This window comes from Henckelia pumila, chromosome 1 (genome assembly GCF_033568475.1).
Source record: "Henckelia pumila isolate YLH828 chromosome 1, ASM3356847v2, whole genome shotgun sequence".
In the NCBI taxonomy this organism is placed as follows: domain Eukaryota; kingdom Viridiplantae; phylum Streptophyta; class Magnoliopsida; order Lamiales; family Gesneriaceae; genus Henckelia; species Henckelia pumila.
In genome coordinates this window covers 65,997,059-66,069,147 of record NC_133120.1, presented here as the reverse complement: position 1 = coordinate 66,069,147, position 72,089 = coordinate 65,997,059, and the positions used below count along the sequence as shown (strand labels likewise).

Sequence of the window (72,089 nt, the reverse complement as noted above, 5' to 3'; positions counted from 1 at the left end):
CTCCCCTCCCTTATCTGTTGCTTAATCTTCTATTTATATGGCTTCGAAAGCCCATAAAATAAAGCCCAGAAAGTTAAGATTTTTAATTCCCAAAAATTCTAATTTCTGAGTCTGCGCGACGCCTCGCTCGAGCGGTAGAAAATTCCCGCTCAAGCGAGCAACTTTCTGTCCCATTTTTTTTTCCCGCAGCACAGATCTCGCTCGAGCGGTGACAAATTCCCGCTCGAGCGAGCTCACTTTTCTGCAAAGCGCAGCATTTTTAAAAAAATTTATATTTGGAGTTCTAGCCGTCAGATCAAGCCGAAATTTGGACAGCATCTTCAAAACATCTTGAAATTTAATTTGAACGGTGGAGATTGGATTTGGATATCTTTAGAATAAAAAATTAATTTTTGACCAAGGCTGCTCCGTAATTCATTTTTCAAAAATCCATTTTTCTACAAAATTAACCCGGAGAGTGAAATGCACACATATGCAATAAATCACATAAAAACACATAAAAACACAATGAGATGATATGAATGTATGCAAAATAAAAATAAAAATAACATAAAATAATGCATACAAAATGCAATTATCATAATCATTGATTATAAACAGAGCAAACAAAACACTTTAAAAACCCAAAAACATAAAAGAAACTCAAAAACCAACTAAACCAAAAAAACCAAAACTTGAATTGATTGATCTCAGAAGAGCCATTATCAGCAGCTTCAGTTTCTTCGTCATCTCTGTGTTCAGCTTCACCTTCTTCTCCCCCTTTTTGTCTAGAAGAGGTACCTACTCCAAGCAAGGATTCATAATGCACTTTCAGTGCCTCGTAATAGGAAATTTCAGCCTTATCTTGAATAATCTTCTGCTCAGCATGCAGTAGTTGAGCTTGGATGAATGTGGTATCCACTGATTGAGCTGAGGAGGGTGGAACAAATATGGCAGTGGCAGGGGCGGTGTTGACAACATCTGCCACAACATCTTCAGCAGCACCTGTTTTTGACCAAGGAAGATCCAACTTCCTATTTCCTCTAAGTATGCTGGTGCAATCTTCAAATCCTCACCCGGATCAGTAAGACCTTCATCATCATCTTTTTCAATGTCTTGACTTACCATCATGGAATAAATAAGGGACATATAAGGAAGCTTGAAAGTGATCTGGTTGTAGTCAGCAAAGGCCACTACTGTGTCAAACACAAGTCAGCCATAGTTAAAATCAGCTCCTGTTCCAATCACATATAGCACTGGAGCTTGATGTTTGGTGACTACAGTAGAGTTCCCGGAGGGAGTCCATGTCTTCACTACGGTCTTGTGCAGAACAGAGTACAGAGATGTGAGGTTGGCAGCGAGGAGTTTCTTAGGATGAGCTAGAAACGTTGTGACTTGACCACCCGTAATGACAAAGGTCATTGCATCCAAAGAGGGTAAAACATCATCATCAGCAGAGGATGTCCGCAGAAAACCATTAATAACTGCATGACTAAATTGAAAGATCTGTCCTCTCACGTACACTTTCCCATACTTTACGAATCTTGGATCCTTCACAGCTTCAGTAAGATTGCAGTAAAATTTTAGCACAAGTTCCCTGCAGTACGGAGCAGCAGTGGTGACAGTAGCAAGCATATTCCTCACTTCAAAGAATCTAACCATGTTCTGAGCTCCATAGCTTTCCAGATCAATATTGTGTTCTTCAAGGAACTCACTATTATTGTTCCCAGTTATCAGCAATAACCTTGGAGTAAAAATAGGAGTAAGACTCATTTACCCGGTAGTCTTCTCCTAAGGTATTGTCCAAGGTGTCAGCAACGCCTTCCTCAACATCATCCTCAGAGTCATCAGTTTCTGACTCTTCTTCCAAATCTTCTCAGCATCTGAGTCTTTACTTGAATCAGAGCTGGAACTATCAGATTTATGGGGGCGGTTATCAGCAAATTCATGCATCATCTCTTCGTCTGACTCATCTTCAGAAGCAGGAGCAGTGACAACAGATTTCTGGCTCTTAGATTTCTTCATCTTAGCCATAAACTTGGCTATTGAAGTTTCTTCATCATCAGAAAACACAAGAGGAATAGTGGTGGATGGTTCCTCAAAAATAGGAACAGATGCAGATACACCTTTATTCGCAGCAACAGTTGGTTGAGTCTCTGTCTCGATAGACTAATCATCAGAGGAAGTAACATATTTTGAACTTCCTTCATCAGCAAATGGCACAAGGATGACTTCACCAGTTGGTTTATGTACACTTGTTTTTCCCCTCTTACACGGCACAAGCTTGAAGTCTTCATCGGAGCTTGCATCACTAGATGAATTGTAGTGGCCCGCACCATGATCACCTACTAATCAAAAGCTTAAGCATGCAATTAAACAATAATTAATCTTAATCAAAGAAACTGCGGAATAAAATAATACCAGGTAAGCAAAACCTAGTGGTCAACCCTGCTATCCAGCCTTGGTCACCACCTAATATTCCTGTCCCCAGAAAAACTACCTGCATCTGCACCATGGAATAGGGCATACAGCCAATAGAAAAATAATCGGAAGTGAGCCTAACACGCTCAGTACGAGAGTATGAGTATACGGTATTATATGTGCATGTATGCAAATGGACTGGGTACCAAGACACTCAGGTCAAGAAACAAGCGAATAGACCGGGCCCAGGGTATATGCGCCGTTGCCTCAGGAGATGGCTCATATACCCAGTGAATAATGGTGACCTGATACTAGTACATGTGTCCAACCAACACGGTGACCTGACACAAGACTTACGTATCCAACCATCCACAAACTCGTAGGGTGAGCAGCCTATTATGGTATACCTCTAAGGTAAAGGCTCAATATGCTCATGTATGCAACATACAGTCGTGACATGCTGTATATAAAGGCATATAAAACATGCAATCACATAATCCATGCAAACACATAATACATGCATACTCAATCTGGATATCTCGAATAATACTTACGTACCTTACTTAAGGCAGATCCTAGAAGCTCTCCCTCTAGATCCAAGCATACCATGCAGCATTTCAATGCATAAATACTATGCATTATCTAACATGCCAAACATCACCTACTAGGCTCTAAAAGCCTTAATTAAACTATAGCCTACTCTCTATTTACTATAGGGATCCAGAGCCATACCTTCTTCCGTCGTCAGCCCGCTGATGCCGCATGTCCCAGAGCTTGGGCATAGCCTAGCTATGACCCCTAGACGTCTCGCCAGAGCTCCGACGCCTGGTCACTACTGCGAACACTGTCCGCTATATAAAAATTATTACTTACTCCAACTCTAAAATAAGAGTACCCAAAAGCTCTTAAAATCGAGCTAAAATGGGCCGAGGAGAGGTGTGGAACGAGCGAAAATGAGGCAAATCCGACCCATATTTATAGGGAACGATCGGACGCTCCGATCCCATGATCAAACACTCCGATCTTGCATGTTCTGCCATGTGGCATGATCTTGTTGACACCTGCCCCGCCAACACATCGGACGCTCCGATCCCCAATCAGACGCTCCGATCTGTGCCACGTGTCAGCTCCAACTTGACACCTCACTGGTTGGGTTCGGACGCTCCGATCCTGCCCGAGCTCAAATTGCAATTTAGTCCTTTAATCAATTCCTTAATCACATTTAAGTCCTTTAATCTTGTAAAATGGAACCGAGCTACTACATTCTCCCTCTACTTAAGATATTTCGTCCTCGAACAATCTTAAATACTGAATGCAGTAAAATATTGAATAAACAACTTTTATTCAAACTGATTCATTTACAAGATACAACTAGAAATACAACAATTTCAAAATAACTCTGGATAATCTGTACGCATACGACTCCCAAGTTCTCAAGTGGCTTTCTCAGTGCTTCGGCGCTGCCACTGAACTAGAACAAGAGGAATGATCTTGTTGCGTAACACCTTATCCTTCTGACCTATGATACGCAAAGGTATTTCCACATATATCAAATTCGTATCCAACTGTACCTCAGACGGCTGTAAGATATGAGACTCATCTGCCACATACCATCGCAACAGTGAAATATAGAACACGTCGTGGATACTTGAAAAATACGACGGTAAATCCAACCTGTAAGCCAAATCTCCAATACTTTCTAGTATTTCAAATGGACCAATGAAACTAGGAGATATCTTACCCTTGAGACCGAATCTCAAATTCCTGCAAAATGATGAGACTTTCAGAAATACTTTCTCGCCCACTTCAAACTGCAAAGGTCTGCGTTTGACATTCGCATAACTAGCCTGCCGATCCTGTGCAGTCTTAATTCTCTTATTGATATGTCTAACAATGTCAACAGCCTGCTGGACTAACTCTGGTCCCTCTACATGTCGCTCCCCAATTCTTCTCAGAACAGTGGAGTATGACATCATCAACCGTACAATTCCTCAAATGGAGCCATCCCAATACTGCGATGGTAACTGTTGTTGTACGCGAACTCAATCAATGACAACTGATCTTGCCAAGATGGACCAAAATCTAAAGAAAATTCTCGCAACATGTCTTCAAGAGTACGAATCGTGCGCTTTGACTGCGCGTCAGTCTCTTGGTGATATGTTGTACTCAAGCTGAGAGTAGTACCCATAATGTGCTGAAGACTCCCCAAGAACCTGGGAGTAAACCCGAGGTCTCGATTGCTGACTATGCTCACAGGCACCTCGTGCAATCGAACAACCTCCTGTATGTACAAACCTGTCATCCTATCAAAACTAGAGTCCTGGTTATAAGGAATGAAATGTGTAGACTTGGTGAGTCGGTCTACCGCAACCCAGATAGCATCACAATTCCTCAAGCTCACCGATAAATGGGTCACGAAGTCCATCGCGATCAACTCCCATTTTCACTTAGGAATAGGTCAACTGTGAAGCAACTCTCCAGGTCGTCGGTGCTCTGCCTTGATTTGCTGACACACCAAACATCTCAAAACATACTGATTCACAATTCTCTTCATTCCCTTCCACCAAAACATAGTACTCAATTCCTTGTACATCGAAAGGATTCTCATACTTTTTGACTAAGATTTGTCATAACACTTGTGACAACGTCATTGCTCACAATTCTTTATTTCCTTAACCCTTCAGGTTCTCTTCTTGGAAATATCAATATAAATATTCTGTTGACTCAAAATTCAATTAGTACATTCTCTAGTACTAACATAATGTCTTCTATCTCATAACTTGAGATAATACCTGAAAATAAGAATACTGATTATCCTTCCATGGATAATAGTAATTCCTTACTGAATTCTGATTTGCGCTACTAGATGAACAAAACTGTTTCATCCCTCTTTTGCAAAGTCCTTAAATCAATACAATCTAGCTAATATCCTGACTCTATCTCATCGAATTAAACATTTCAATGATCTAACGCATCCAATAGTCATATCGAAAAATCAGTGACAACAATCTCGCTAGACCTGGTAACCTTAGATCTCAGTTGCTGTTCTTTTCCCATGTTTAAATACTTGATGCTATCCTTTTAGTACCCATTAAAATTAAATACTTGCTAAATTAATCTCTAACAATGAAATCCTTGAAATATTGCAGAAACGTTTCTGAGAACTGAATATCTGAGCATTAGAGGGAGAATGTAGTAGCCCGATTCCATTTTACAAGATTAAGTTATTTTAAACATGTTAGAAAATGACATATAATTTTAAAATTATCAAAACATGTTTAAGGAGTCATTATTTGGTGAAAATAAGTGGAAAATCAGATCCGGAACGCCCAAAAATGGTAGGAAGGGTCCCAAGGGTCTCAGACAGTCCAAAAATAGCCAAACAAGTTTGGAAGACCCGAAGTAGTTCGGAGCATGCAGACCAGTTCGGACCGTCCTAACTCAGTAGAGTCTAGGTGTCAAAAGTGGCTCAGACAAGTGGCAGTTTGGACCATCCGAACCCAGTTCGGACCGTCCGAACTCACCGCCAGATTGAGGTGTCAAAATATACTCTACACGTGAAAATCATGCCCGGATCGGAGCCTTCAAACCCAGTTCGGACCGTCCGAACCCAGGCCTATAAAAAAGGGTCCGAGGCTCTCATTTTGAATGTTCCTCTCCCGGTAATGGCTATATTTTAAAGGCTTCGGGACTATTTCTTTAAGAGTTGGAGTAGGAAATAGTATTTTTTATAGCGTACAGTGTCCGCAGTAACAGCCAGGCGGAAGAGCTCTGAAGAGGTGTCCAGGATTCATAGCTAGGCTATGCCCAGGCTCCGGGGCATGCGACATCAGTGGGCTGACGATGGACGAAGGTATGACTTTGGTTCCCTATAGTAAATAGGGAGTAGGCTATAGTTTAATTAAGGCTTTTAGAGCCTAGTAGATGATGTTTGGCATGCTAGGTAATGCATGGTTATTTATGTTGTAGTGTTGCACGGTAGGTTTGGACCTAGAGGGGGAGCTTCTAGGATCTGCCTTAGAAAGGTACGGAAGTATTATTCGAGATATCCAGATTGAGTATGCATGTACTATGTGTTTACATGAAATTATGTGATTTCATGTTTAATATGCTTTTATATACAGCATGTCATGACTGTATGTTGCATACATGAGCATATTGAGCCTGTATCCTTGTGATATCCGGTATTATGATATTTACCTTGTCAGTAGATGGTTGGACACATAGATTCGTGTCAGGTCACCAAGTCACTGATATTTGGTTGGACACGTGGACTTGTGTCAGGTCACCATCATGGCATCTAGGTATGTCGGTCACCTCCTGTAGCGATGACTCAGCGTGGTACATACCAATGCCCAAGTTGTTCTCTATCAGATATTCTTGACCTCGTGTCTTGATACCCAGTTCATTTGCATTCATGCACATATAATAGTGTATACTCATACTCTCGTACTGAGCATGTTAGGCTCACTTTCGGTTTTTTTTTTGTTGGCTGGATGCCCTATTCCATGGGGCAGTTTTAGGTAGTTCTCCCGGAGACATGGAGGTTAGGTGGTGAACAAGGCTGGATAGCAGGGTTGACCACTAGGTTTTGCTTACCTTGTATTTGACTTACTTTAATTTTGCAGTTACTCTGATTAAGTATATTTTATTGATTAATTGCATGCTTAAGTTCTGATTAGTAGGTTATCACGGCGCGGGTCACTATATTTATGGTATCAGAGCATGCAATAAGATTCTTTGGGACATAGTATTGATTTTGGGTTATCCTTTGTAGGATTACAAGTTGGATTCAATAACGATAGAAGTATCAGAAATTGGAATAGCAGGATGTCTAGGCTTTTCCAAGATCGTCATCACCAAGGTCGGCATCAGAGTTTCGTATTATATGGATCCCAGCAGGATGGACCTGGAAGAGAAGATCCAGTTTTCAATGCTAGGCACTTCTCCGGGTTGAAAGAAATGTGTGATATGTAGTCATCCATTCTGCGTCAACCAAGGAATCCACCCCGGAAGACTCTCCACTAATAGTTGGAGAGATCGACGGGAAAATCTTGTCTCATCTACCAGATAAGTAACCCAACAATATTGGAAGGATCCAGTAGATTAGCAAGATTTTATTCTTATAGATCTTGCGAGGTAGAAGGTATAGCACCTAAGATTTCATAATTTAAAATTCCATGCCTAAAATTCTTTTTTTATAATTATGATTTTTATTGCTTGGAATTAATTGTTTAAGTTTCCTTTAAAATTTAAGTGCTCAAATATTTTAAGTCATTTATTATTGGAATTTTTGAGACAGTGGCTTCCGGTTCCGGAGTTTGGCGATGGTGGATTTTGGCGGTAAATTCCAAGATTTGTTATTTTTAAAGTTTAGTAGGGAGGTAGGAGGAAAATTAGATGAGAGTTCAAAAGTTAGGAATTTTTGGGTATCAGAAATAATTTTTATTATTATTGCAATATTGGGCTTATTCTTTAACTTTTTCAAAAGTTAGAGTTTTCATAAACCCGGATTAATAAAACCCAATTTATTATTTTTGATTTGAGGCTTTTAAACTTAGGAATTTTATTAGTGTAAGTTAGTAGGCAAAAGTTGTACTTTTAAAGCACACACACACACACCTAATTTTAATTACTTACACCTATACATACACATATACACATATTAAAATTAGAATTTATAACACAAGTGAAACCCTAGCCCCAAATCTATCTCAATTAGCCGCCTCCCCCTTCACTCTCTTTTTTCCCTCATTTCCCTCTCCCACCTTCGGCCACTCCTCCCCTTGGCCTTCCGGCCGCCGCCGCCGCCCTTCAACCACTGCAGCCGACCGGAGTTCGTGTGCAGGGTTCATAGCTAGCTACTGGCCATGGTGTACAGCTTCATTTACCTTATTTCTTTGAGGTTTGCTAGCTAAGGCACGTATATGCATTTCCTTGGGCAATCAAACTAGCTAACTATGTTTTGAGCTTAATTCTTTGCAAAATTTCGAAATTCCCTTGTATTTGACTTTTATGTGTTCGGTTTTTATGGTTTTCCAGCTAGGGTTATGTCAAAATTTCAAAAATCTCATTTATGTTGATGATTATGAGTTGTATGATGCATTGTGATGGGAAAAATGATGAGTTTTGATGCATATTGGCACACTTGAAAAATTTCAGAAATGAAGCATGCCTAAATTTCAAAATTTGCATGATGTTAGGGCTGGGATTGAAGTATATAAGTGTATTTTATTGTTTGGCAATTGGTCTTGATTGATTATTCAAGAATGTGAGGATTTTTGGTGCATAATCTTGTTGATTTTGAATTGTGGAGTGGAGGTAGGGTTGAGGGCTGCCAAGGTGCTTGTGCTAAGTCCTAAGAGATGGTTTGTTAGTGTGTTTGGTGGTTTGGAAGTAGGTAGGGGCAAGGGAGTAGGGCTTGGTGGTGTTTGCTCCAAGTAGAAGTGTGGAATGATGAGGTTTGCATTGGGCAAGGCAGTCTGAGTTTGGGGCAGGGGAGGCGTCATATGAGGTCTGGGCGTGGTTAGGACTGGTCCTAGGTCAAGTTCATGATTTTGTGGTCGTGTCAGTATAAAATGGGCTCGTTTCGGTTAATATTTCAATAAGTTATGGGTTTTTGAAGTTAAGATGTCGATGTAGAATTTTAGAGGGAAAAAGTGGGCTGTCCGGAATGAGTTTTTGTTCATGTTGCTTAGGCTGTCAAATGAGGTTGAAAACAGGTCATATGGTTAGTTTGTAGTGTTTGGAGAGTGTCAGTTTGAGCGGTGTCGAATTTGGTTAAAGGAAGATAGAGTTAAGAGATTTTCGGTGCGATTTCTCGGGTTGTGCCTTGTATATGAGAATTTTGAGTTAAGGTTGTGTTAGCACCTAGGGGCAGCCACTTACTCACCTAATACCCACATTTATGTGTTGAGTATTTATTCATATAAATGCATACATGTGTCTTTAAGCCTTGGCCATGGGTCAAGAGAAAAGGTTACAAAGAAAGGCTTTTTCATGCATGCTAAGTATTTTAATGCCGAGTCAAAGAAGGAAAAAGAAAAGAAAAATATTTTTGAACGAAGTGATTTGATTGTGACAGGACAGGGTATTGATGGGTGGGGGATGCCCCACTCACTTGCCATAGATGGGAAGATCAAGATCGGGAGACATCCCGGGATCCCTACATAAATAGACGGGTAGTGTAAGATCGGGAGAAATCTCGGGATCCCTACCAAATGACAAATAAAGGGGTAAGTCGCGTCGGGAGGAATCTCGGCGTCTTGCCGGCATAGTGCACTTTAGCCATTGATCGATCAAAACAGAGGGTCACAATTCAAGGATCTAAGTTTACAGTTTCTGTTTCAGTATCAGTTTGACTCGTCTTATTGCATTCAGTTTTAAGTCATACATGAGTTTCAGTTAAGTTAAGAAAATTCAAGAGTTTCATAGCGTGAGATGGCGTGTGTTCATCATTTACATGTTGTCTCATTCTCTTGTAGCATGCGCATTCTTACAGCTTATGTTTCAAGTATATTATGTACTGTATTTTGAGTATTACTGCAGTTATTTTAAACCCTTGTTATTACACTGTTTGTACTTGCTGGGTCATTAGACTCACTATGCTTGTTTGTTTGTCAGGTGAGGAGGAGTTCCTAGGGACCGAGGGTCAGGATCCTCGAGGTTGAGGATGCTGGTGGTGCAAGGCCCTATGATCGTCGCTGTTTTTATTTAAGTTCCGCATTAGACTATGTTTTGAAATAAAGGATTTGTCTATGAGTACTTTCAGTATTAGCCAGGATGTGTTTTTCTGTGCTTGAATTTTTATTATTTGAAGTTTGTTATCGCTATTATTGCAACCGTGTGTGGTTGTCTTTATTTTTGAAGTTTATGATTTTCGCTGCTTGGATTTCTTTTATCACTTTTTACTTTTTTATTTTAGAATTGCTGCGTGTGACAGGGTGGTTCGTTTACTTTCAAACGAGTCATGGCAAAAATTTTTTTTTAAAAAAAATCCGCATTTTTCTTTAATATTTAATTAAGTTTAGAGGTTAGGGTCATTTCAGTTGGTATCAGAGCACGGTCTTGGTTGGGGCTGAGCCTACTGCCGGTTGTCGAAACTCAAGGGATCTCGCCTCGAAGTCTGTAAGATTTATGTTTCTCTTATTGCTATTTGTTCAGATTAGTAGCATTAGTTTCTTAAATTATTTGAGCATGTTTTAAGTTTAAATAAAAATCTTTTTCTTAAGGCATGAAATTTAAATTTTTGAAATTTGGACTTGCGTTCAGATGGCACCTCGACGTGATCCCCATGCACCTCCACCGCCTCCTCCACCGCCGCCACCTCCTCCGCCCCCTCTGTCAGTTGATGTTGGGGCTCAGGTGCTAGCTGGCCTGGCTCGTATCTTAGAGCAACATGCCGAGGCCCCGAGGTCTAGACCTAGCGCGGTCTATGAGCAATTCAGGAAGATGGATCCTAAGGACTTCTTTGGTACTATAGATCCGATGGTAGCAGAGGGCTGGATTCGCTCGCTAGAGGCGATTTTCCGCTACATGGATTTTGGAGATGCGGACCGAGTTTGCTGTATGACTTTCCTTCTCAAGGATGACGCCGCCTTGTGGTTTGAGGGTGTGGAAAAGACTGTTGACATTACCACGCTGACTTGGGAAGCATTCAAGACTCTCTTCTATGAGAAGTACTATACAGCTGAGGTGAGGGCGCAGTTGAAGAAAGAGTTCATGAGTCTCCGGCAGGGAGATCTGTCTGTATCCGAGTTTGTTCGGAAATTTGAGAGGGGCTGCCACTTCGTGCCATTGATAGGGAATGATGAGGCAGAGAAGTTGCACTTTGTTGCATGTCTGTGGCCTACCATTCGTAGGGATGTGATGATGGATGAGCCAATGGATTATGCAGCTGCCGTTAGGAAAGCTATGAGGTCTGAGCAGTCCTTGAAGGACATCAGTGCTGAGGTTCATGGCAAGAGAGCCTTCACTCATCAGGGTCACCTGCAGCAGCATGGCAAGAAGCCATATCAGGGACAGCAGAGGCAGCAGAGGCCCCAGGGGCACCATCAGGCCCAGAGACCTGCTCCTCCCAGGAGTGAGGATAAGCCTATTTTCCAGACATGCCACCGTCCACACTTTAGGAAGTGCTTGAAGGAAGCAGGAGTGTGTTTCAAATGCAAGAAGCTGGGTCATGTAGCTAAAGACTACCCGGAGTTGAGGAGGCCTGTGCAGGGTCGAGTGTTTGTGATGCAGTCCGAGGAGGCCGACCCAGACACCACACTCATCACAGGTAACATCTTAAGTTTTTCTTGGGTTTAGAGCAGTTAATCGATTCACTGATGCATGTGATTTTAAGTTTTCTTATTTGGGGTCAATAATTTAGTAGCATGTTGCATGATTGGAGAATTTGACTGTATTAGCATGCGTAGTATCTTGTTTGTGATTTGATGACTTAGAATGAGTCTAAGTAGAACTTGTGTTATTTAACTTCGATCTTTTCTGTGGATGTATTCACCGTTAATGCAGGTAGGATTGTAGTAGCTGGTGTAGCCACTAGAGCTTTGTTAGACTCAGGAGCTACACATTATTTCATTTCGGAGGCATTTACCCGTAAGCGGAGTATTGAGTATGAAGAGTTGTTGGGTGGTTTCACAGTGACCATCCCATCAGGGGAAGAATTGTCTACGAGGAATATAGTGAGGAATCTGGAGCTCTTGCTTCAAGGGCAATCAGTGAGTGCCGATCTGATCGTGTTGCCCATGCCTGAGTTTGACTTGATACTTGGGATGGATTGGATGACGAAAAACGCTGTGGTGATTGATTTTCAGCAGCGATCAGTGATGGTTAGACCGGAGGGAGAGGAACCATTCTGGTTCGAGGCTACTAGGAGTTCGAAGAGGACTCAGCTTATATCTCTCATGCAAGCTAAGCGGTTGGTGCATGATGGATGCGAGGCATTCTTAGCCAGCATATCCTTGTCAGAGTTGCCAGATCGTCCGGATATTTCAGATGTGGACGTGGTCAGGGATTTTGAGGATGTGTTTCCGGAAGATGTTGCAGGTATCCCACCTGATAGGGAAGTCGAGTTCTCTATCGACTTGATACCGGGTACTGTGCCAATCTCTAAGGCACCGTACAGGCTAGCTCCCACAGAAATGAAGAAACTGAAAGAGCAGATTAAAGAGTTGCTTGATAAAGGTTTCATACGCCCTAGATTCTCTCCATGGGGCGCACCGGTCCTCTTTTTGAAAAAGAAAGACGAAAGTCTGAGATTGTCCATAGACTATCGAGGGTTGAATGGTGTAACAGTGAAGAACAAGTACCCACTTCCTAGAATTGAGGATCTCTTTGATCAGTTACAAGGAGCTTCTGTGTTTTCGAAGATTGATCTTCGTTCAGGATATCACCAGTTGAAGGTGAAGGAGTCTGATGTGTTCAAGACAGCGTTTAGGACTTGTTATGGCCACTACGAGTTCCTTGTGATACCGTTCGGGATGATGAACGCGCTCACGGTCTTCATGGATCTTATGAACCATGTGTTCCAGCCGTACTTGGATCAATTTGTCAACGTCTTTATTGACGATATCCTCATTTACTCGAAGGATAGAGAAGAACATACCCAGCATTTGAGGACAATTCTAGGAGTACTCCGAGAGCGGAAGTTGTATGCTAAGTTCGACAAGTGCGAATTTTGGTTAGAGAGAGTACCATTCTTGGGTCATATTATTTCCAAGGATGTAGTGGAAGTAGATCCTTCCAAGGTTCAAGCTGTGAAGGAGTGGTCTGTGCCAAGAAGCGCATCGGAGATTCGCAGTTTCCTCGGATTGGCCGGTTACTATAGGAAGTTTATCAAGGGCTTTTCATCGATTGCGGTGCCCTTGAAAGCGCTGACCAGGAAGAATGCCAAGTTTATTTGGAAGCCAGAGTGTCAAGAGAGCTTTGATGTGTTGAAGGAAGCTCTCACGACAGAACCAGTGTTAGCTATGCCTTCTGGAGAGGGAGATTTTGTTGTTTACACTGATGCTTCCAAGTTGGGACTTGGGGCAGTGCTTATGCAGCGAGATAGGGTTATCGCTTATGCTTCTAGGCAGTTGAAGGAGCATGAGAAGAACTACCCTACTCATGATTTGGAGTTAGCAGCGGTGGTGTTCGCTCTAATGATTTGGAGGAACTATCTCTACGGAGAGAAGTGTAAGATATTCACCGACCATAAAAGCCTCAAATACTTCTTCACCCAGAAGGAGTTGAATATGAGACAGCGGAGATGGTTAGAGTTGGTGAAAGATTATGACTGCGATATTAGCTACCACCCGGGTAAAGCTAATGTAGTCGCAGATGCATTGAGTAGAAAGTCAGCAGTGATTGCCTCTTTGACGGTGTCTATACCTTTGCAGGATGAGATTCAGAGATTCGGACTAGAGTTCTATGCCGAGGATAAAACTCCTAGATTGTCAGCTTTGTCAGTGCAGACTTTGTTGTTTGACCGTATCAGAGTTGCTCAAGCAGTTGATGAGCAAATGAGTAAGTGGAGACGGAGAGCCGACGAGAGATGCAGTGATTTGTACTCCGTGGTAGATGGAATTGTGAGGTTCAGGGATAGACTTTGGGTGCCCGCAGGTGATTCTCTGCGAGTTACTAACATGGCAGAGGCGCATAAATCACCATACTCTATCCACCCAGGCAGTACCAAGATGTATCGAGACCTTCAGCAGTTGTATTGGTGGCCGGACATGAAGCGTGATATTGCCCGATTTGTGTCAGAATGTCTGACATGCCAGCAGGTCAAAGCAGAGCATCAGATACCTGCAGGATTGCTCAAGCCACTCCCTATTCCCAAGTGGAAATGGGAGAATATTACCATGGATATCGTTGTTGGCTTGCCGAGGACAGTGAGAGGTTCGAATGCTATTTGGGTTATCGTTGACCGTCTCACTAAGTCGGCACACTTTTTTCCAGTAAGGACGAATTTCTCCATGACTCAGTATGCGGATTTGTATATCCGGGAGATAGTCAGACTACATGGTATCCCTGTTTCCATAGTGTCTGATAGAGATCCGCGGTTTACTTCGTCTTTTTGGAAGAGTCTTCATTCAGCTTTGGGGACGAAGCTTTCGTTTAGCACTGCCTTCCACCCCAGACGGATGGACAGTCCGAGAGGGTGATTCAGATTCTAGAGGACCTTCTGAGAGCCTGTGCTATTAACTTTCATGATAGTTGGGAGTTGAGGTTACCATTGGTGAAATTTTCATATAACAACAGCTATCAGGCCACCATTGGTATGCGCCTTACGAGGCACTCTATGGGAGACCTTGTAGATCACCGGTATTATGGACCAAGATCGGTGAAAAGTCGGAGTTGGGACCCGAGATTGTAGAGTAGACTGCCGAATTTGTAGCCAAGATCCGGGATAGGATGAGGACTGCACAGAGCAGGCAGAAGAGTTACGCTGATCATAGGAGGAGAGACTTGGAGTTCTCCGAGGGTGATCATGTTTTTATCCGAGTAGCTCCTTTGAAAGGCATGATGAGATTCGGGAAGAAGGGGAAATTAGCTCCGAGGTTCGTTGGACCTTTTGAGATTCTTGATAGAGTGGGGACGTTATCCTATAGGGTGGCTTTGCCGCCTAATCTTGCTGAAGTACACAACGTCTTCCATGTATCCATGCTGAGGAAGTACATCTCGAATCCTTCTCATGTGCTCAACCTTGAGCCTCTTCAAATATCGCCTCATATGACTTGTGAAGAGAGACCTAACCGGATTATGGAGAGCAGGAGAGGAGACTCCGTAACAAGACTATTCCAATGGTCAAGGTTAAGTGGTTGAATCATTCAGACGAAGAGGCCACTTGGGATACAAAGGTAGATATTAGGGCTCGCTACCCAGAGCTATTTGGTAAGTTCTAATTTCGAGGACGAAATTCCATATTAGGGAGGGAGGAATTGTAGCACCTAAGATTTCATAATTTAAAATTTCATGCCTAAAATTCATTTTTTTTATAATTATGATTTTTATTGCTTGGAATTAATTGCTTAAGTTTTCTTTAAAATTTAAGTGCTCAAATATTTTAAGTCATTTATTATTGGAATTTTAGAGACAGCGGCTTCCGGTTTCGGCGTTTGGCGATGGTGGATTTTGGCGGTAAATTTCAAGATTTGTTATTTTTAAAGTTTAGTAGGGAGGTAGGAAGAAAATTAGATGAGAGTTCAAAAGTTAGAAATTTTCGGGTATCAGAAATAATTTTTATTATTATTGCAATATTGGGTTTATTCTTTAACTTTTTCAAAAGTTAGAGTTTTCATAAACCCGGATTAGTAAAACCCAATTTATTATTTTTGATTTGGGGCTTTTAAACTTAGGAATTTTATTAGTGTAAGTTAGTAGACAAAAGTTGTACTTTAAAGTTGTACTTTTAAAGCACACACACACCTAATTTTAATTACTTACACCTATACATACACACACATATACACATATTCAAATTAGAATTTATAACACAAGTGAAACCCTAGCCCCAAATCTATCTCAACTAACCGCCTCTCCCTTCACTCTCTTTTTCCCTCATTTCCCTCTCCCACCTTCGGCCACTCCTCCCCTTGGCCTTCCGGCCGCCGACGCTGCTCTCCAGCCACCGCAGCCGACCGGAGTTCATGGCAGGGTGCATAGCTAGCTGCTAGCCGTGGTGTCCATATTCATTTCCTTTTTTTCTTTGAGTTTTGCTAGCTAAGGCATGTATATGCATTTCCTTGGGCAATCAAACTAGCTAACTATGTTTTGAGTTTAATTCTTTGCAAAATTTTGAAATGCCCTTGTATTTGACTTGTATGTGTTCGGTTGTTATGGTTTTCCAGCTAGAGTTATGTTAAAATTTTGAAAATCTCATTTATGTTGATGATTATGAGTTGTATGATGCATTGTGATGGGAAAAATGATGAGTTTTGATGCATATTGGCACACTTGAAAAATTTCAGAAATGAAGCATGCCTAAATTTCGAAATTTTCATGATGTTAGGGCTGGGATTGAAGTATATAAGTGTATTTTATTGTTTGGAAATTGGTCTTGATTGATTATTCATGAATGTGAGGCTTTTTGGTGCATAATCTTGTTGATTTTGAATTGTGGAGTGGAGGTAGGGTTGAGGGCTGCCAAGGTGCTTGTGATAAGTCTTAAGAGATGGTTTGTTAGTGTGTTTGGTGGTTTGGAAGTAGTTAGGGGCAAGGGAGTAGGGCTTGGTGGTGTTTCCTCCAAGTAGAAGTGTTGAATGATGAGGTTTGCATTGGGCAGGGCAGTCTGAGTTTGGGGCAGGGGAGACGTCATATGATGTCTGGGCATGGTTAGGTCTGGTCCTAGGTCAATTTCATGATGTTTTGGTTGCGTCGGTATAAAATGGGCTCATTTCGGTTAAGATTTCAATAAGTTATGGGTTTTTGAAGTTAAGGTATCGATGCAGAATTTTAGAGGGAAAAAGTGGGCTGTCCAGAATGGGTTTTTGTTCAAGTTGATTAGTGTGGTGACCCGGGTTGCTAATATTATCTTAGGGCAATTTATTGTAATTAACAATTAAACAAGTACTTAAAAGAATTAAAGAAACAAGAGCTAAATTTTTTTTTTTTTTAAAGAAGGGTCTCGCTCGATCGGTAAAACTTGGCCGATCGAGCGAGCTCAAATACTCAAAAGCTCTGTTTCCAAATTCGAGGCCTCGCTCGATCGATAACATTCTACCGATCGAGCGAGAACAAAACTCGCTCCCTCTGCCAAGCCAATTAATGGCCTCGCTCGATCGGTAAACTTTAACCGATCGAGCGAGCTCGAAATGCAGAGAATTCTGCTGTCAAACTTCTGCTGTCAAAGTATGGAAAAATCAAACATAAACCTTTATACATGCTACCAAAGAAGATACATGCTATCTCATAATATCTTACAAGCTTCTAAACATAAGATACATAAACTACCATGTATTCCAAACCACAATATACAAAGTTCTTGTATTATTTCTCGCATGGTTTAACAACTCAAAATACATGTCTTGCTACTAAAACCCGTGTCCTCACTTGCTATGCTTCTATCTTGAGCTATCCTTGTCTTTTTTGACTAGCTCCTGCCCCACCTATTGCCATGCACACATACAAAACAAAGCAATAGCCGGATAACTCCGATGAGAATAAAATCCCAGTATAAACAACATAACATGCAATAAAGATAGCATCTCATCTAATGCTATAACATACATGCAATACATGTTTGAAGAATAGGCTATCAAAACTGCTATCAAAGGCTTGGTTCTTTGGGATCCCGAGGAATAAAATAACTATCAAACCACCGACACTCCCAATCGAGGCGACATCAAGTATTTTAATCCTCTGACTTTGGTGCAATTATAGAGAGTCTTCTGGCTCTGGAAGCGAAGGCTGCAGTCCATGCCACTCAACTACAATCCGCCAAACGTCATATGCACTCTAGGCTTTAAACCCTCTGTGCTTATTAGGCTGGAGTTCAAGATGAATGCAACATATACTGTATGTATTAAAGGCTATAAAACATCTTGAACAACTAATCACATAAGAAAGCAAAGCAAGTAAAACATCTAATCACATAAAACATATAAACAATTAAGTATGTGATTAACAAGGGAATACTCGAAACGATAGCTATTTCGAGTGTTCTATCCCATCTGGATTAGCTGTCATTTATACTTTTCAATAACACGTCTGAAAGTACTTCAAGTCTGCAAAGACATCAATGATAAAGCATATCAAATGGTTGCTCAAGTTCTCAACTCAAACTCAAATACAATGCTAGCAAACCTTGCTTCAACTTCTTCTCGTTGCAACTCGGCACTCTCGATTCGTAAATCTTCGATTGAAAGCTGAGAAATAACATGTCAAAGAGCTAACAAGATCAGATGCAACTCAAACCATGCTTCTTTGAATCAAGAATATCAAAGTCTTGACATTTTGCGAATCGACGGCGTAACGGCTACAAACCGGCAATCCAAACAATATCCAAAACAAGATATCAATCCCAACAACTCATTATATCAACTCAATCCCATCAAAAACATCATATTCAGATAAGGTAGGGTTCGAATTTAGCTTGCTAAAATCATATAAAATCCGAACGATAGTCTTTTTCTGAACCGTCTGCGAATACACGATCGGTACAGCTGATATACGCATATATCGTAAAATCATAATTTTCCATCTTTCACATAAAAATAAAATCTGAGAAAAGTGAATGCAACTTGTACCAAATCGAAGGTCTCGGAGCTGTGATCGCAGATATATATTTCTTTCAAATTTCTGACAACCGGAACGCAAGTTATCGAAGCTTTTACGGAACGAAAATGGAGTTCTTGAGGGTTGGAACGTTTCCTCTGTTCTTTCCTTTGTATTCTGATGGTTTTCACGTGCAAATGCTAGGAATAAGTGAAGAAATAGATAAATATAAGCCTATTTGCAGTTTAGTCCCTAAACTTTCTGCTATTTGCAATTCAGTCCCCGGAAAAGCGATTTAATTCAATTTCAATCCTTTTCAATTTAAGAATATTAGAATTTAATTCTAAACTCTAAATATTCCCAAATTCAATATTCTCGGATTAAAATTAAATAATCTCGGGCCTTACATTTCTCCCCCACTAAGACATGAGTTCGTCCTCGAAATCATAAGCAAGCTGTATAGACAATCTGTATATACATAAGAGAATAAATAGCATAAAGCAGAATAAGAACTCACATCAATGAAAAAACTCTGGAAATCTCTGTCTCATATCTGACTCAGTCTCCCAAGTCGCTTCTTCAGTGCCATGTCGACTCCACTGAACTTTGACTAGCTGAATCATCTTGTTTCTGAGCTGTTTATCTTTGCGATCAAGAATCTGAATAGGTTGCTCAAAATAACTAAGAGTTTCGTCAAGTTCAGCTTCATCAGGTTGGAGAATATGGGAAGGATCAGGCTGATACTTCCGAAGCATAGAGACATGGAATACATCATGAATACCAGACAAAGATGGAGGAAGAGCGAGTCGATAAGCAAGATCACCTATCTTCTCGATAATCTTGTACGGACCAATAAAACATGGAGATAACTTTCCTCTCTTGCCAAATCTGACTGTATCTCTAAATGGAGAAATCTTCAAGAAAACTCTGTTTCCCTGATCAAAAGATAGAGGTCGTCGTCTGATATTTGCATACTTTGCTTATCTGTCCTGAGCTGTTTTCATTCTTTTCTGAATAAGCTTTACTTTCTCTGTCATTTCTCGGATCATATCAAGCCCAACATCAGGAACATCTGAGATATCATCCCAGTATAACGGTGATCTGCATTTCTTTCCGTACAGTGCTTCAAAAGGAGCCATTTCAATGCTCGTCTGATAGCTGTTATTATAAGAGAATTCTACAAGTGGTAAAGAATCTTGCCAACTAGTACCAAAATCTAGTACTACAGCTCTTAACATATCCTCATGTGTCTGGATAGTCCGTTCTGACTATCCGTCTGCTTGAGGATGATACGCTGTACTCAGGTGCAATTGAGTACCAAAGGCTTGTTGCAAACTGTGCCAAAAGTGTGATGTAAATCTAGGGTCTCGATCTGGAACGATAGATTTAGGCACACCATGTAATCTTACCACTTCTCTGACGTAGATTTCTGCCATCTGATCATGTCTGTACGTCATTCTGTACGGAATAAAACATGCTGATTTCGTCAAGCGATCAATAATCACCCAAATGGCATCGCACCCTCTGGATGAACATGGTAGCTGTGTAACGAAATCCATGGAAATGTGATCCCATTTCCATTCTGGAACTGATAGACTCTGCAATAGACCACCTGGTTTCTTTCTTTCTGCTTTTACCTGTTGGCAATTCAAACATTTAGACACAAAATCTATGACATTTGCTTTCATCTGTTTCCATCAATACTGTGTCTTCAGATCATTATACATTTTTCTGCCACCAGGATGAATACTGAATCGACTATTATGAGCCTCTTTCAAAATCTGCTGTTTCAAATCTGAAACATCTGGAACCACAAGTCTGTTATTCACATATAATACATCATCAGCACTGACCTGATATTCAGATTGATGTCCAGATCTGACCATAGCAATAGAATTCTGAATATTCCAATATTCTTTCTGTGCTTCTTTGATTCTCAATAAAAGTTCTGGCTCAGCTTTTATAGCACAAACACGAATAGGTCGCATATCTGTTTTAAATACTAATCCAGAAATACAACAATCTTCCACCATTTGAGATACACCTATCGTAGACAAGGATAAAGAACATACCTTTCTACTTAAGGCGTCTGCAGCTGCATTAGACTTTCCTGGATAATATTTAATCTCGCAATCGAAATCTTTCAATAAATCAAGCCATCTACGCTGTCTCATATTCAATTCTGATTGCGAAAACAGATATTTCAAACTTTTGTGATCCGAAAAGATTTCAAACTTCTCACCATATAGATAATGTCGCCATATCTTTAATGCAAAGACAATAGCGGCAAGCTCCAAATCATGGATAGGATATCAAGTCTCGTGTGGCTTTAACTGTCTCGAAGCATAAGCAATAACATGCCCTCGCTGCATAAGCACACAACCCAGACCCTTGTGAGAAGCATCACAATATACTACAAAATCACCGTACCTGATGGAATCGTCAAGACAGGTGCACTTGTAAGCCTTTTCTTCAACTCCAAGAAACTCATTTCACATGCTTCAGTCCAGACATACGGCTTATATTTCTGAGTCAATTGCGTAATAGGATTCGCAATGCTAGAGAAATCTCTGATAAAGCCTCTATAATAACCTGCCAAACCCATAAAACTTCGTATTTCTGGCACTGATGTAGGTCTAGGCCAATTCAGAACAGCCTCGACCTTACTTGGATCCACTGAAATCCCATCACCCGAAATAATATTCCCAAGAAACACAACTTTCTGCAACCAAAATTCACATTTCGATAACTTGGCATATAATTTCTCATTTCTCAAAGTCTGTAAAATAATTCTGAGATGTTCAGCGTGATCATCCACAGTCTTGGAATAAATCAAGATATCATCGATAAAAATAATGACAAATTCATCCAAATATTTCTGAAATATCTGATTCATCAATCCCATAAATACTGCCGGAGCATTGGTTAAACCAAAAGGCATGACGATGAATTCATAATGTCCATACCTTGTTCTGAAAGCAGTTTTAGGAATATCTTCATCTCGTACTCTCAGTTGATGATATCCGGATCGCAAATCAATCTTAGAATAGATAGCTGAACCCTGTAATTGGTCAAACAAATCATCTATTCTAGGCAGTGGATATTTATTCTTGATGGTTACCTTGTTCAATTGACGATAATCGATACATAAGCGCATGGAACCATCTTTCTTTCGTACAAATAGTACCGGAGCGCCCCAAGGTGAAACACTCAGTCTAATGTACCCCTTGGCTAACAAATCTTCCAATTGATCCTTCAACTCCTTCAATTCAATAGGTGCCATTCTGTAAGGAGCTTTGGATATTGGTTGTGTACCTGACATTAAATCAATACTGAAATCTATCTCTCGGACTGGAGGTAAACCAGGAATTTCATCAGGAAATACATCAACAAATTCTTTCACAACTGGAATATCTGTTACTACTGGACTGGATTTCAATATATCAATAGCATAAATCAGAAATCCTTTTGCACCTCTCTGCAATAAACGGGTCATAGATAGCACAGATATCAAAGGGATCTTGGCTCGAGAACCCTTACCGTAGAATTTCCATTCTGATGCCATTTCTGGTCTAAAACGGACTACTTTCTGGAAACAATCCACCGTTGCCCTGTACTTGGTTAACATGTCTATACCGATAATACAATCAAAATCTGATAATCCAAGTACTATACAATCTAGATCAATCACATTCCCGTCATATTGCAATGAACAATCTCGAATCATTCGAACAGATATAATACCTTCACCCAAAGGTGAAGAAATAGAAACAACAGTAGGCAATGGCTCAGAAGATAAAGAATGCATCATAACAAATTGTTCAGAGATGAATGTATGTGATGCACCTGTATCTATCAAAACAGAGGCAGGATAACCAGAAAAAAAGCAGTTACCTGCTATGACATCATCCGGTGCCGCCTGAGCCTGTTCCTCAGTAAGTGCAAAAACTCGAGCCTGTTGTCTAGGAGGTTGAGTAACAGTCTGGCTTCCTCCTCCTCTGGTCTGTTGCTGAGGTTGCTGAGGCTGAAATGAATGCACTGATTGCCTTTCTGCCTGAGGTGTTGGTTGGGAAGAACTTTCACCAATAGCTCGTTGAGGACATACCTTGGCATAATGACCTGGTTGACGACAAATATTGCAATTACCGGACACACCTCTGCACTGTTCACTCGAATGTCTTCCACCACACTTACTGCAAAAGACTCCTGATTCACCAGTTCTCTGACCTGCCCTAAACTTTCTCTGTCCACTAGAACTGGAAGAACTACTGCCTGCCCTCTTGAATTGCTTTCCCTTTGGCCTGAACCGAGAATCCTTTCTGCCATTGCTTCCTCCCTAAAATCTGGGATATGGTTGCTGAAACTGTGGCGGATTCTGTGGAATGAAAGCTGATACAGGCTGGGGAGATGGCTGTGAAATAAATGGCACTCCTCTTTGTCGCAAAATACCGGCTTCTGATCCCTTAGCTTTGTTCAATACATCAGCAAAAGTATTAGGTCGTCCACTGTTCACTAAGGTAAATACATCTGGATTAAGGCCATTGATAAACTGATCTGCCATTGCTTCGTCAGTTGCAGCTATATGTGGAGCAAACTTCAAAAGACTTGAAAATTTGGCCATATATTCCTCAATATTCAAATTGCCTTGCCTTAGATTGGCAAACTCAGCACCTTTATCCTTCCTGTAGGAGACTGGAAAGAAACGTTGATAGAACTCGGTTTTAAAGACAGTCCAGGTGATAATCGTACCTCGCTGTTCCAATGCCCGGTTTGTTGTAATCCACCAACTTTTAGCAACATCGTGAAGTTGATGTATCACCAATCGAATACGACGATCATCAGTATAGTCGAGTGATTCAAACAGTTGTTCTATATCTTCAAGCCAGTTTTCACAATCAACTGAATTTTTTGTTCCTTTCAATTTTGGCAGTTTGAAAGACTGAAATCGCTTCAACAAAGTTTCCATTGGAGTAGCAGTAGGATCCATAGGGTCAGCAGATGTACTACCCTGTGCATTCTGAGGTTCAACCACTGCCGGTGGTACTGGTGCTGGTTCAGCTTGGGGAACAGTCAATGGATGTCTAGTAGCTGGTTCTTTACGGGGAGGCATATCTGATTGTCAAACAGATTAGTGCATAAACGATATAATATGCAGCAATTTATAACATCCTTCTCTGATAAGCATTCTCATGCGTTCTCATGAAAATTCAGGTTCTGACTGAGGATATTCTGGAACATCATTGCATATATAGCATGCAGTAGCAATAAAAACACATAATCATGCAATCACATAATTATTGCAATATAAAGCATGCTAGTATATAATGCACATAATCAGATACAACATGTAATCTCATACAATATCAAACAATCAAACAGACTCAATCTACCCCGCTCATCAACTTCTATCTCATTCCAAAAACTTATGCTCTGATACCACCTGTTGTGGTGACCCGGGTTGCTAATCTTATCTTAGGGCAATTTATTGTAATTAACAATCAAACAAGTACTACAAAGAATTAAAGAAACAAGAGCTAAAAAAAAATTTTTTTTAAAGAAGGGTCTCGCTCGATCGGTAAAACTTGGCCGATCGAGCGAGCTCAAATACTCAAAAGCTCTGTTTCCAAATTCGAGGCCTCGCTCGATCGGTAACATTCTACTGATTGAGCGAGAACAAAACTCGCTCCCTCTGCCAAGCCAATTAATGGCCTCGCTCGATCGATAAACTTTAACCGATCGAGCGAGCTCAAAATGCATAGAATTCTGCTGTCAAACTTCTGCTGTCAAAGTATGGAAAAATCAAACATAAACCTTTATACATGCTACCAAAGAAGATACATGCTATCTCATAATATCTTACAAGCTTCTAAACATAAGATACATAAACTACCATGTATTCCAAACCACAATATACAAAGTTCTTGTATTATTTCCCGCATGGTTTAACAACTCAAAATACATTTCTTGCTACTAAAACCCATGTCCTCACTTGCTATGCTTCTATCTTGAGCTATCCTTGTCTTTTCTGACTAGCTCCTGCCCCACCTATTGCCATGCACACATACAAAACAAAGCAATAGCCGGATAACTCCGGTGAGAATAAAATCCCAGTATAAACAACATAACATGCAATAAAGATAGCATCTCATCTAATGCTATAACATACATGCAATGCATGTTTGAAGAATAGACTATCAAAACTGCTATCAAAGGCTTGGTTCTTTGGGATCCCGAGGAATAAAATAACTATCAAACCACCGACACTCCCAATCGAGGCGGCATCAAGTATTTTAATCCTCTGACTTTGGTGCAATTATAGAGAGTCTTCTGGCTCTGGAAGCGAAGGCTGCAATCCATGCCACTCAACTACAATCCACCAAACGTCATATGCACTCTAGGCTTTAAACCCTCTGTGCTTATTAGGCTGGAGTTCAAGATGAATGCAACATATACTGTATGTATTAAAGGCTATAAAACATCTTGAACAACTAATCACATAAGCAAGCAAAGCAAGTAAAACATCTAATCACATAAAACATATAAACAATTAAGTATGTGATTAACAAGGGAATACTCGAAACGATAGCTATTTCGAGTGTTCTATCCCATCTGGATTAGCTGTCATTTATACCTTTCAATAACAAGTCTGAAAGTACTTCAAGTCTGCAAAGACATCAATGATAAAGCATATCAAACGGTTGCTCAAGTTCTCAACTCAAACTCAAATACAATGCTAGCAAACCTTGCTTCAGCTTCTTCTCGTTGCGACTCGGCACTCTCGATTCATAAATCTTCGATTGAAAGCTGAGAAATAACATGTCAAAGAGCTAACAAGATCAGATGCAACTCAAACCATGCATCTTTGAATCAAGAATATCAAAGTCTTGACATTTTGCGAATCGACGGCGTAACGGCTACAAACCGGCAATCCAAACAATATCCAAAACAAGATATCAATCCCAACAACTCATTATATCAACTCAATCCCATCAAAAACATCATATTCAGATAAGGTAGGGTTCGAATTTAGCTTGCTAAAATCATATAAAATCCGAACGATAGTCTTTTTCCGAACCGTCTACGAATACACGATCGGTACAGCTGATATACGCATATATCGTAAAATCATAATTTTCCATCTTTCACATAAAAATAAAATCTGAGAAAAGTGAATGAAACTTGTACCAAATCGAAGGTCTCGAAGCTGTGATCGCAGATATATATTTCTTTCGAATTTCTGACAACCGGAACGCAAGTTATCGAAGCTTTTACGGAACGAAAATGGAGTTCTTGAGGGTTGGAACATTTCCTCTGTTCTTTCCTTTGTATTCTGATGGTTTTCACGTGCAAATTCTAGGAATAAGTGAAGAAATAGATAAATATAAGCCTATTTGCAGTTTAGTCCCTGAACTTTCTGCTATTTGCAATTCAGTCCCCGAAAAAGCGATTTAATTTAATTTCAATCCTTTTCAATTTAAGAATATTAGAATTTAATTCTAAACTCTAAATATTCCCAAATTCAATATTCTCGGATTAAAATTAAATAATCCCGGGCCTTACAATTAGGCTATCAAATGAGGTTGAAAACAGGTCCTATGGTTAGTTTTTAGTGTTTGGAGAGTGTCGGTTTAAGTGGTGTCGAATTTTCTTAAAGGAAGATAGAGTTAAGCGATTTTTGGTGCGATTGCTCGGGTTGTGCCTTGTATATGAGAATTTTGAGTTAAGGTTGGGTTAGCACCTAGGGAAGCCACTTACTCACCTAATATCCACATTTATGTGTTGATTATTCATTCATATAAATTCATACATGTGTCTTTAAGCCTTGGCCATGGGTCAAGCAAAAAGGTTACAAAGAAAGGCTCTTTCATGCATGCTAAGTATTTTATCCACATTTGAACGAAGTGATTTGATTGTGACGGGACATGGTGATGGGTGGGGGATGCCCCACTCACTTACCATAGATGGGTAGATCGAGATCGGGAGACATCCGGGATCCCTACCAAAATAGACGGGTAGTGTGAGATCGGGAGAAATCTCAGGATCCCTACCAAATGACAGATAAAGGGGTAAGTTGCGTTGGGAGGAATCTCGGCATCTTGCCGAAATAGTGCACTACAGCCATTGATCGATCAAAACCGAGGGTCACAATTTAAGGATCTAAGTTTACAGTTTCAGTACCAGTTTGACTCGTTTTATTGCATTCAGTTTTCAGTCATACATGAGTTTCAGTTAAGTTAAGAAAGTTCAAGAGTTTCATAGCGTGAGATGGCGTGTGTTCATCATTTACATGTCTCATTCTCTTGTAGCATGCGCATTCTTAAAACTTATGTTTCAAGTATATTATGTACCGTATTTTGAGTATTATTGCAGTTATTTTAAACCCTTGTTATTACACTGTTTATACTTGCTGGGTCATTAGACTCACTATACTTGTTTGTTTGTCAGGTGAGGAGGAGTTCCTAGGGACCGAGGGGCAGGATCCTCGAGGTTGAGGACGCTGGCGGTGCAAGGCCCTATGACTGTCGCTGTTTTTATTTAAGTTCCGCATTAGACTATGTTTTGAAATAAAGGATTTGTCTATGAGTACTTTCAGTATTAGCCAGGATGTGCTTCCCTGTGCTTGAATTTTTATGATTTGAAGTTTGTTATCGCTATTATTGCAACCGTGTGTGGTTGTCTTTATTTTTGAAGTTTATGATTATCGCGGCTTGGATTTCTTTTATCACTTTTACTTCTTTATTTTAGAATTGCTGCGTGTGACAGGGTGGTTCGTTTAATTTCAAACGAGTCATGGCAAAAAAAATTTTAAAAAAAAATCCGCATTTTTCTTTAATATTTAATTAAGTTTAGAGGTTAGGGTCGTTTCAGAAGGTCTGCTGACATGAGTGGCAGACAGGAAACTTCATGTTCAAGATCAGTAGACGGAATGAAAGACTTCTGCAGGAATTTAAATACTGTATTTTTTTGTAAACAGTATTCCAGTTGTAATCAGATGTATTAAAGATTTCAGAATTTGTTGTACTTAGATTTTGTTGTAAATGTACATATTTCAGTGTAATCTTTTGATTAAGTTATGTATTATATGAGATTGTAATAAAGATTCTATTAGAACCTGGATTAGTGTTTCAAGTATTGTAATATTTGAGATTATCTTGGTAAAAGATTGATCGTTTGTTCAAAAGTATATTTGAGATTTTGAATGAATAGTTCTATATGTTTTACCTAGAATATTCTAGTAAACCAAATGTTTGCCTTGGATGATATGATTCATCAGGGGGCATGGGTGTTTGTTTTAGGAGGATTTCTTTAGACCAGTTGGCTGTTTTGATCTCTTTAGGTTATTGCCTTGTGATGATGGATTTTCATCAGGATGTCAAGATAAGTAATACCAAGAGCTGTGGATTGTGACCAGGACTAGACATGAGGAGGCGCGACCCTTAGTCAGTATTCCTCTGGAAGTTTTCATACTTCAGAGATTGTTTGGAAGCCTTTGTGCTCCAGTGACAATATAGGGAAGGCTACTCAGTCTGGAAGTTTGGCAACAGTCACAACGGGGTATAACTTTGGATAGGACAGATATCATGTGTGGTATCAAGGTATAATTATAGTCTGTTAGGAATACAGATGTCCAGTTGTCAGAACAATATTGGAACGAATTTTCCTTGACATGTAATTGTTCTGAGCAGTTGGAATTTGGCCTTGAAATTGTGGTTTCGAGGATTTAATTCAAGAGTTTAGTTGAATTGGTATTCAACAGGATTTTACTGTCAGATGTTTGCAGATTCAGGATTTGAGTTGTGCTTATGTAGAGAATTTTCCTTGACCAGTGATTTTGGTCCAGATAGGAATGTTGCATAATATCAGAGACTCAGGGATGAGTTATGCCAGGATGCTGATGACTGTCGGGTTTCGAGATGGTATAGTAAGTGCGACCTTATGCCGGTGTACTCTGGAAGGATTCTTTTATTCCATTATGGCATTATATGAATACTTACCACAGTCTTGTTGTATGCACAGTCATAGCAATGGGTATAACTATCAGGAGAATATTCAGGAATTATTTGAGTCTTCTGGAATTATTCTTGGTATTGGGTTATTGCCAAGGGATTTTATTAGATATCATCTGACTTCATCAGAGATACGAAATTTGGTTTCCGTGAAAAGAATAGTCTTGGAGAGGATTCCTTGACAAGTGAATATTCTTGGCAAATAGTTCTCGCACGCGATACTGGAGAGAACCAGGAGGATTGAACAAGTATTGTCTGATTCTATTGAGGGCATAATTAGTGATCAGGGTCTTGATTACGAGATGAACAGGAAATTCTAAGTAATGAATTTACTTAAATAAGTTTCCCTGTAAGAATTGGAGTTTGATTGATGGGTTATTGTTAACTGTGTTTCATATGCATATTTTTTATGTTAGTTTTGCATTCATTCATATGTTATTTTTGTTGTTTTATTTAGTTTTAGCATGTTTAATTCATCTATCTGCATAATACTCTTCCTGGTTCGTTTTTTAGGGAAACTCGGCAAAATTTTGGTTTTTGGACAAAGCTTCACTCGCTCGAGCGAAGGGTTATTCTCGCTCGAGCGAGATTGAGATAGCATGATTTTTCCAGAAGATTGCTCGCTCGAGCGAGAGGCTATGCCCGCTCGAGCGAGAGAAAGAGTGACAATCGAGACAGAAGATTGCTCGCTCGAGCGAGCGAGGCGTGAAAATTTACCTTCGGGGCAGAAGATTGCTCACTCGAGCGAGCTACGCGTACAGAGTTTTTTAAAAAGGAAATTCTTGCTCTGGAAGGATACTATCTTTTGAAGACCCTTGAGCATATAAATAGGAATTTATTCATCAGAATAAGGGTTACACACATCTTTGAAGGCAAGCAGGCGGCCAACATCATCTTCCATTCTTCTCTTCTTGTTTTTATTTTATTTGTGATTTTTGATTGATGTTTTGGAGTAAAAACTCTTGTTGATGACATGGAAAAAGGACATCACCTGAGATCTAATGTTATTAGATCCAACGGGATTGTTGTCACCAATTTTTTGGGATTTCTATTGGATGCGTTAGGTAATTGATATGTTAGATTAGATGAGATCGATTCAGGGGATTTGCTAGGTTGTATTGGTTTTAGGACTTTTCCAAAGAGGGATGAAATAGTTTTGTTCATCTAGTAGCGCAAGTCAGAATTCAACAAGAAAATATTATCCATGACAGGATAACCAGAATTCTCATTTTCAGGTATTATCTCAAGATATGAGATAAATGCCATTATAAGTGATACTAATTGACTTTTTGAGTCAATAGAATATTTGTATTGATATTTCCAAGAAGAGAACCTGAGGGGTTTAGGAAATCAAGAATTGTGGACAACGACGTTGTCACAGGTGTTATGACAAGTGTTAGTCATAAAGTATGAGAATCCTTTCGGTGTACAAATATTTGCATACGAGGTTCTTTCTGATGGAAAGGAATGAAGAAAAATGTGTATCAGTATGTTTCTAGATGTTTTGTGTATCAGTAGGTCAAGACAGAACACCGATGACCTGGAGGATTGCTTCACGGTTTATCCATTCCTAAGTGGAAATGGTAGTTGATCATGATGGATTTTGTGACCCATTTACCGGTGAGCTCGAGGAATTGTGATGCTATCTGGGTTGTGATGGACCGACTCACCAATTCAGCAAATTTCATTCCTTATAATCGAGACTACAGTTTTGATAGGGTGGCACGGTTTTACATCCAGGAGATTGTTCGATTGCACGTAGTGCCTGTGATCATAGTCAGCAATCGAGATCCCAGGTTTACATCCAGGTTATGGGGGAATCTTTAGCGCGCTATGGGTACTAATCTTAGCTTGAGTACATCATATCACCCAGAGATTGACATACAGTCAGAGCGCACGATTTTGACTATTGAAGATATGTTGCGAGCATTGTTATTTGGACTTTGGTCTAGCTTGGCAAGATCAGTTGTCATTGATTGAGTTTGCGTACAACAACAATTACCATCGCAGTATTGGGATGACTTCGTTTGAGATGTTGTACGGGCGACGATGTCTTACTCCACTGTTCTGGGAAGAAGTGGGGGAGCGACAGTTAGAGGGACTATAGTTAGTCAATAGGCTGCTGATATTGTTGGTAAGATCAAGAAGAGAATTAAGACTGCGCAGGATCGGCAGGCTAGCTATGCGAATGTCAAGAGCATACCTTTGAAATTCAAAGTGGGAGAGAAAAATGTTCCTGAAAGTCTCCCCATTTCGCAGGATTTTGAGATTTGGTCTCAAGAGTAAGTTATCTCCTAGGTACATTGGTCCATTCGATATTCTGGAAAATGTTGGAGATTTGGTTTACAGGTTGACTTTACCACTGTATTTTTCTAGTATTCGCGACGTGTTCCATGTTTCACTTTTGCAACGGTATATGGCAGATGCGTCTCATATCTTACAGCCGTTTGAGGTACAATTGGAATCGGATTTGACATACGTGGAGAGACCATTGCGTACCATAGGTCTTAAGGATAAGGTGTTACACAACAAGACCATTCCTCTTGTTCTAGTACAGTGGCAACGCCGAGGCACTGAGGAGACCACTTGGGAACTTGAGATTCGTATGATTATCCAGAGCTATTTTGAATTATTGTATTTTCAGATTGTATCTTGTAAAATGTTCAGCCTAAATAAAAGATGTTTATTCAGTGTTAACTGCATTCAATACTTAATATTGTTTGAGGACGAAATATCTTAATTAGGGGGAGAATGTAGTAGCCCGATTCCATTTTACAAGATTAAGTGATTTTAAACATAATAGAAAATGACATATAATTTTAAAAGTATCAAAACATGTTTAAGAAGTCATTAATTGGTGAAAATAAGTGGAAAATCAGATCCGGAACGTCCAAAAATAGTAGGAAGGGTCCCGGGGTCTCAGACAGTCCAAAAACAGCCAAACGAGTTTGGAAGGCCCGAAGTAGTTCGGAGCATACAGACTAGTTCGGACCGTCCGAACTCAGCAGAGTCTAGGTGTCAAAAGTGGCTCGGACAACTGGCAGTTCGGACTATCCGAACTCACCGCCAGATTGAGGTGTCAAAATGCACTCTACACATGGAAATCATGCCTGGATCGGAGCCTCCGAACCCAGTTCGGACCGTCCAAACCCAGGCCTATAAAAAGGGGTCCGAGGCTCTCATTTTGGATGTTCCTCTCCCGGTAATGGCTATATCTTAAGGCTTCGGGACTCTTTCTTTAAGAGTTGGAGTAGGAAATAGTATTTTTTATAGCGGACAGTGTCCGCAGTAACAGCCAGGCGGAGGAGCTCTGGAGAGGTGTCTAGGAGTCGTAGCTAGGCTATGCCCAGGCTCCGGGGCATGCGACATCAGCGGGCTGACGACGGACGAAGGTATGACTTTGGTTCCCTATAGTAAATAGGGAGTAGGCTATAGTTTAATTAAGGCTTTTAGAGCCTAGTAGATGATGTTTGGCATGTTAGGTAATGCATGGTTATTTATGTTGTAGTGTTGCACGGTAGGTTTGGACCTAGAGGGGGAGCTTCTAGGATCTGCCTTATTATTCAAGATATCCAGATTGAGTATGCATGTATTATGTGTTTACATGAAATTATGTGATTTCATGTTTTATATGCTTTTATATACAGCATGTCAGGACTATATGTTGCATACTTGAGCATATTGAGCCTGTATCCTTGTGGTATCCGGTATTAGGATATTTACCTTGTCAGTAGATGGTTGGACACATAGATTCGTGTCAGGTCACCAATATTAGTTGGACACATGAGCTCGTGTCAGGTCACTGATATTTGGTTGGACACGTGGACTTGTGTCAGGTCACCATCAGGGCATCTGGGTATGTCGGTCACCTCCTGTAGCGATGGCTCAGCGTGGTACATACCAAGGCTCAAGTTGTTCTCTATCAGATATTCTTGACCTCGTGTTTTGATACCCAGTTCATTTGCATTCATGCACATATAATAGTGTATACTCATACTCTCGTACTGAGCATGTTAGGCTCACTTTCGGTTTTTTTTGTTGGCTGGATGCCCTATTCCATGGGGCAGTTGCAGGTAGTTCTCCCGGAGACAGGGAGGTTAGGTGGTGAACAAAGCTGGATAGCAGGGTTGACCACTAGGTTTTTCTTACCTGTTTTTTGACTTACTTTAATTCCGCAGTTACTCTGATTAAGATTATTTTATTGATTAATTGCATGCTTAAGTTCTGATTAGTAGGTGATCACGGCGTGGGTCACTAAACTTTGTCTGACATCCTGATGAGAATCCATCATCACAAGGCAATAACCTAAAGAGATCAAAACAGCCAACTGTTCTAAGGAAATCCTACCTAGAACAAACACTCATGCCCCTTGATGAATCACATCATCCCTGGCAAGCACTTGGTATACTAGAATATTTTAGGTAAATCATCTAGGACTATTCATCTGAAATAAACAAAATTTCAAGTACACATTTAATCAAATGATAAATATTTTATTCAATATAACCAAGATAATCTTAAATATTACAATACTTGAACCACCAATATAGGTTCTAATACAATCTTTATTACAATCTCATGTAATACATAACTTAATCAAAATATAACATTGAAAGATGTACAATACAACAATATCTGAGTACATCAAATAACTGAAATCTTTAATACATCTGATTCAACTTATTACAACTGAAATATTATTTACAACAAAACTTAATACAGTATTTAAATTCATGCGGAAGTCTTTCATTCCGTCTACTGATCTTGAAAATGAAGTTTTCCGTCTGCCACTCATGTCAGTAGACCTTATTCATCGCAAGATCTAAAAGATTAAATCTCGCTAATCTACCGGTTCCTTCCAATATTGTTGGGTTCCTTATCTGGTAGATGAGACAAGATTTCTCTGACAATCTCTCCAACTACTAGTGAAGAGTCTTCCGGGGTGGCTTCCTTGGTCGAAGCAGAATGGATGACTACATGTCACACATTCCTTTTAACCTTGAGAAGCGTCTGACATTGAAAACTGGATCTTCTCTTTCAGCTACATCCTGTTGGGATCCACATAATACGAACCTCTGCTGCCAATCTTGGCAATGACGATCTTGGAAAATCCTAGGTATCCTGCTATTCCAATTCCTAATACTGCTATCGTCATTGAATCCAACTAGCAATCCTACAAAGGATAACCCAAAATCATTACTATGTCCCAAAGAATCTTATTGCGTGCTCTAATACCATAAATGTAGTGACTCGCACCGTAATCACATACTAATCAAAATCTTAAGCATGCAATTAAACAATAATTAATCTTAATCAAAGAAACTGCGGAATAAAATAATACCAGTAAGCAAAACCTAGTGGTCAACCCTGCTATCCAGCCTTGGTCACCACCTAATCTCCCAGTCCCCAGGAGAACTACCTGCATCTGCCCCATAGAATAGGGCATCCAGCCAACAGATAAACAACCGGAAGTGAGCCTAACACGCTCAGTACGAGAGTATGAGTATACAGTATTATATGTGCATGTATGCAAATGGACTGGGTACCAAGACACTCAGGTCAAGAAACAAGCTCATAGACCGGGCCCAGGGTATATAGCACGCTGCGCCGTCGCCTCAAGAGATGGCTCATATACCAAGTGGATAATGGTGACCTGATACTAGTACATGTGTCCAACCAACACGGTGATCTGACACAGGACTTACGTATCCAACCATCCACAAACTCGTAGGGTGAGCACCCTACTATGGGATACCTCTAAGGTAAAGACTCAATATGCTTATGTATGCAACATACAGTCGTGACATAATGTATATAAAGACATATAAAACATGCAATCACATAATCCATGCAAACACATAATACATGCATACTCAATCTGGATATCTCGAATAATACTTATGTACCTTACTTAAGGCAAATCCTATAAGCTTCCCCTCTAGATCCAAGCCTACCATGCAGCACTTCAATGCATAAATACCATGCATTACCTAACAAGCCAAAAATCACCTACTAGGCTCTAAAAGCCTTAATTAAACTATAGCTACTCCCTATTTACTACAGGGAGCCAGAGCCATACCTTCGTCCGTTGTCAGTCCGCTGATGTCGCATGCCCTAGAGCCTGGGCATAGCCTAGCTATGACCCTTGGACGCCTCGCCAGAGCTCCGCCTCCTCACCACTATTGCGGACACTATCCGCTATATAAAAACTATTACCTACTCTAACTCTAAAATAAGAGTATCCAAAAGCTCTTAAAATCGAGCTAAAATGGGCCGAGTAGAGGTGTCAAACGAGCGAAAATGAGGCAAATCCGACCCTATTTATAGGGAACGATCGGACGCTCCGATCCCATGATCGGACGCTCCGATCCTGCATGTTCTGCCACGTGGCATGATCTTGTTGACACCTGTCCCGCCAACACATCGGACGCTCCGATCTGCGCCACGTGTCAGCTCCAAATTGACACCTCACCTGGTTGGGTTCGGACGCTCCGTTCTTGGATCGGACTCTTCGATCCTGCCCGAGCTCAAATTGCAATTTAGTCCTTTAATCAATTCCTTAATCACGTTTAAGTAATTTAATCTTGTAAAAAGGAACCGGGCTACTACATGAATACTCTGTATCTATCAAATATGGTCTTGATGATTGACTCTTTCCGTGATATCCCTTCGAAGGAGTATAATCGGGGTTATACCCAGCCTGGCGTTTGGATCGGCGATTCAAGGGTTTCGCGGGAAACACATTGTTCATCGTAGGTATGTCTGGCAGATTCTCCACATCAATTGTATTCCCAGGTTCTCCGGGTGCAATAACATCCAGAGGCATAGGTTCCTCAACAACCGGAACAATGGATTGCTCGATCAGAGGGTATTGTGATTGACCTTGAGCAGCATCTCCTGTTTATCCCATCTCGGAGCGAATATCATGAGAATCGAATTGATTTCGTGCCATTGAATTTGCGAGCGTGAGAGAAAAGGAATAATTAGGGAAAAATCAAGCAAAGGAAGTGAGTGATCAGAGGGAAAATGAAGGCAAGAGCAAGGAGTAAATATATTTTCAAAAACAGATAAATACCTAATATATATCACACAACACCTTCTCTCCTAATCTTACTCAGATTGACATCCCCTCCAACGGTAAAAAAAATCTCTCAACTCTAATAAAACTCAAATGACACCTAAATTTGATTTTAATTAGGAAACTAAATCAATGATTCTTGGCAATAATCTAGGCCCAAATATTTCACCAATTTTTTTCAAATTTAACTCCTCATCGATATAGAACTCCACTGAAACAAAATTAATCACAATCAAAATCAAAATTTCAGAGGATAGGGCACAAATTCTAAATTTTTGTTTATTTAAAACTTCAAACTTTTCAGCAAGATATATTCACATAAAAAATTATGCATGTCCTAAATATGTCTAAAACAGAGTGTGACATAAAAATAAAATGTGATCACATGCAAAATATATGTTGACAAGTAAGGTGTTTTCCACGATGTTGACAAAATCTTCCAGCAACACTCAAGGTTTCCAGAAATTTTTAATTAACAGACAGCCATAAAAAATTTTGCAACAGAAGTGGTAGCCTGCACACTAAAGGAACGGTCTTCAAAGGACTCATCTAGGTAGATTTTTTTCCATTTTATTTTGAATTTATATTCGACTTGATGATCGAATGAATTGTCATTGATAATTTCATCAAGTTGAGTTTCTGAATTTGCGAAATCACTGTTCACATGGAACAAGATTATGAAATACACAACCATCCCTCAACTACTTAGTGATTTAGTTAGAGCTCCAATTTAAGCAACAAATATTAGGTTGTAAAAATAATTTTGTATATAAACCTGAGTGTAGACTGGTCGATTGTTACACAGTATCAAACACTTCACAAAACAATATGAATGTATGATTGCAACATGCCTAATGATCCTAAAGATGCATATGCATGAAAAGGTGTTGTCTCAGAGTGTTGGCAACACTCCAGACAACATCTCGGTTCTGTCTATAATGCACACATGCTGAGAGACTTCCTTAGATTGGAAATTTCTTGAAATCCAAAGATTTTGTGAATATATCAACTAATTGGTTATTAGTTCCAACAAACTCAATAAATACTATGTCTTTATCGACCAAATCTCGAATGAAGTGATGTCTAATGTCAATGTGTTTGGTTCGAGAGTGTTGTAATGGATTTTTGGATATATCAATGGCACTAGAATTATCACAGTACACAATAAGAGTTTCACTCTTAATTCCATAATCATTTTGCATTTGATTCATCCATAGGAGTTGTGAACAACTACTACTTACAACAACATATTTAGATTATGCCGTTGAAAGAGACACACAATTTTGTATCTTACTATACCATGACACCAAGTTATTTTTCAAGTAGAAACATCCTCCCGAAGTGCTCTTTCTCTCATCTAGATCCTCGGCCCAGTCAGCATCACTAAACCCAACCAAATTTGAATTAGTTTCTTTAGTGTACCATAGACCCAAATTCAAAGTGTCTGCCACATATTTCAGTATTCGTTTCATGGCTTTAAGATGTGAGACTTTTGGGTTAGACTGGTATCTAGCACATAAACAAACACTAAACATGATATCAGGTCTAGTAGAACTCAAATATAAAATACTTCCAATCATGCTTCTATAGAGGGTGTTGTTAACACCTTCGACAACATCTTCCCTCGACAGTTTTTCACTAGACCCCATAGGTGTACGCATGTGTTTAGTGTTGTCATTCAAGAACTTTTTCATCAAATTTTTAGCATACTTACTCTGACATAGAAATATACCATCATGCATTTGTTTCACTTGTAATCTCAAGAAATAAGTTAACTCACCAACCATGCTCATCTCAAATGTAGAAGACATGCACTTCACAAAATCATCAACAAGTTTATCATTCGAAGCACAAAAGATTATAGCATCTACATAAACTTGACAAATTAAGATATTACCTTGAGACTTTTGTACAAATAAAGTCCTATCTACTTCACCTCTTTTGAAGCCAAGATTGAGCAAGTACTTGGTTAATCTTCCATACCATGCACGTGGTGCTTGCTTCAATCTATACAATGTCTTTTTCAACTTATACACATAGGCAAGATGATTTGGATCTTCAAACCCTTTAGGTTGTTTCACATATACTTCTTCATTCAAGATCCCATTCAAAAAGACACTTTTTACATCCATTTAAAAAATTTTCATATCCATATTACATGAAATAGCAAGCAAAAGTCGTACAGACTCAATGCGGGCTACAGGAGCAAAGGTTTCATCAAAATCCACCCCCTCAACCTGTGTATACCCTTGAGTTACCAACCTAGCTTTATTTCTTATGATGCTTCTTGATTCATCAGTCTTATTTTTAAAAATCCATTTTGTTCCTATGACATTACCATGATCAGGACACGGTACTAGGTACCAAACATCATTCCAAACAAATTTTTCTAGCTCTTCATGCATAGAATTGACCCAAAATTCATCTTTTAAGGCTTTCTCAACCTTTTTGGGTTCAATGTTTGACACAAAGCATGAAAATCTTACCTGAGAATACGTAGAGCTCATGCAAATCAGTCCAACCATTTTTCTGTAGTCCACCTTCTCTTTCCTTCGAGTTTGCAAGTCTCCATGTACATATCCAATGACCTGTGATGTTGGATGATTCTTCTGAATTTTCTTAGGAATATTCTTACCATCTCCATTTACCTCACTGTCCTCATCATCATTCTCATCAATGATCTGTTCAAATTTCATTTCTGGAATTTTTGCAGAAGCTGTTGTCACAGGTGTTGTAACACCTTGGACAACATCTGATTTTCCAGAATTTTCAAGCAAATCATCAACCTCATTCTCAGCAGTTTTCTTCTTCAAATCTGCAAAATCATCAATCACAACATTAATTGACTCAAAAATAGTCCTAGTTCTCAAGTTAAACATCCTATAGGCTCGGCTATTTGATGAATATCCTAAGAAAACACATTTATCACTTTTTGCATCAAACTTAGAAAGATGATCTCTATCATTCAAAACGTGACATACATATCCAAAAACATGAAAATACTTAAGGTTTGGCCTCTTTCCCATGAGGATTTAATAGGATGTCATTGTAGTACCATTACTCAAATATACTCTATTTGAAATATGACATGAAGTATTCAAGTCTTCTGGCCAAAAACGTTTTGAAATGTTCTTTGAACTTAACATCACTCTTGTCATCTCTTGCAAAGTTCTATTCTTTCTTTCAGCAATTTCATTCTGTTTTGGGGTTTTAGGAGCAGAGAATTCATGAGAAATACCTCTCTTATCATACAAACTTGCAAAAAAAGAGTTTTCGAACTCCTTACCATGATCAGTGCGAATTCTGATTGCCTTCAGGTTGTGTAGATTCACAATCTTAGTGAGCAATTTCTTGAAGGCATTAAATGTGTCTGATTTTTCTCTCAAAAAATTTACCCAAGTATATCTCGAAAATCATCAACACAAACAAAAGAGTATTTCTTACCTTCAAAGCTTTCAACATCCATTGGACCCATTAAGTCCATATGGATAAGCTCAAGACGGCGTGTTATCTCAGATGTTAGCAACATCTAGTGTGACACCCTAGTTTGCTTTCCTTTTTGACATGCTTCACACGCAAATGGAATACCAGATTTCAAATTAGGCATAACTCTAACAGCTTCAAGCTTGCTTTGGTTCTTTAAGGTCTTGAAATTTTCATGACCCAATTTTTGATGTCATAGGTCAAATTCTGTCACTTTTTTGTGTCTACAAGACAACCCTTCTTCAAGTTCATAACAGTTATCAGATGACCTTGTACCTGTCATTAAACACAATTTAGAATATCAAAGACTTTGCACAATTTCTTATCAAATTGAACATGCAAGTTATCATCACAAAGCTGGCTAATTCTTATTAGATTTGCAGTAAGTCCTTCAACATGGAGAACGTAGCGAATCTTAGGTAAACCAGCAACAATCAGTGTGCCTTTTCCAACAATGTTTCCCTTTGAACCTCCTCCATAGGTTACTTTTCCAATTTTTTGTTCAACATAATCAGTGAGAAATTTTTCGAAACCTGTCATCTGACGTGAGCTACCTCTATCAAAGTACCAAGCACCTGAAATATTTGTTTTTAAAGCATTATAAATCATATAACAGTGAATATCAGCTTTTGGTACCCAAAACTTTCTCACAATAAATCTGTTCCTGGAGATGTTGTGGGAGGTGTTGTGCAACACCTTTGATGAAGATCTCTGTCTGTAGTCTTTCTGCAGCTTAAAACAGTATGATTTGATATGACCAGGTCTATGACAGTAGTGACAAATAAACTTACTTTTTCTTCTAGACTTTAAAGGAGTAGTAGACTGTGGCTTTGGTTTTGGTGGATTGGTAGGTGTGATATTTTTGGGTGAGCTTCCTATACAGCTACTTTTTTTGACAAACACAGGGGTTTTTTAGCATTCACCAACCTCAAATTTGATGTTTTTAAAGCCCAAACCTGTCTTACCATCCCTTCCCATCATAAGAAAAGAATCAAGCTTGGTTGTGCTTGAATTAAACTTGGCCAACTTAGATTTAGCTTTCACGAGTTCATCCTTTACCTGACACAATTTCAGGTCCTTATTACTCAGCACAACTTCAAGTCTTGACACAGGAGCCTTCAAATCAGTATTTTCTTTTGAAATAATAGTATTTGACTTATTTCTTTCAATCCAGTCAGCATACATCTCTTTATACATCATACAAACATCTTCCATATACATTTTTAATCACCTGCATCAGAATTAAACTTATCATTAGTAGTTGAAGAAGTCAAACATACTGACCATTGGGAGATGTTGTGGCCAGGTGTGGCAACACCTGCGGCAACACCTAAATGATTGACTTGAAAAAACTTCTTGCTTTCCAGTAAAGCTGTATGAGCTGTGTGACTTTCTTCATCTTCTTGTTCTTCATCTTCTTCAGACACTTCATCGCTCAGTGATGTGTTCATTCCCTTTCGAAGAGTATTTGCGCACTCATTGGCATAATGTCCAAAACCTTGACATGAATGACACTGTACAATGTCAATCTTCTTTGAAACAGGCTTCTTCTTTCCTTTAACATCGAGGCTTCTGAGGATAATGAAACTTCCTTGGTGATTGATCTGGTCCAGCAATTCTCAATGGCTTGTTAGAGAACATTGGTGACTTAAGTTTCTGATCAGCTTGATCTCCTTCATCTTTTTCAGATAGTCATTGAACTTTTTGGTGATGAGTGAGATCGTATTATCCTCAAGATCAGATTGAAGAACTTCTTGACAAAATTGAACATAATCCTCATATGAGTCATTCGATGCTTGAAAGACTATTGATTTTCCTTTGTCCTTCTTCTGTGTTGTAATATTAATCTCAAACACTTGAAGAATGCTAATCAATTCTGTAAATCTCATCTTCGAAGTGTCTTTTACTTCCTCAAGAGCCCAAACTTTTCCATTGAATCTCTCTGGCAGTGATCGAAGAACTTTGTTTACCACCCTTTCATTAGCAATCGGTTCTCCAAGAGTGAATGCCTCAGTGGTCAGCTCCCAAATACGCTGATCATATTCAGAAATTGTTTCATTGTCATTCATTCTGAGATTTTCAAATTTCGAGGATAATAGCCTCAACCTTGTTCTCTTGACACATTCAGACCCTTTACAATGCTCTTGAAGAGTATCTCATGCATCCTTGGCAGTAACACAATCAGCAATAAGGCCAAACATCCTCATGTCCACGCTGGAGAATATAGCGTTGATAGCTTTAGAATTAAAGCTTGAAATTTGTGCATACTCGGTTGTCCATGTAGTTTCTGGCTTTATGATATATTCACTCTTTTTTTTCCATGACCTTAGGTGCAGTCCAATTGGTAAGAATACTCTGCCAAGCACGTTCATCCATAGCTTTGATCGTAAAGCGCATCCTAGTCTTCCACAAAGCATAATTCGTGCCATCAAGAACCGAAGGTTTCAAAAACGAGTTTGCAGTAGTAGATGAGTCCATAATATTCCCTGAAATAAATAAACAAACCAGGATCAGTTCTTAGTGTATCAAGAATATGTCTCTGGTGCCACTTGTAAGGAATAAGCAGTTGCACATAAACAGATTCAGATATTGTCACTAGGTGTTGGCAACATCTTCAAAAAAATCTTGAGTAACATGCAGCGGAAATTAATAAAAGCGTGAATAAAATAAACAAGCAACCAAATAAATATACTCAGATATTTAAGCAAGAGTATACAATACTCTTGCAACGTCTCAGGGCAAAACTTTCACTAGAAAATAGAATCAAAGAGTTTACAAAACCCTAAAACTAGTGAATTATTGTAAAAATAAATTTTCTCAAAACATGTGAGAAAATAAAGAATAAAAACAAATAAACCAACTCCTAAACTTCTATTCAAGATAGAATAAAAAAATCAGAGCAAGGAGTTGACCCTTAGATGCCAAAACACGAGAGCAACATTCTTCAATCTTCAATGCTCTCAAACTCTTCACGAAATCTACGGAAAACAACGTCCATCAGTTTACGTGTCCTTCAGCTTTTCTATTGTTCTCGAATCTCTGTATGTGTATGCTGAAGTCTCTCTCAAAAGCTCTTACTATCTCTCTTGGTCGTCTCTACAAGTGCACGCCTCATTCTTAAATATAGGAAAAGGAATCCTTCTCATCTTTGTTTCCTTGTAAGCGCAGGATTCTTTTAAAAGTCTTGATCTTATTCCTTTTGATCAAACCAAATCTACAAAGTTAAGGGAAAAGATCATTAAGATATGAGATACATAAATATTATGATAAAGTATAATAATATCTCAAATGATCTACTAAGAAAGAAAATAAATTAATTGAGTTAAAGAATAATTCTAAAACTTCTAGACCAAGAAACTTTATGTTCAAGAAAGGTAAAAGACTTAAATAAAACTTTTAAAACTTTTAAGAGATTTTTAGGAAATAAATGTTCCCTTCAGTCTTTAATCAATACACAAACAATATTGTAACAGAAATGGTGGAATCATCAAGAACCTGCACAATGAGTCAATTTGATGGCCGCCATGAAAGACTAGATATGGCTCCCCAATTGATATCTTATAAACCTAAATAAAAAAGAACCTTCTTCATTATTTCTCTCGTTGCTTCACATTTTTCAGATTTGATTCTATGCTGCACGGTACAAATTCGAAAGCTTTAAAATCAGATCATTTTCGGAGTGGATCAGATCATTTTCGAAGTGGATTGTGTGCACGAGTCCTCCCCCTATATACTACTGGTGTAAGCTTTTCTTTGTTTGTATTTTGCAGTTTTTATGAAGCTTTAAATATTGTTATGATGTGTGTTCAATTTTATTATGTTATGAATTCATGCTGGTAGTTTTTTTTATATCACTTTTGGTAATAATTTACCGTATCTAAGATTCATAGATACTCTTGGGATGTTTCAGTTTTGTATATGATAGGATTCTTATCAACTGCTTCTTATATATAGAAATTATAAACTGGAATTCTTTTGTGTTACGTGTAAAATGCTTTATGTCTTGTATCCATATTATGATCAATTTTAAAAAACTTTTGGGGCTTTGGTAAATTATTATGGTAACTGCTTTATGTTTTGTATACATTTTATGATCAAATTTTAAATTCCTTTTGGGCTTTGGTGAATTATAATGGCAAATAGTACTGCTATACATTAATTTACTATATTTCTTGTACGATTAGGAAGAACTTCTCAGCTTTTCCAAAACAAAATTTTGAAATTTTGTAAAATTTTTAAGAAAAAGCTGAAAAGTGCTTCTTAGAAGCTCTTTCAAACACTACCTAATAATTGCTGTATATGGAAGTATTCTACCTTTAGGAGATTGAAGACGTACCTTTACTGTATTAGAGCTTTAGAATATGCATGCTCCTGGTTATACAATATTAGAGCTTTAGAATAACCAAGATAGTGTCGTGGAAGCTCTGAACTATAAAGTTATCATTTGGAACGCCTTCACTTCTTATTCAAGAAACTTAAACTCTTTATTAATTCTTATTCAAGAAACTTCAATTTTCTTTTGATCATATGCGTATGTAGTTATGTATATGCATGCAATACTTCATTAATATTATGAAATTTGGAAAGATGACTGCTTCCGATTCATTAAAATCTATGTGGTTATTTGTTAGATTATTAACTATTGAACAGGTATCATCGAAATGAATAATGAATGATGAATCAGTATTTCCGTTAAAGCATGCTACGAGATTGATGTACTTTATATGACCAGAAGAAAGCAGGTAAAGACACCAGCAATCAAACTAGAAATTCTAGTGACGTGCTTTTTGACATACATTGGATTTGAGCCAACGCCGTCGGAGAGTTCTTTTTTCCCCCTCCCAGTCTTCTTTTATGGCATCTAGTTGGTACTCTTATATAACTAATATTTTCTAGACATTTGACACATGATAACAATAGCCATATAGGCCCAAGTATAATTAACATCTTGTGCATATGTAAACTTCAATTTGTATGAGATGTGCAATTATTTGAACTCTCCCAAGTATAATTGATACTTCTCGTGGAATGGTAAAAGGATGATGGATTGAATCTAGACTCTAGAGTAAAACTTGAGAGAAATCAAGAAACAAAGGTGAAATGCGATGGAGGTTGTGGTTATAATGCTTTCGTTTTTGCTTTATATAGGTGTAGGGGAAAGGCATGGGAAATTACACATTAAATGGCTTAGGTGGAGGATGAAAAAAAAAACTTATTCTACGGAAAGTAAACTTCCTCGGTTTGAGAGACACACAGAGTGCATGCAAATAAAGTTGTCGCAACGTTATACTTGCTAGCTGGAATTCTGGCCTTTCTCACCAATGTTGCAGTTGAAGAATTAAGTATGGATAATTTTCTTTGAAGGACGGTTACCTTGAGTTGAATACAAAGCTAGAGAAACAGCTTCACTTATTATCTACCACATGGAAGTTGCTCCTTTAACCCGCATTGATTTTTGTTGGGAGATAGTCAAATTTAATTGACTTTTTGTATAGCGGAAGCGTTTGATTCTTTTTCTCTTCAGTGATAATATCGGATCAAATTATTTTCAAGATATCAATATCAATCGAGATAATAATCACGAGAAAAAATGACACAAGGATTTTACGTGAAAACACCCAAAATAGGGAAAAACCACGGGACCGAAGTCTACCAAAAAAAATCTCTACTATATCAATAATTAATACAAAGTATTCCTACAATAATAGGAGATAACAATAACTCTCCCTAGAATAATTTATGGGATACCAAGAACTTCAAGAATAATAATTCTTGGATGACACACTCAATCTCACTTTTCAAGTGGAAATACACAACTCAATCACGTAGAAAATTCTTTCTGATGTGGAAGATCGGACAGTGCCGCAACCACAAAGCATACTAAATTTTATCTAAAGTTTGAGAATTGTTGAGTTTTGGGAGATTGATTGAGTCTTGATATTGAATTGAGTTTGAATGATTGATCTTGAGGTCGTACTCACCTTATTTCAGATATGTTTGAGGGTTGTGGAACTCGGAGTTTTCATAATTGGAATTGTTAAAGAGCTGATTGTGATCGGTAATGAGTTTTACCTTGATTGTTTGAATTGTGATTGAATAGATTTTTTGATTGAAATCTCTTGATATTGTAGCTTGTCCAGATTGGAGCCTTTGATTCGAGAAAAAGGTATAAGCTGACATCAAATTGAATGGGGATGAAGACTCGAGATAGAATTGAATATCGAGTTCCTTGAAATCACATACTTGCATGATTTCTTATTTATGAGTTAGAACTTGAATTTGTTGAGTGATTATATGCTCTTATTTGAATTGATATTAAATGATTTAGTTGAATGTAGTTCGATTCATAATTGCATTCATATCGAGCCTATATTCTTGATTTGAGAGGGCTGAGACGCCTAGTTTTGAATTAGATATTTTGGGAACTACATTTGAGTGGCTTGGGATTTCGAGTTACTCATAGCGTCTGAATACTCTGTATAGTTGCACCAAAGTCTAGGGAATTGAGATTCGTGACATCACCCTGATTGGGAGCATAGGTGGGTTTGTTACGAGATCTTGTCCTCAGGATCCAATATAAGAAAAAATATTCCTTTGATTATCAGATTTGATAATCCCGTTTTTAACGACATGCATTTCATATTTATTTATCGTTGAAGAATATTGATGTTATATCATGATTTTGATATACTAATTGAGCTTGCATGTTTATGTTGCTTTTATTGGGATTTATTCTCACTTGAGTCATCCGGCTATTGTTTTGCTTTGTATGTGTGCATGGTAACAAGTGGGGCAGGAGCTGGTCAAAGACGACATGATTAGCTTGAGATGGAATGATAGACGTGAGGAGTCGGTTTAGAAGTCGAATAACATTTTGAACTTGTTTGGTATTTTGATGCATGTGTAGACTTGTACTTGCTAAGAATTATGTTAATTTGAATGTCCTAGAATCTTGGATTTTGAGTAGTACTTGAGTTTTTATGTTGTTGTATCAACTTTGAAGCTAAACTCTTGTGGATTGATTTAGATATTGTATTAACAGGTTCAGAGGTGAATTCCTTGTTTTCGAGCCAGACTTGGTCTCGCTCGAGCGAGTGATCTTTTATTTTTGAGACAGACCTTATCTCGCTCGAGCGAAAGATGTTGCCGCTCGAGCGAGCGTCTTTATGTTTGACGGGGAGAGTTATGCTCGCTCGAGCGTAACTTGTTGCGGCTCGAGTGAGACACTTTTCTTTTTTTAGAAAAATTGATTCTTGACTTATTGTGTTTAATGAATGATTTATTATCGATTAGATGTTTAGAACCGAGATCCTCACATTAAGTGGCATCAGAGCGATAAGTTTCTTGGACTGAATTAGAAGTGAGCGGGGTAGATCGAGTCCGCTTGATTTATTTTCTTCGCATGTGATTTAATTCTTTAATTGATTAAATGAATTCCATGCGAGCATGCTTTATTATTTCAAGAATTAGTTGAATTACATGATTTTGTGATTTAAATTGTAAAGCATGATTTATTTGAGTTACGAATTAGAATCAGATTGTGATCCGAATTTGAATACTCTCGAGATCGAATGAGTATGCCGATTAGAGAATGATGGGCATCGAATTGTTGAAATTGAGTGTGTGAGATATTTGTGTCCTAATCCTTTTGAATATCAGATATGACTCCTCGATGAGTTTTGAACAGGCAACAACCAAGAGCAACCCCTCCGAATAAATAGGGTAGTAATGCGACTGATGCAATGGATGTCACTGCGACACCGATGGAAACCTTGCTGAAGAGGTTTCAGTCTTTCAAACCACCGAATCTGAAGGGCACCGAAAATTCTGTTGACTGTGAAAGTTGGTTGGAAGACATTGATCAGTTTTTTGAATCCCTTGACTGCACAAAAGATCGTCGAATCCGGTTAGTTGTTCATCAACTTCAGGGTATTGCAAAAAGTTGGTGCATTATGACAAAGAAAGCCCTAGAAAACCGAGGTACGACTATTTCGTGGACTTTTTTTAAATCTGAATTTTATCAGCGCTTCTTTCCAGTCTCGTACAAAAAAGATAGAGGGCTGAGTTTGCTACCTTGAGGCAAGGGAATTTGAATATCTAGGAGTACGTGGCTAAGTTCTCGAGTCTGTTGAGATTTGCACAACATATTGCTGAGAACGAGGAAGCAAAAGAGGATCAATTCATCAATGGCTTGAATCCCGATGTCTTTATGTTGGTGAATACTGGAAGGCCCGATAATTTTGCTGACGCACTGAATCAAGCCAAAGGAGCCGAAACAGGTTTGATGAAACAACGAGGAGCTCGGTTTGTATCTCAGCAACTAAGACAGTTTCAGAATCAGTCGTCTCAGTTTCAGAATCATTCATCGAGATATGAGGGAGGTAGCAGTGGAAGTAGCAGAAGAGATCATTTTCGACCGAAGGGGAAGCAATTCAAGAATCCAGGGAGCAATTCTTCTAGTTCCAGTGGCTCGAAGAAGTTTGGTTCTGGACAGAGTTCTGACTTTTCAGGTATGTCTTGCAGCAAGTGTGGAGGTCGTCACCTCAGTGAGCATTGTTGATAAGTGCATTTTGTATGCATTATTTCATGTTATTTTTATGTCTATTTTGTGTGCATTCATATTATTTTTATGTGTTTTTATGTGTTTTAGTGCATGTGTGTGTATTTCACTCCTTGGGTTAATTTTGTAGGAAAATATATTGTTGAAGAGTGAATTGCGGACCAGCTTTGTTCAAAAAACCAAATTTAATTTTAGAGAGCTCCAAATCCGATCTCCACCAGTCAGATTAAATTCACGATGTTTTAAAGCTGATGTCCAAATATCAGCTCAATCCGACGGCTAGATCTTGAGATATGAATTTTTGAAAATCGTCGCTCGGTGCAGAAAACTTGTACTGCGCGCGCGCGAGAATCAAGCTCGCGCGCGCGCGAGTTTCGTGATCAGATCTCTGTTTTTAACTTCTGCGCGCGCGCGCGCGTGTTCGGGGGTCGTATGTGCTCCAAAAAAGTCCTATTTTGTGAAGAAAATTAACTGGTAGGCGTTCCGGACCATATATATACAAGATATAACATATTTTTGAGGGGTTTCGGAAGCTCCAGAGCGCAGACAACGCAAGAGGAGGCGGCTACAAGGCTTGGGAGAGAAGATTTCTCTTTTCTTTTCTTCTTTTTATTTTTATTTTTGAATTATTATTTTTAATTATTGAGTAGTTTATTTTCAACCAAGACGGCGTGATTGGGCCGAACAAATTCATGTAGAAAACTTGGATGTTTGTTTGGGATTTTTTAGAGTTGATTTTATTTTATTGATTGTCATATTTATATTTGTCTTGTGAATAGTTTGATCAACTGTTTGCTTGCATGTTAATCAATTCCAAATCGACAGAGGAGGTTTTGATTTTGATCACTCTGATAATTAACATATTGTAAAACTGACTAGAAATAGAATTCGGTTTCATTATGCGGTTTGGGTGTAAGCTAAATTTTCATAAATATTTAATGCATTCAAATTTGATTAGAATTACGAAAGATTAGTTCATCAATATTTGAATAGGTTTGATTGTTCTAGAAATAGACCTTTGAACAAATTAGGAGAATTCCCGTGAATTAAGATTAAATCTGAGTCCTGAATCGACTACATGTTACGTGATTTGTTCGGTACCTACGTGTGTCTTGGTTGTCTTTGTCTTAATTATTTTATCTTCAGTTATTTTTATTCTTATTTTTTAATCAGTTTTTATTTTATATTCTTATTTTATTTAATTTAAAATCCTTCTATTATTTTGTCTAGATTAAGTAAAATAATTAATTCTTGAGAATTGACTGCAGTCCCTGTGGGATCGATACTTGGACTCTCTGTCCACTTTACTATTACTTGACCTGGTACGCTTGCCAGTAGATTTATATCACACCGATTTAGTTGGTTAAGTTTTTGGCGCCGTTGCCGGGGACTGTTTAGTTAATATTAGGATAGATTATTTGCTTGAGACTAGATTTTTTTTTTCTTGCATTTGTTTAATTATTTATTTTAATTTTAATTTTATTCTCTTTTGCTTGTGAGGTACTTGGAGATGGACCATCGACAGGTGTTCACAAGATTTGGCCAACAATACTTGGAGCCTTTCTATGCTGCTTGGGGGAGATTCAATGATTTGGCGAACAGATTTCAATGCCATCAGTTTTTGACTTACACCCTCACTAAAATTTTTTATGGTGGTTTGGATGAGATTACAAGAAGTTGGGTAGATTCTGGAGCTCTGGCCACTGGCAGTCAATTGTTTAGAAGAGATGAAGACAGTGCGATGCACTTGTTGAACGATATGGCAGATTTTGACTACCATTGGCATTGTGATCCTTCACTGCAGGGTTGGAGTCACCAATATCCTCCAGATATCAACTCTAAAAATTTTGCGAACCAACCACCAGAGCATCAAGAAGAGTGTATAGGGCGTTCCGAAGATTATGTGGCTCAGTTGGAGATTTTTTTGCGGCAACAGACAGAGACAAATCAATTTTTAGAAAGCCGCATAAGTCTTTTGGATGAACAGATTGCGCTTATTAGAGAACCAATTTTGGATATCTGCCAATTGAGTGAAGTAACTGAGCCAGAGCATGAAGAAATCATTTTTGAGGAATCTTCTTGTGAGGATGAGCCAAACATGATAGTGGAGGAGAAAGAACCATTCAAGGAGAGAGATTTTACCTCGTCAGTGGTCGTTTCATGTACACCGTTAGAAGATACTTTCTTGCCATTGACGCCAATCCCACAGTATTCCATCCTCTATGACCTTCAGCCTAGATTCGGAGTCTCCTTCCAAAAGAAAAATTTCAGAACAAGTGTTGTTGGACCGACGAGCTTACAAAGTATATATCACGCCAAGCTTGAGGGCGAAGGAAATCAAGACCCATACGTAGAGTTGTATGATTCTTACTATGGGCGGCAACCGCTCTTTGATGGTTGCTTCTGCATAGTCGGGCATTAGACTATAAATTTAGCGCTGACTGGGAGGCAACCCAGTGTTCTTTCTTTTTGCTTTTTATTTTATTTTTGGTTTTTGTTTTTGTTTTTGTTTGATTTTTGTTTCTTTCCCATGCCAGTTGGTCGTGCCTGCCGATATATACAATCTGCTGCTGCTGTCCCAGCTGATACTATCAAGAAGGAAGAAGATGCATCGAAAACCAGGGGAGTGTTATTTTTGTTCTCATTGTGTTTTTGTTTGTCTTTGCATTTGTGGGTTTGTTATGCATTATGTTCATTGTTCTAAAGCATTGAGGACAATGCTTTGGAAAAGTATGGGGGGGTAGACTAGTATTGCATTGTCTATGTGTTTGTGTTGCATCTGTCGTGTTTCGTATTTCTTTGCATACAGTTTATTTTTGTTGTTGTTTGCATTGTTATGAGTAGGATGAATCATAATAGCCAATGATGATGAAGTTTATTTGAAAAAAATGGATTTTTGAAAAAATTTTGCTCTTGACTGGACATGAGAAACTGTAGGTTGAACCGTGAATATTTTTAAGCACTAATGTTAGACCAGTGAATTGTAGCAAAAGATTTGATGAAGTTTCTATCTGTTTGACCATTGCACGGCAATAGGTGGTTTGTGGATCTTGATTGTGTTCTATGAATTTTGATGAGGCTCTAGTTTACACTTATGATCTTGGGCGCACCTAGAAAAAATTTATATACAATTCCATCCGGGCCTTGAAAGGATTAAAATCCTAAAAAAAAAAAAATTAAATTTAAGGCTAAGTATGCGGATTCAATGAGATTGATGCTCCATCCGGGCTATAAACGAGGGGATTAGAAAGAAAAAATAGAATGATTTTTCGTATCCTAGCCAGTTATAGCTAAGTCAGCGGGTAATTATTGGGGCTAATGCAATACCGGGTGCAAAATCCGGAGGTGTGTAATTCATTATCTCAAGGGAGGTGGGGTTAGTCTAAAGGTCGTTGGAAGGAATGAGTACTTGAAGAGTGAAACTTGCACTGATTTGTCATAGGTCGCCAAGCAGTTTTGAAACGAATTCGGTCTAAGTTGTATGAAACTGGAATGACATTTCACACACACACGTTCACGTTAAACCGAAGGTGTATTATGAAAAGTTGAGAGCATGTCTATGTTTTTTGTTTTGTGATTAAACTTCTCAGAGGCTTTGCACATTTATGAATCGTCCTTACTTATGTTTTTGTTTACATTTTGCTTTTGCATGTCTTGCTCGAGGGCGAGCAAGAGTTAAGTATGGGGGTATTGATAAGTGCATTTTGTATGCATTATTTCATGTTATTTTTATGTCTATTTTGTGTGCATTCATATTATTTTTATGTATTTTTATGTGTTTTAGTGCATGTGTGTGTATTTCACTCCTTGGGTTAATTTTGTAGGAAAATATATTGTTGAAGAGTGAATTGCGGACCAGCTTTGTTCAAAAAATCAAATTTAATTTTAGAGAGCTCCAAATCCGATCTCCACCGGTCAGATTAAATTTCACGATGTTTTGAAGCTGCTTTCCAAATTTCAGCTCAATCCGACGGCTAGATCTTGAGATATGAATTTTTGAAAATCGTCGCTCGGTGCAGAAAACTTGTACTGCGCGCGCGCGAGAATCAAGCTCGCGCGCGCGCGAGTTTCGTGATCAGATCTCTGTTTTTAACTTCTGCGCGCGCGCGTGTTCGGGGGTCGTATGTGCTCCGAAAAGTCCTATTTTGTGAAGGAAATTAACTGGTAGGCGTTCCGGACCATATATATACAAGATATAACATATTTTTGAGGGGTTTCGGAAGCTCCAGAGCGCAGACAACGCAAGAGGAGGCGGCTACAAGGCTTGGGAGAGAAGATTTCTCTTTTTTTTTCTTCTTTTTATTTTTATTTTTGAATTATTATTTTTAATTATTGAGTAGTTTATTTTCAACCAAGACGGCGTGATTGGGCCGAACAAATTCATGTAGAAAACTTGGATGTTTGTTTGGGATTTTTTAGAGTTGATTTTATTTTATTGATTGTCATATTTATATTTGTCTTGTGAATAGTTTGATCAACTGTTTGCTTGCATGTTAATCAATTCCAAATCGACAGAGGAGGTTTTGATTTTGATCACTCTGATAATTAACATATTGTAAAACTGACTAGAAATAGAATTCGGTTTCATTATGCGGTTTGGATGTAAACTGAATTTTCATAAATATTTAATGCATTCAAATTTGATTAGAATTACGAAAGATTAGTTCATCAATATTTGAATAGGTTTGATTGTTCTAGAAATAGACCTTTGAACAAATTAGGAGAATTCCCGTGAATTAAGATTAAATCTGAGTCCTGAATCGACTACATGTTACGTGATTTGTTCGGTACCTACGTGTGTCTTGGTTGTCTTTGTCTTAATTATTTTTATCTTCAGTTATTTTTATTCTTATTTTTTAATCAGTTTTTATTTTATATTCTTATTTTATTTAATTTAAAATCCTTCTATTATTTTGTCTAGATTAAGTAAAATAATTAATTCTTGAGAATTGACTGCAGTCCCTGTGGGATCGATACTTGGACTCTCTGTCCACTTTACTATTACTTGACCTGGTACGCTTGCCAGTAGATTCATATCACACCGATTTAGTTGGTCAATTGTCGTGGAATATTTTGAAGCTGTCATATCTGTCATCAGACTGGACACTTTTCCAGAGTATGTCCTCAGCGTGGTTCTGAGCGATCTCAGAGTGGGAATTCTTCTAGATCGATAGCTCAGCCTGAAAGGCAAGCTTCTGCAGTTCACTCCTTTCAGCCACAGCAACAGAATCAACAAGGTGGTAACCAGAATGTGAATCAACCTCCGAGGCAACAGGCATGAGTCTTTGCACTCACCGAAGATCAGGCTCAGGCAGCACCTGATGATGTCATAGCAGGTAACTATTTTCTCTCGAGTTATCCTGCGTATGTGTTGATAGATACTAGTGCATCTCATTCCTTTATCTCTGAAAAAAAAAAAATTGATGCATTCTTTGCCTTTTGAGCCTTTGCCTGTTTTAGTTGCTACTACTTTACCTTTGGGTGGAGGAATTGTTTCTGTGAGATTAGTCCGAAACTGTGAACTTTGATTTGAGGAGAATGTGATTGAACTGGACTATATTGTACTTGGGTTATCAGAATTTGATTGTATTGTTGGTATAGATGCTTTAGCAAAGTACAGGGATGCTTTAGCAAAGTACAGGGCAACACCTTATGAAATGCAGAATAAATTAAATGGCTAAGAAGGAATAAGGCTCAAAGGCGACACCGGTTTAGATGCTAAAACACATCACTCACCATCAATGCTAGAACTCCTCATTGATGTTATAAACCCGGCTTTAGGTATCAATGCTTGAATCTCATCACAGATACACGATATTGATGTTTAAAACTCATCAACGATATCAAGGCAAAACTAGAAGAACGTTTAGGCTCAACAGGATGACACCATACACAATCACCTCCTACATAGCCTAATAAACATGTCATCACTCAAGAACTCAAGTAAGGCAATCAAAGCACATAACTCACATAAAGCATAGTAAAGCACATAAACACATAAAATAGAAACTATTGTGTGATTTAAGGGATCGAGATATCAAACACATCTCGATGCTCATTCCCTGCTTTGGTCATCGTCGAATCATATCTTCCAATCGTGATAGCTAAGTAGTTCCAATCCTCAAGCTACAATACACACCAAGCTTGTATCAACTCACTAGATAGAATGATAGAAATATCAAAGCTAGCAACTCAAACCTTGACCAATCTTCAATTGATTCGAATCGGTGCGAACTCAACTCGATATATTCTTGAACAATCTGAAATTCATATCAAGTCATTCAATATTGCATTCAACTCATTCCGAAGCTCAACAACTCAAGGCTTGCTAATTTGATCGAAATTCAAACCGGCGACGTAACGGTTCGAAACCGATAATTATAACAACTCAAACATCATCTAAACATTGATATATAACTCATATCAATATCATTTCATCACTTAATTTCGAAATCCAGCAGCATATATTTTCAGAATTTATCAAACATAAATTGACGGCGTAACGGTACAAATTCGGTAACCGAAACTTAAAACTATCAAAACTTTCAATCATAACAACTCATATCCACTTCATATCAGCTTATATATCAACTTATACCAGCATATCAGAAGGTTCAAGCATTCGAAACATATTCTGAAAATCATAACAATTGGATATGTTTTCCGTTCTTGGTTCCAGCTTCGATATCGGAAAGTTTATATCATCAAGGACCTAACACATACTCAAATTCTGATTTTTTCCAACATCATAACATCATAATTTCGAGACCTAATGAATCTTAGAGATACTTACATCAATGGATAGCTCTTCTTGCAAGGATTCCAAAACTATGCTCGGTTTTGAAATCGGACAACCGGATCTTGAACAATCGAATTTTGAAGATGAAAATCCAATGAAGAATTGAAGCTCTCGGTTGTTTTGGCTGAACAAATCTGAAATCTGATGATAAAACATGCATTTACACGTTTATATACAGCCAAATGACAAGTGTCCCACTCAAAATCTGATATTTGCACTTTGGCCCCCGAATTGTTCAATATTTGCAAATCGGTCCCTGCTCGAGTTTCTTCTTCAAATTAAATCCTCGTTAATTTTCAAACTCGTAATTTCAATCTTAATCCCATAAATATTTAATTCAAATATTTCTAACTTTTAATTTAAGAATCCCGAACTTTAAATCTCAATATCCGTAAATTCTCAAATTAAATATTTTCACCTCGGAAATTAAATCTCTAATTTCCATAATTTCCAAATTAATCATTTCCAAAATTCGGAATTTAAATCTCTAATTAATAACTTAATATTTTCGGGACCTTACACCGTCCATGTTCGGATCCTCCGAACTCAGTTCAGAGTGTCCGAACCTCCCGAATCTTACCCACCATTTTTGAGTGTCCTGAATCCATTTTTGGACTCCGTTAACCCATTTGAAATTTCCTTAATCATGTTTTACTTAATCCAAACATGATTACACGATTAATTACTCATTAATCGTTAATTCTGGATACGGGTTACTACAGTGTACATGATCAAAACTATATATATACTAGCGAGATACGTGATTTTCACGTGTTCGATAACTTAATTATTTTTAAAAAATATAAACAATTATCACGGTGAAAAAATATGGGAGTTTTGATATAAAGTAGAGAAAGTTGTACGTAGATAATTTAATAAGAATAGATAAATGATAAAATTTGAAAAAAGTAATATCAGAGTTGTAAAAATTATCGAGGAACTAAACTGCAATTTAAAATGTCGAATTTTTTTTTTTTAAAAAAACAAAAGTGTAATATCAAATATTTTTAAAAATAATTACACACATTAAATTTTGTTAATAATATTATTTTAGACGTACAATGTGTGTGCGTTGTCATTATTATATATCTTTACTATTTTATTAAGTGTGTGTAGTCTATTCTAACTGTTTTTGGTGACATGATCTGTTTCTCCAATTTTTTCATTTTGTACCCCTACATTCTCTCTCCAACTCATTTATCCCACTTTTTCTCTCAACTGTTCGCATCATCTATTTTTTTTTTTATCTCTCTTTCCATCAATTAAAATTGAATTTCATTCATGACTAATTTTTTTTATATTTACAAAAAACAAAAAAATAAACACACTTTAAAATTAACAAATTATTCAATATATAATATATTATATTTGACTCCGATGCTAGTAAACATAATATTTGTAGCAGTCCGTGTGCGTTTGCCGGTGGTAAATTCCTGCATATGGGAATGGGGGTCTCAAATTGGGGTTTAGGGTTTATATGTAAGTCGAACAGCGAAAAATCGCCAGGATATTATTTGATGATTGATTTCGCCAGTAGAAGATAGCGGGCAGGTCTTCTCTATTTTTTCAATCGAGCATGCTAAACCTAATTTGCAGGAGAAGTTTCGGTTCAGTAAGTAAGTTTCATCTCCTTCAGTTTCATTTATGTTCTTCGTTAAGCATCAGTACTCCTGATTACGATCCAAGAAATGGAAATGGGGACCCATTTGCGGTCAGTTTTCTCTCCGAAAGATTAGGTTTCTCTAGGGAATGTGCTTTAAAAGCTTATGCCAATGTCAAATTTAGGAGCTCAAGAAACCCGGATTTAGTCCTTGCGTTCCTCAAGGAACATGGCCTTAGTGATTCCCAGATCAAGCATCTGATCAAGCGTGCTCCCCAAATCCTTACATTGAAGCCTCAGGATAACCTCTTGCCCAAGATCGAATTCCTCCGTTCTTTGGGCATATCTGGGGACGATATCATCAAGATAATCGCCGTCGCAGGAAGTTTCATGAGAAGAAGCTTGGAGAATCGAATCATCCCGTCTTTCGATTTCATGAAGAATATGCTGAAATCAGATAAGGATGCAGTAGATGTTATCAAGAGGTTTCCTAGTCTCCTGTATATTGATGTACACAAGAGGCTGCGTCCGAATGTGGATATTTTGCTCGAGGCAGGGGTCCCGGAAATCAATGTTCGGCATTTGTTCAAGAAACGCCCGAGAACTCTGTTGATGGGTCTTGCTGAATCTAAGGAGTATGTGGAGCGTATTGCCGAGATGGGTTTCAGCCCAGGTAGTGCGAACTTCGTTGTAGGTTTCGGTGTGATGAGGAGGTTCTGTAGATCAAGTTGGGATAAGAAGATGGACGTGTACAAGAGATGGGGTTATTCTGAGGATCAAATACTCCTTGCTTTCAGGAGGTACCCACAGTGCATAGCGAAGTCACAAGATAAAATTGATGCAGTACTGGATTATATCATAAATAGAATGGGTTGTGATCCTTCTGCTTTTACCACGTTTCCGGCAATGATGTCTCTAAGCTTGAAGGGAACTATTATTCCAAGGTGTTTGGTTTATGAAGTTTTGAAGTCAAAAGGTTTGCTTTATAGTAATAGAAGCGTCACAGGTTTCCTCAGGCGCACAAAAGAAAATTTTCTTGAGAAGTTTGTGTTGCCCTTTGTGGATGAAGTTCCGGAACTCTTGCAACTATATCCCTGTGATTCGAGTCCACGGAAGGTTCGTAGATGTTAATACATCATCCTAAGAAAGGAAAATGCGAAATGCCTGAACAAAAGGATGGTCCTAGGGGTAGATAACCTAGATTTGAATAGGCACCCAATAAACCAATTTTGGTGGTGAGATTTTTCTAGTGGTCTTTCAATTAAATATTCCTTGTTCAGTTAATGATAATTTTGTTTTAGGCTCTTTTTATCCATGTACTCATTCTATTGTTGCTTAAATGTTGACAGTCATGAAATTTTTAGAGTTGTTTGTTGAGAAGGATATTGATTTGTTTCCTAGATGACAATGGTCATGATGTGTAGCCATTGTAATTTCTTATATGTACCTAAGATCCTGCTGTGAAGTGAAGTATTAATTACAGTTCAGTTGGTTAAACTGAAACTGACTCAGATCACCATTATTAGAAGAGTTTAAATAAAAACATATTTGGAATCAGGCATTTACTAAAATTCTCTGTATAAGTTGTCAGCAATGATTCTCCGATGAAATGTTTGAGATAATTTATCTTCACTAAAAGGTTATTGTTTGAACAATGAAAATGTAACATGTAAAATACAAGAAACATCAACTCGTTGTTTCATTCCTATATCTAATAACAATATGGCCACGTGCACTTCGTTATTTTAACTCGATAATCTTAATAGTTTATTAAAAAATAAAAATTACATAGTACTTGCAATGCCTAAGGTGAGACTAATTTTGGCTTCCGCACAACTCTAAAATCGATCGAGGAATAGAATATTTTTCTAGAGTTACAGAAAAATAGGCCACTTAAAAATAGTCTTACAAGTTTGTTACAATTCTTTGTGATGATATTTGTAGGCGGTCTACCTTCAGAAATTCCCAACATTTGTTTATTCGATGCTGTAGAAAACTTTGGTCTGTCCTTTCTTTGTCCGAATTTGAGAAACCTGAACAAACAACACCAAGTGAGTCTACAAAATGCAGAAGGCTTGGGGCTATTTCAAAAACACAACACAAATAAAATGAAGCCATTTGAAATCAAAGAAGTCAATACAGTCGTTTTCGCCTATCAATCCTGAAAGCAGGATTTTGGGCATGGAGAAAGAACATCAAAGATCATAGTTAGATGTTCAGGATTTAAAAACATAACAGGAATATTAGAAAGAATCGAAAATGCATTAATAATGCGGTCTACCTCAAAAAATTGGACCTAGCTAGGATTCAATCTGCATCAATTAAATCTCTCTTTTAACCAAGTGGTTTAAGAGCTTGCCTATAAGTTGCAGTGGCGCGTTTTAAGTCAAATCTCCCGTCCAACAATCTCGCAGATTCCATGTATAACAATTTTTTCCTTACACTAACCAAGCTAGCTCGATTTCTTTGCAATGGTTTCTTGTGTTTCTAGCGGCGGAGATCTTGGCATAATTCCTCTACCCACTATTTCTTACTATTTTCAATAGTAATCTACCGTGGTTCTCGAATGGATGCCGAATATAATGTTAATCTCAACAATTAGCTTCACAAGATTGGAAAACGGAAAATTCTCCGTCATCAAGATCAAACCAGACATTTCATTGGCCTGACAATATCTTAATAATATGCAAGTTGTGTGACTTAATACCAGGTAGAGTAAAATAACATATTTTGAATGATTAAGTTAGCGTTTGCAACCTCCAAAAGAAACGATTATGTATCTTTTCTTTAACAAATTTGTTAGAGAAAACATCCATAATCATTTTTTTAGAGGTTGCAAACACTACCTTCACAGCAGTCAGCATGAAAGAGGGTACCTTCAAGCTCAAAATCTCACTTATGTCACTGACGTGAGTGCCTCCGCAGGGACATCCGGGATTATCATCTAACTTTACTATGCGAGGAGTGCTGTCCTGAAGAATTGGAAAGCAAAAACAATGAGCAGAATAGCTGATGACAATCAAAAGAAGAATAATGCTAGGTACATCCAATATATTGTACATTGATATTTACATCTATTATATCGTGATATTTTGTTACTACATCGCGGGATTTGAATTCAATATATCATGAGATTTAGAAAATTGGAATTTTTGTATTGGATTTTTTGCAATGTAAAAGTTGATTTACAAATATTAATGTACGTAAGATCACTCTCAGAAAGTACATTAGGAATGATTTGTGACCTTGGGTATATAATCAGGGAGCGATCCACCACATAATTCAGTAGCTTTATCATATGGTAAGACGAAGACTGAAACCTAAATCACATATTAAATCATCAACAGATATATACAACATTATTAGTATAAAGTTCAGTTAAATGAGATGTTTGTTTCCATATCGAAATATGAAAAGAACATGCTTACTTTCCCACCTTTCGTAATCATATTGTTAGCTTCTACTTCGAGTTTGTTTTGCTTAGTTTTCAATTCATCCTGTTGAATCGCGCCTTTGTATTCCACATATGGCCTGAAAAGATTTGTAGATTATGATTAACTTGAATTTAGAACAACTTGCAATCTGATGCAATACATATATACAAAAGAATCGCCAGTCGAGTAAATGAAAAGAGAGACGTTGGAGGACCAAAACTGATCTCAGGATTTACTTTTGGGACTGGAATTGAAATTGTGATATTGGAGGAAATGGCGCGAAGCAGCTAAAAAACTCCCTCGATTTTTATTTCCTTTTGGCAGTGCTCGCAAAGACACTGTTTAGAACCGCCTAGGCGCCAGGCAGTCACCCACCGTCCCAATTTTGGCAAAGACATCATCTCTGAGTGTTGCTGCATTAATCCCGCCTAGGAGGATTAAATATATATATATATATATATATATATATTAAATTATCTGCATATCACTTCTTCCCTATTATGTATCAGAGCTTCACAAGGAAGAATTTGTATCGAATGAAGAGTATGAAGATGTCATGGATTTTGAATTTGAATTTGATATGGAAGTGTTGGGGTATGGAAATGAGCAACAATATTTTAGAGATTTAGGCTTAAAAAACCGCCAAGATGTCTAGGTGCTAGGCTGCGGGTGGCCGTTCGGGTTTTAGAACACTACCCTTTGAATTCAAAGGGGAGTTAATGGTGGGATCGACTGGTTGAATGAACCAAACTGATAATCGTCGAACATTGGATGCTAAAACTAATTTAGTGAGGTACAGATGGCACCGAAAATATACAAACTTTTCAATTTCATATGATCACAAACACCATAGATGCATACCCGTCTGGAAAATGGTATCCTTTAGTAGGTTCCAAGTGATCCCATCCCACATTTTTCATACAAACATCGAGCAAATGTCCAGCTGAATGTAGCCTACAAAGTGGAAAGGTTTGAAGTTATGGGGAGAAAAGAGGAGAATAGCAAGATTATAATAACAAACTGTGTGAACCAAAAGGAAAACACTCAATATTCAAGAACCACTGCGGATCGACGTGGAGCACAAATCACCGATTTAGGAATGTGTTTCCACTAGGGCCAAAATGTACATGGAAATAGAAACTATTTAGATCTGTCTTGGATTTTGAATCGAGGTTAATCCGGTTCTCAAGACGTTGGTTTGAAGATCAACACAAATCTTGATCAGCCATACATGAAATGAAGTCGAGCACCAACATAAAATTTAACCGAAACATCTGTCCTCTCACATTCAATAACCAATTTCAAGAACTAGCATTCTAAATACACCAGCTCAAAATCAAACATTTCATACCTAGAATTGATCCTTCGCCTCCGTTCGTCCACGCTTAACAAAACCTGAGTACCGATCTCAATATTCCTTTCCAATGCCCCATCTTTGGAGCTCTCAAAATGCCCATAGTGATACACCTATCACATAATGAACCCAAAAGTCAGCACAGCACACACAGAAACAAAAAAAAAAAGAACTTGCAAACACAAACAGCAGAAAAAGGAGAGAAAATCTTAAAACTGGAACCAAGAAACGCACAATTTTGTCCTTGGATCGAACATCTTGAACAGCGAAACTGAACTCCGGATTGGATATGGAACCAGTATCTGAAGGTTGACCACCCCCTTGTGGATGAAAAATTGTAGAATCCAGCACTAATATATGCCTGTCATCCTCTCCCTTTTAAAAAACCCGTCACAGAAATTCACAGTACATTAGTAATCCTTCAACACTCTTTTAGAAGAGTCAGCATACCCTCTATAATTTTCTCAACAACCCATCACTACAATTGTAAAACATCAGCGAATCTTTAATAACACATACATATCTAACACTGTGAGTGTTTAATAGTGAATCTTTTCAATAGCCCACCAAGAAAATCACTAAAAGTGTGAAGGGGATAGGGCTGGGGAACTTACCATCGACGAGGAAAGGATGGTTGCAGTGGATTGAAGTTCCCACATGTCATCGTAGTATTTCAATGTTGTTGGTTTAAGATTTGGATTCATCATGCCAAGGTTTCCGTTTCTCACTTTGCAGGTGTTTGGGAACGTGAGAAGTTTCTCTGCAGGAATCCTTGTTTGATGTTTCTTTCTTTTGAAAATTCTAGGAATTGTTTGTTGGTTGATTGGTCTCTTTTTCAGTTTTTCTCCCAATTAAAATTTTTAAATTTTAATCATGTTCCTTGAAATAAAGACAAATTGACATGACAAAGCCAAATTATATCAGACCTCGTGTATATAAAAGTGTAGTATGTTAAAGTCACTTATAAGACAACTAACTTAAAGGCAAAACGGAAAAATATATATTAAGTTAATAGTCCATAAGCATAATTGGATATACACAACTGAACTAGACGACTGAAATATTCAAAGGACCATGACTGGAGGCAGTTGAGTATTTGACAACTACAATCTGCTGATTCGTGCATTTTATTGCACTTCTATTTTATTTTTTTAACTTGAATTTTGTTACTTCTTGACCAGTATTATGTGTTTTCTTGTCGTTTATAGGGAACTAAGCAACAACCAATATTTGAGGCATAAAACGACATGGAAAGAGACCAAAAAGATGGAAGAAAGAATTGGGAAAAAAAAAAGAAAGAAAAAGAAAACGAAATCAGCAGCAGTGCACCCGCACTATTTTTATAGCATCGCGACGCTATCGGCAGCGCCCCCACGCAAAAATCTGGTGCCCCCACGCTTTCAGTCGCGCACCCACGCATGTTTTCAATCGCCCCGATGCCAACGGGATGCAGAATTTTAGAAAAGATTGACTCGCGAATTTAAAAAAATTTCCTAGTCTATTTTGAGGACGATCGAGGGTTTTTGGACGAGGAGAAAGCGACAGAACACATAGAACTCTTGGAGAACACAAGAAGGAGGAAGATTTGGGGACGAAGACGAAGAACGCATCAATCCGTGAACGGAAAACGCTCTTCAATCTTCATTCTATTTTCTTCTCTTTCATAAATTATTAATTTCGATGAATTGTTTCAGAACATGTTTGATTATTTTATTGAATTCATCGTGAACTAAACTTCTCATCTAGAGGAACGACGTAGCTTGACCTTGACTGATACCATGTTTTTTATCTTTTGATTGATAAATTAGAACTATTCATTGTTTTACTTATGTTTTCTGATTTAATTGCATTCAATTAATTGATCACTAATTGAATTATCATATTTGTTTGAAATCTAGCACTCAGGAGATCAGATTATGAACAGGACCGTATGAAAATATATCATCTGCGTTTGTAGAGTTCGGAAGGCCTATAATGCCAGTGATGCCATTAAAGAATTTATATGCTATTTACCGGATTAGATATTTTATTTTAGATAGGAATATTAAAATCGATATTAGATTCGAATGCTCTATTTGTCACTTGGAAAAGAGAATTGAAAATATTAAGAATTTTTGGCTAGTAAACTAGAAGAATTTCTGATTTAGACCTCTTAGAAATTGAACGTGGTTGATAGTCAAGTGAAATCAAACCTTTGAAACTTATCTCCATTTGATCTTCGTTCTGCAAAGTCGTATTTATTTTATTGCAAACTTCAGTAATTGAATAAACACTCCACTTCCGTAGTTCTAAATATGATTAAGATTATATTAGTTTCATATATTTAGTATAATATCAATTATTTCATTCTTCGTGGGAATGATACTTTACTCATTCTATATTAAAACTTGAAATCTTGCGTTTGCGAGTGAAGAAAACATGCAATAAGTTTTTGGCGTTGTTATTGGGGATTGAATTTCATTTGATTTATATTAAATCGTTACTAATTATTCTTCATTTTGATTTGCAGCAGTTTTGTTTTCTTTGTTTAAATTTTATCCTTTTTTGTGTTCGCAGTCTATGAGAAAAAGCCAAAGCTCTAATTCACTACTCTTCGATCTAGAGATTGAAAAATGTTAGGCAAGTTGAGGCCCACATTAAAGAATCCCACATCGAAAGTTTGAAGAAAGAAGGATGAAAGAAACATTATAAATAAAGTCATTTTCTTTCAGTTATTGTATCTCATTCTTCTCTTTTGCATTGACATTAGAGAAAAAAATAAAGAGAGAAAAAAAAGAGTTGTTTTTTTTCGGTGATCTCTTGTGTGAGTTAGAGAAATATTTTCTTGGTAATACTCGAGGTTTGGGTGTGGAGAGATATAGTGTTTTGTATACACTTGTAATATTTTTCCGGTAATAAAGATTTGCAGCAGCTCCGTGGACGTAGCCTATATTTGGTGAACCACGTAAATCTTTGGTGTTCTTGTTGATTATTTTATTCTGCAATTTCTATTATCGTCATGTTCGCTTCGGCATAATCCATAACAACTGGTATCAGAGCTGTACGGTGTTCGGGAGCCTTGGTGGAAAATTTCTTAAAATTCTGAGTATGCTCTGTGGTTGCAGCTTTGTCTGATTTTCCACATCAGAAAAGATTTTTTTGAAATTTTATTAAGGCAGGAGAAGCGATGGCCGGAAATGACGGATCGGGACCTGGAATTAATAAGTTCGACGGTACATATTTCACGTTCTGGCGGTTACAGATTAAAGATTATTTGTATAGAAAGAAGCTACATCAACCTCTATTCGGGGTGAAGCCAGAAAAGATGGAGGATGATGAGTGGGAGCTCCTTGATCGACAGGTGTTAGGGGTAATACTATTGACCCTAACAAAGAACGTGGCACACAACGTGGCGGAGGCAAAACCCACGGAGGAGATGATGTCCATTTTGTCGGACATGTACGAGAAGCCATCAGCAAATAATAAAGTGTTCATCATGAAAAAGTTATTCAACTTGAAGATGGAGGAAGGTGCTTCGGTGGCGGCACACATCAGTGAATTCAACACGATTGTTTCCCAGCTAACATCGGTGGAAATCAAGTTTGATGATGAGATCTATGCACTTATTCTTTTGGCGTCTTTACCAAATGTTTGGGAGCCGATGCGGGCAGCGGTTAGCAATTCTGCTGGAAAAGGAAAGTTACAATTCAATGATGTCAGAGATCGAATCCTTGGTGAAGAAGTTCGCAGGATGGATTCGGGAGAAGCAACATCATCGAGATATGCTCTAAATCTCGAAAATAGAAGTAGGGGCAGGAGTAGCGAAAAAGGTTCTAACCGATGGCGTGGCAGATCCAAATCAAGAAGTGGAAAAGACAAAAATACATTTGAAAAGAAATTGAAGTGCTGGAGCTATGGTGAAACCGGTCATATGAAAAAGGACTGCAAATCACCCAAGAATAATGCAAATATTGTTACTGAGAATGTACATGATGCCTTAGTACTATCCATGTAAAGCCCGGTTGATTCTTGGGTTATGGATTTGGGAGCTTCGTTTCATACCACTGGTGATCGTGAGCTATTTAGTAATTACACTATTGGTAATTACGGAAAAGTTTTTCTGGCTGATGGAAAACCTTTGGAAATAGCTGGTATGGGTGATGTAAATTTGAAAATGTCAAACGGATCTATCTGGAAGCGCAACAAAGTGAGGCATGTACCAAAGTTGACCCGGAATCTGATCTCAGTGGGACAGCTTTATGACGAAGGCCATAAAGTGACCTTTGGTGATGGCTCTTGGAAAGTGAGCAAAGGAGCCATGATTGTTGCTCGAGGAACGAAAACTGGAACTCTTTATATGACTTCCAGTTGCAGAGACATGTTAGCAGCTGTGGATGCTGGAGCCAACTCAAGTCTATGGCATTGTAGACTTGGACATATGAGTGAGAAGGAAATGAAGATGCTGATATCAAAAGGTAAGCTGCCGGAGTTAAAAACTGTCGAACACAAACTGTTTGAAAGTTGTGTTCTTGAAAAACAGAAAAGGGTGAGCTTTTTGAAAGGCGGTAGAGAACCAAAAGCAGCAAAGTTGGAGTTGATTCATACTGATGTATGGGGACCATCTCCTGTAACATCCCTTGGCGGCTCACGATATTATGTCACATTTATTGATGATTCGAGCAGGAAAGTTTGGGTTTATTTTTTGAAAAATAAATCTGATGTTTACGAAACATTTAAGAAGTGGAAATCCATGATGGAGAATGAGACCAACTTGAAGGTGAAGTGTTTACGGTCTGATAACGGAGGAGAATATGAAGATTTTGAGTTCAAGAAGTATTGTGCACAAAACGGGATCAAGATGGAGAAAACCATTCCTGATACACCTCAACAGAATTGTGTGGCTGAAAGAATGAACAGAACCCTGAATGAATGTGCCAGGAGCATGAGATTGCACGCTGGACTGCCGAAATCATTCTGGGCTGATGCAGTTAACACTGCAGCGTATCGGTTCAACAAAGGACCTTCGGTACCACTTGATTGCAGAATACTAGAGGAGGTCTGGAACGGCAAATGAGCAAACCTTTCGTTCTTGAAAGTGTTTTGTTGTCTCTCATATGTTCACATCGGTTCAGCCAGCAGAACGAAACCTGATCCGAAATCAAAGAAATGTTTCTTTATTGGTTATGGAGATAATGAGTTTGGTTATCGGTTCTGGGATGACCAAAATCGAAAGATCATTCGGAGCAAAGATGTCATTTTCAATGAGCAAGTTTTGTACAAGGACAAATCAGACATTCTAGTTGGAGATAAATGTCCTGAAGTTAAGAATACAAATGAAGTGTCATTGATAGATATTCCTATGAATGAGTCGGAGGATAGTTACCAGGAAGAAAAAACTGCACAAGAAGCTGATCCAAAAACTCCGGTGATTGAACTGAGGAGATCTTCGAGAACAATAAGACCACCTGATAAGTACTCCCCTGCACTTCATTATATTTTTCTGACAGATAAATATGAACCAGAGACCTTTGATGAAGCGATGCAAAATGATTGATTCAATCAAGTGGGAGTTAGCCATGAAAGACGAGATGGATTCACTGTCATCCAATCAGACTTGGGAGTTAACAGAACTTCCAAAAAACAAAAAGGCATTTACACAACAAGTGGGTGTACCGGATCAAAGAAAAAGTTGACGGTAGCAAGCGGTACAAGGCGAGACTTGTTGTGAAAGGTTTTCAACAGCGGGAAGGCATTGATTATACCGAGATTTTCTCTCCAGTGGTGAAGTTAACCACTATCAGAACTGTACATGGACTAGTGGCTAAGGAAGACTTACATCTGGAGCAGTTGGATGTAAAGACGGCGTTTCTTCATGGTGACTTGGATGAAGAAATTTATATGAAGCAGCCACAGGGATTTGAAGTACGAGGGAATGAGAAAATGGTATGCAAACATCAGAAGAGCTTGTACGGTCTCAAACAAGCTCCAAGACAGTGGTACAAGAAGTTTGATGGATTCATGAATAACAACGGTTTTCTGAGGTTTCAGGCGGATCACTGTTGTTATATGAAGAAGATTGATGGTTCTTATATCATTCTACTGTTATATGTGGATGACATGTTGATAGCAGGATCGTGTCTGGAGGAGATTGATAAACTCAAGAGAGAGTTATCAAAAGAATTTGCAATGAATGATTTGGGAGCTGCAAAGCAAATCCTTGGAATGAGGATCTCAAGAGATCGGGTGAACGGAGTCTTGAAGTTATCTCAGGCAGAGTACGTGAAAAAGGTGCTTAGCAGATTCAACATGGATGAATCTAAACCAGTGAGTACTCCTTTGGCTAGTCATTTCAAACTAACCAAAGTCCAATCACCATCGACGGATCAGGAGCATGCTTATATGAATAAAATTCCTTATGTCTCTGTTTTCGGAAGCCTCATGTATGCAATGGTGTGCACCAGACCAGACATAACACATGTAGTGGGAGTTGTGAGCAGGTTTATGAGCAATCCGGGAAAACAACACTGGGAAGCAGTGAAGTGGATTCTCAGATACTTGAAAGGTACTGTTGGTTTATCTCTATGCTTCTGGAGGACTAATCAGTACTTACAAAGATATGTCGATGCCGACATACATGGGTGGTGACCTAGATGGCAGAAAGAGTACTATTAGATATGTGTTCACATTGGGTGGTACGGCAGTAAGTTGGATGTCCAAGTTGCAAAAGATTGTTGCACTTTCGACTACTGAAGCTGAGTACGTTGCAGTCACGAAAGCGAGCAAAGAGATGATTTGGTTGAGATCATTCCTTGAGGAATTGGGTCAGAAGCTTGAGGATAGCACATTACACTGTGACAGTCAGAGTGATATTCATTTGGCAAAGAATCCTGTTTATCATGCAAGGACGAAGCATATACAAGTTCGATACCATTTCATCAGATCAGTTTTGGAAGATGGAATCTTGATGCTTGAAAAGATTCCTGGAAGTAAAAATTTAGCTGATATGTTCACAAAGGCGGTGACCAATGACAAACTGAAGTTATGTTCGACTTCAGTTGGATTGCAAGTATAAGCGAGGAGGCATGAGCTACTGCATTGATTGTGTGAAGCCATCATTGAAATCAAGTCTTCAAGTAGGAGAATTGTTAGGCAAGTTGAGGCCCACATTAAAGAATCCCACATCGAAAGTTTGAAGAAAGAAGGATGAAGGAAACATTTTAAATAGAGTCATTTTCTTTCAGTTATTGTATCTCATTCTTCTCTTTTGTATTGACATTAGAGAAGAAAATAAAGAGAGAAAAAAAAAGAGTTGTTTTTTTTCGGTGATCTCTTGTGTGAGTTAGATAAATATTTTCTCGATAATACTTGAGGCTTGGGTGTGGAGAGATATAGTGTTTTGTATACACTTGTAATATTTCTCTGGTAATAAAGATTTGCAGCAGCTCCGTGGACGTAGCCTATATTGGGTGAATCACGTAAATCTTTGGTGTTCTTGTTGATTATTTTATTCCGCAATTTTTATTATCGTCATGTTCACTTCGGCATAATCCATAACAAAAAAAATGTCAAAGCATTGAGAAAAGCGAAAAGATGAGAATTGAAGCAAATGGCGAAGAACCAAAACAATAGGAACAGAGAGACGAGAATACCGGACCGGTATCGATCAGAAACCACTTCAGACCGGTCATCAATACTAATTACTCCGGTATTGCTCGTCAGACCATAGCTACCAACAATTTTGAGTTGAAACCGGCGCTGATAAATATGGTACATCATAACCAATTTCGAGGATCGGATTCTTAGGATCCTAACTTACATCTGTGGACATTCTTAGCAATTGTTGATACTGTAAAAATACATGGTGTTACTGAAGACATCATCCGACTATGACTGTTTCCATTCTCACTCAGAGACACTGCACGAAGGTGGCTGCAATCTCTTCTAGGAAGCATTACAACTGTTGGAAAAAAATTTGTTGTGTACTCATTTAGAGTCGATAAATAATTTGAATAAGTTAAGTAACCAATGAATTCTATATCGCGAGTAGAATTCGTAAGAATATTATTTCTCGAATACCAATTAGGGTGAATGAGAAATTAATTTATTAGCTCGAATTTTATAAGTTGAAATATTTAATGGAAAGCGATATATGTATATAAATATATAATATATTATGTTATATATTATTAATATATATATATATATATATTATATATATAATATAAATATACATGGCCGAGTGAATTTCAATTCAAATTACATGGCCAATCGTCGTGTGTGGTGTGAAGGATTGCATCATTTTAGATAAAGTGGTGCTTGTTCTCTTTTCTGTAAAAGTGTGTCTTTTTTTTTTTTTTTTTTTGACAGAAAAGTGTGTCTTTTCATTAAGTCTTTTGAACATCTATAAATAGAATCCCTCATTTGCATTTAAAGCACACCATTTTTCTCTCCTCTTCTCTATTGTTTAATTCTTCTGCGAATTTTTAAGCTTTTAGCGCTTAAAATCTGAATTACAAGAGATAAATTTTGGTTCGAGTTTTTTAAGCTTTTGAGCTTAGATTCGATTTTTAGAATTAAATTCGAGATTTGTTTCGAATTTTAAGCAAAATACTTAGATCCAAATTTTACACGACATAAAATCTTGAGTTTGGATTTTTAAGTTGAACGAGTAAAATTCGAATTCATACCGTTCTAACTATGTCAAAGTTCGTGTGACTTTAAATTTGTAGTGCTACTATTTTAAAGTCTTAGTCATTGTATCTTGGGAAGCGTATTGCCAATAGCCATAAGCACCAGGGGGGCAATAATGTTTTAAGGAAAAAGAGTCAAACTCTTGCCTCAAATATTTTTCCATAGCCATTTTTGTTCACCCGCATATACTCAATATATCCCAACACCAGTATTTTACTCAATAATCTTAAAACGTTATCTGAACCAAAATGACCTTTACAAGTACAACGAACCCTACTGTTCATCAAGGATAAAAATCCAAAAAATTCTATGGGTCTGATTTCAAGAAATGGCAACAAAAAATGCTTTTCTACTTGACTACCATTAGTCTGACAAGATTTCTTAAAGAAGATATGCCTGCAATTGATGAAGGAGAACAAGATCCTCGAAAGAGAGCTGCCCTCGATGCATGGAATCATAGCGACTTTCTATGGAAAAACTATCTCATGAATGGACTTGACAATGCACTATACAATGTGTATAGTCAAGTGAAAACTGCAAAAGAACTATGGAAGTCACTTGAGAAAAAATATAAATCCAAGGATGTCGGCTTGAAGAAATTCATAGTTGGACGATTCTTGGATTTCAAAATGTCTGACTCCAAACCAGTTGTAGCCCAAATGCAAGAATTACAAGTTATCTTGCAAGAAATTCATGCGGAGGGAATGACTCTTAGTAACTCATTCCAAGTGGCGTCCATGATCGAAAAGTATCCTCATGTGTGGAAAGACTTTAAGAATTATCTCAAGCATAAACGCAAAGAGATGAGTCTTGAAGACTTGATCGTGTGCCTACGAATAGAGGAGGACAACAGGGAATCTGAAAGGAAGGCCGGAACAAGGATTGAGGCAAGGGAAAATTTGGTGGAACAAAATACCAGCAAAAAAAGAAAGCACCAAGGAAATGGTCCAAAAAAGGGAAAAGCCAAAAATTTCGAGGGAAATTGTTACAACTGTGGCAAACCCAACCATTTGGCACGAGATTACCGAGAAAAGAAAGGTAATCGAAAGAAATCAAGGGACCAAGTGAACATAACCGAAGAAGATAAATTGTCAACTGACATGTTTGATCTCATGCTGTCTGCGGTTGTGTTTGAAGCCAATCTAGTGGACAATCCAAAAGAGTGGTTTATTGATACTGGAGCAACAAGACATGTATGTGCAGAAAAAGAGATATTCTCTACTTACACCCCGATTAGTGGACGTGAACTCTTCATGGGTAATTCCACTGCATCAAACATCGTGGCTCTAGGTAAAGTGGTGCTAAAGCTGACATCCGGCAAAGAACTAACCCTTATTGATGTGCTGCATGTTCATGACATTCGAAAGAACCTTGTATCTGGATCAGCACTTGTCAAAGCTGGATTTATACTAGTGTTTCATTCTAACAAGTTTGTACTGTCTAAGAATGATATGTTTGTAGGAAAATATGGAAAAAAGCCTTTTCAAATTAAATGCGATGAATGTACTTCGTAATATTTAAAGCAATAAAAGATATGCTTCTATTTACTTGTTGAGTCATGTGATTTATGGCATGATCGTTTGGGTCATGTAAATTATAATTCATTACGTAAACTAGTAAAATTAAATTTATTGCCTTCAATTGATGCTAACAAGAAACACAAATGTGAGATTTGTGTGGAGGCTAAATTAACAAAGCCTCATTTCCATCAGTGAAAAGAAGCACGTCACCTCTAGAATTAATTCACACCGATTTATGTGATTTAAAGTTTGTGCAAACTTGAGCCATGGGAAAAAGTATTTCATTACTTTTATTGATTATTGCACAAGGTATTGTTACGTTTATTTGCTGCGAAGCAAAGATGAAGCTCTTGAAGTGTTTAAACTCTATAAGAATGAGGTTGAAAACCAATTGAATAAACGAATAAAAACTATTCGTAGTAATAGAGGTGGAGAATATGGAGCACCATTTGATGAATTCTACTATGTATCTAGTGTTATTGATCAAACTACTGCGCCTTATTCACCACAATATAATGGTGTTGATGAAAGGAAAAATCGCACTCTTAAAGAAATGATGAACGCGATGTTATTGAGTTCAGGATTACCACAGAACTTGTGGGGGGAGGCGATCCTTTCAGCCAACTACATTCTTAATAAAGTACCACACAAGAATAAGGACGAAACTCCTTACGAGTTGTGGAAAGGCCACAAGCCTTCCTACAAATTTTTAAAAGTGTGTGGGTGCTTGGCAAAGGTGGAAGTACCAAAACCAAAGCAAGTAAAAATTGGACCAAAAACAATAGATTGCATATTTATTGGATATGCGAATAATAGTAGTGCATATCGGTTTTTGGTACATAAGTCTGAAATAAGTGATGAGCACGAAGGAACTATTATTGAATCAAGGAATGTTGTATTCTTTGAAGAAATGTTTCCTTGTAAGGAAAAGAAAGAGATAATTTTTCGAAAAAAGACTTATGGAGCTACGAGTGGTCAAATCCT

At 38.2% G+C, this 72,089-nt stretch overlaps 2 protein-coding genes and 1 long non-coding RNA gene across 3 annotated transcripts; 1 reads left to right on the top strand and 2 right to left on the bottom strand.

Annotated features, from left to right (window-relative positions):
• Positions 1–17,309: 17,309 nt before the first annotated feature.
• On the bottom strand, positions 17,310–25,909 carry LOC140878550 (uncharacterized). Its single transcript, XR_012149341.1, has 4 exons — positions 25,786–25,909; positions 25,343–25,404; positions 18,079–18,110; positions 17,310–17,492 (listed from the first exon to the last, which is right to left on the bottom strand). It is a non-coding gene; the product is annotated as an uncharacterized lncRNA (long non-coding RNA).
• A 21,001-nt stretch (positions 25,910–46,910) lies between these two features.
• LOC140863981 (uncharacterized) lies at positions 46,911–57,580 on the top strand. The gene is made up of 4 exons (XM_073267826.1): positions 46,911–47,074; positions 47,398–47,678; positions 56,062–56,143; positions 56,313–57,580. The coding sequence occupies exons 1-4, from the start codon at positions 46,911–46,913 to the stop codon at positions 57,256–57,258; spliced, it is 1,473 nt and encodes a 490-aa protein (XP_073123927.1). The 3' UTR covers positions 57,259–57,580.
• Positions 57,581–57,867: 287 nt separating this feature from the next.
• On the bottom strand, positions 57,868–61,714 carry LOC140875038 (uncharacterized). The gene is made up of 8 exons (XM_073278580.1): positions 61,530–61,714; positions 61,150–61,290; positions 60,913–61,028; positions 60,423–60,515; positions 59,556–59,658; positions 59,373–59,447; positions 59,004–59,099; positions 57,868–58,160 (listed from the first exon to the last, which is right to left on the bottom strand). The coding sequence occupies exons 1-8, from the start codon at positions 61,620–61,622 to the stop codon at positions 58,104–58,106; spliced, it is 774 nt and encodes a 257-aa protein (XP_073134681.1). The 5' UTR covers positions 61,623–61,714; the 3' UTR covers positions 57,868–58,103.
• Between the last annotated feature and the right edge of the window lie 10,375 nt (positions 61,715–72,089).

What these genes read in the sequence shown, in the direction of transcription:
- LOC140863981 (XM_073267826.1), top strand. Translation starts at nt 46,911, where the DNA reads ATGGATGTCACTGCGACACCGATGGAAACCTTGCTGAAGAGGTTTCAG. An exon ending in ACAAAAGATCGTCGAATCCG is followed by an intron (nt 47,075 to 47,397) that starts GTTAGTTGTTCA and finishes GAATACTGGAAG; the next exon opens with GCCCGATAATTTTGCTGACG. An exon ending in GAGAAGTTTCGGTTCAGTAA is followed by an intron (nt 56,144 to 56,312) that starts GTAAGTTTCATC and finishes TGTCAAATTTAG; the next exon opens with GAGCTCAAGAAACCCGGATT.
- LOC140875038 (XM_073278580.1), bottom strand. Translation starts at nt 61,622, where the DNA reads ATGATGAATCCAAATCTTAAACCAACAACATTGAAATACTACGATGAC. An exon ending in GGATACCATTTTCCAGACGG is followed by an intron (nt 59,659 to 60,422) that starts GTATGCATCTAT and finishes AAATCTTTTCAG; the next exon opens with GCCATATGTGGAATACAAAG. An exon ending in GTGAGATTTTGAGCTTGAAG is followed by an intron (nt 58,161 to 59,003) that starts GTACCCTCTTTC and finishes TTGTTTGTTCAG; the next exon opens with GTTTCTCAAATTCGGACAAA.